At 43.8% G+C, this 71,521-nt stretch overlaps 1 protein-coding gene across 1 annotated transcript; it reads left to right on the top strand.

The window, feature by feature from the left end:
- The first annotated feature begins 17,531 nt into the window (after window positions 1-17,531).
- Window positions 17,532-52,583, top strand: Utp6 (UTP6 small subunit processome component). Its single transcript, XM_028866942.2, has 19 exons — window positions 17,532-17,746; window positions 19,137-19,221; window positions 21,272-21,313; window positions 21,887-21,979; window positions 23,175-23,222; window positions 23,935-23,998; window positions 25,622-25,740; window positions 35,849-35,926; window positions 37,616-37,697; window positions 38,427-38,508; window positions 40,973-41,157; window positions 43,463-43,542; window positions 43,900-43,977; window positions 47,111-47,290; window positions 48,793-48,873; window positions 49,029-49,138; window positions 50,103-50,169; window positions 51,171-51,243; window positions 52,224-52,583. The coding sequence occupies exons 1-19, from the start codon at window positions 17,655-17,657 to the stop codon at window positions 52,376-52,378; spliced, it is 1,794 nt and encodes a 597-aa protein (XP_028722775.1). The 5' UTR covers window positions 17,532-17,654; the 3' UTR covers window positions 52,379-52,583.
- The last annotated feature ends 18,938 nt before the right edge of the window (window positions 52,584-71,521 follow it).

The following is a 71,521-nucleotide window of genomic DNA, read 5'->3' as shown; positions in this document are numbered from 1 at the left end:
CAAGATTTTGTATCTTAGAAGTCTTTGCTTTTTAGTTAAGTGTTTGAAAAGCAGAAGAAAGAACAGAGCCACAGAGAGAATGCATTCACGATAACATTCCCAAGGAGCATTGGGGAACTTGTTACATCCTGTGCTCAGTGTTTTGTGATGCTTGAAGAGTTTTCTAGAGAGAGAAGATGATACATAACAAATAGCTGGGAAAACTCTGAGTCATGAAGACATTCTTAAGAGCCCAGCTACTGGTTCTTGCTTCAGAGATATTTAGAGCATTGGGGATGTAGCTGACTTGGTAGGGTTCCTTCCACAGCATTGCATAAACAGAGTGTGGTGGCACACTGTGTACCCCCAGCACTTGAGAGATGAAAGCAGGTCAGTTCAAGAACATCTTCAACAATGAGAGGAGTTCAAGACCAGTCTGGGGTCCATAAGACCCCATTTCAAAAGGAAAAAAAAAAGCATTTTATTTTTCTTTTTTTTTTTTTAACGATTTCTTTATTTTTATTTTATATGCATTGGTGTTTTTCTTGCATAGCTGTCTGTGTGAGGGTGTCAGATCCCCTGGAACTGGAGTTACAGTTGTGAGCTGTCGTGTGGGTGCTAGAAATCAAACCAGGGTCCTCTGGAAGAGCAGTCAGTGCTCTTAACCACTGAACCAACTTCAGTGGGAGAAATTATTAAGATAGAGCCAAGTATGGTGGTACATGCCTGTAATACCAGCACTTGGGAGGCAGAGACAGAATTGCCCAAAGTTTGAGGTTAGTCTGGTCACTGTAGCAAGTTCTGGCCAGGGCTTCAGTGTGAGACCTTGTAGTAAATTAATTGCCCTAATTTTTTCAGATAAAGGCCTTGAAAAATCAGAATGCTTATTAACATTTATCTTAACTGTTTGTTTGTTGTTGTTTTGTTTTTTCGAGACAGGGTTTCTCTGTATAGCTTTGTGCCTTTCCTGGATCTCGATCTGTAGACCAGGCTGGCCTCAAACTCAAGGAGATCTGCCTGCCTCTGCCTCCACAGTTCTGAGATTAAAGGTGTGCGCCATCACTGCCTGGCAACCTTTATGTATCTATTTTTGGCCATATTCCCATTCTCTGGTCACACTACTTTCAGCATCATTCTACAGATATTTTCTATACTTTTCATATACTTGAGATGTTTCATGCCCCCAAATGTAAAGTTATATGAATTTATCATTGTAATCAGAATCTATGAAGTGAAAAATCTCTCTCAGTCTTCCCAGATAGGATAAGTTTCCCACAATTTTTGTACTTGTCTTTCCACTAGATAATGAAGGTTGGGAATGAGTCCAATATCATCTGTGTGTCTTTAAAGCCAACTGTAGAATAGGTATTCATTCAATAATTGCCTGTTGAACCGATTAGTGTAAGGAACAAACATATCGGCATAATGTTGGTCCAATGCCTCTCAGTACAATTCTGAGCGTGCCTCCAGGGAAACATCTATAGTGTTTAGAAGATATTGAAGTGAGAGCTAAACCTAGAGGTATCTAATCCTTGCTACAAGCCCCATGCATAGATATTGGAGAACTTATTTCAACTTTCTAGAACTGTTTCTACATTTAGAGGATTATATGATCTCAATTTGAAATGGAATCATAACCTTAAATATTTTAGGTCAGAAAATTGTACAACTCTGATGACCTGAGTTCAATCCCTGGACCCTACATGTTAGAAGGAAAGAACATCTTACCACCGACTGCCACTGCTGTCTTTCCCTGAGAAAGAGACCTACTTCCTGTGTGTCTGTCATTTTATTGACTTTCTGTTCTGCCTTCTCATTGGTTATAAATCTAATCACATGACCTCCTTGTCACTGCCTGTCTCTATGGTTGGTTTTGAGATTAAAGGCTTGTGTCTCCATGCTGGTGGTGTCCTTGAACACACAGAGATTCTGCCTGTCATGTGATTGGGATTAAGGGCGTGTGCTACCACTGCCAGAATTCTGCTAAATGGCTTGCTATTAGCTCTGACCCCCAGGTACTTTTATTTATTAACATACAAATAAACTTACACTTGAGCACAAATAAAATATTACCATACACACACACACACACACACACACACACACACACACAGCTGGTACATGTGTGAGAGGACAATTTTGTGGAATTAGTTCTCTCCTTCTACCTTTATGTGGGTCCAAGGAATTGAATTTAGGTCATCAGGCCTTTTAGGGAAACACTTTGCCTACTCTACTGAGCCACCTCGTCAACCTCCCAGCCCTTCTCATGAAGATTTTGTTTTGTTTGGATTGTCTTTTTTTTCTTTTCTTTTTTTGTTTGTTTTTGTTCTTTTGTCTTTCCAGACAGAGTTTCTCTGTGTAGTCCTGGTTGTCCTGGAACTAGCTCTTTAGACCAGGCTGGTCTTGTACTCAGAATTCTGTCTGCCTCTACCTCTATTATGACAATAATGCAACCCAAAGTAGATCTGATGGACAAGGAATGGGTGTATTGGTGGTGTTCAACTAGTCTGAGCTACCCCGGAGGCTGGCCTAGGAGGATGGTTTGAGACAGGAGTTTGAGGCCAATCTGGGCAACAAAGTGAGATTACTTTGTTACACTAATCTCAGATGATTTTACAGTAAAATTATATATTATTGTATATGCTCTTGAGATTATGTCCATCTAAACTATATCTTAGAAATATTAATATGATTTACTATTACGGATCTTTTCCCAGCACCATGCTCAGTGGTATAATCTCCATAGCCTGAAATCAACATGAAGGACAGATTTACACTATGCAAGTGGGCAATCACTACAAATCAAGGCCTTTCTTTCCTTCCTCCCACTCCTTAAGAGGTGGTTGCTAAACACTGATTAGCATACCATTGTTGAAAGCCAAAACTGGAAACAGGGCAATGAAGAAATGTAGGATGGAGGAAATTTGCACAGTAGAAAAAAAAAGGTGAGGTGTATGAGAGAAAAAAGGTAAGGAATAGAATTATTTGAAAATTCCAATACACAAATAGCAGGAATTTGAAAAAAAAAAAAAAAAAAAAGAACAGAGGTGGTGAGAGAGAGAGAGAGAGAGAGAGAGACAGACAGACAGAGAGAGAGAAAGAGAGTAGAGATTGTGATGATTAGTTTTAATTGTCAACTTGACTCAATCTAGCATCACTTGTGTAGAGAGTCTCAGAGTGGGATGGGCTAGATCAGGTTGGCCTGTGGGCAGCTCTGTGGGAGAATATCTTGGTTATGTGTGAAGATCCAGGCTACTGGGGGCAGTACCATTCCTTAGACAAGGGGTTCATGGACTGGGTGAGTTTAAAGACCGTGTTGAACACAAATAATATACACCCCTTTCTCTCTACTTCACTATGGATGTCATGTGACTAGCTGTTTTTGAGTTCCTGGTGCCTCGACTTCCCCACAGTAATGGACCATATGTAACCTGGAGTTGTAATCAAGAGTAGACCTTTTCTCCCCTGAGTTGCTTTTTTATCACAGCAAGAGAAATGAAGCTAGACCAGAAAATAATGAACAATGTAAAGGGAGACAAAGGAACACAAGAAAGGTTTCAGAACTAAACTCGGAAGTTCCTGAATTGAGCCCGTCTAACTCAATGAATGAAAAGATGTACATCAAAGCATGTCTTCCTGCATTTTCAGAATACCAAAAATAGAAGCTTCCGAGAATTAACAATGAAAACAGGTTCTCACACACACAAATGCATTTCTACATGCAAATAAAAAAAGGATTTCATTAAATTGTTCAGCAGTTAAACTGGAAGGTAGGATATGAGTCACAGTTCTAAAGAAAAGTAATTTCTGGGGCTGGAGAGATGGCTCAGTGATTAAGAGCACGTGCTGTTCTTCCAGAGGACCGGGGTTCAGTTCCCAGCCTCCACTTCTCAGCTTATCACTGCCTATAACTCCAAGATCTGACACCCTCACACAAACATACATGTAGGCAAAACACCAATGCACATAAAATGAAAGTAAATAAATTTTAAAAAAAAAGTAATTTCCAACTTACTATTATATACTGAAACAAATCATCAGGTTAATTTGTGAGGTGCTCAAATAAGATATTTTGAGACAAGAGCTTTAAAAAATTTTATCATCTTGCCGGGCGGTGGTGGCTCACGCCTTTAATCCCAGCACTCGGGAGGCAGAGCCAGGTGGATCTCTGTGAGTTCGAGGCCAGCCTGGGCTACCAAGTGAGTTCCAGGAAAGGCGCAAAGCTACAGAGAAACCCTGTCTCGAAAAACCAAAAAAAAAAAAAAAATTTTATCATCTTACCCTTTTTCAGAAAGTTACTGGAGGATGTGCTCTATCAAAATATAAGAGAAAAATAAACATAGAATCCAGAGCAGAAGGGACTCACACAAGAAGTGAAATCTCCTTACGCGGTGGTGGCACACACCCTTAATCCCAGCATTTAGGAGGCAGAGACAGGTGGATCTCTGTGATTTCGAGGCCAGTCTGGTCTACAGAGAGAATTCCAGGACAGGCACCAAAAATACACAGAGAAACCCTGTCTCAAAAAACCAAAAGAAAAAAAAAAAAAAAAAAAAAAAAAAAAAAAAAAAGGGGGGGGTGGGGAAATCCCAGCACGACAGCGAAGAGAAATCCCAGAACAGCTGTGCAACGGGCTTCGAATTCAATAGCTAAGATTGTGTTAGGAAGGCTTTTCCAGGAAACAACAGGAGATGCATGGAGCCTGATCAGGCCGAGTAATAGTTACAGTTCCGACGAGCATTGGAGAGAAAATTAATGATGGGCACATAGACACTTTAATAAACCAAAAATTGTGACAATAACTGATTCCAGGGGGAAAATGAAGGACTGATAAAGGAAATACAGATGCATTATACCACACAGACACTCTGTGAATAGTAGTTTTGAATCTGTAATAATGTAAATTAAAATTTTATTTAGCCCACAGTGGAACCGACCTTTGGAGAGGATGGGGAAAGATGAATGGAAGGGCTGAATTGGCGAGGGACCCATAAGGCGATCGATCCCGCGGTTAGTGGGAAACAGACCCCGCTGGCCTCCGTAAAGATAGAGGAAGTTTTCTTGAGGTCTTGAACCCCCTTCGCATTGATGTAGACTTTATAAGGGAGATCGCGGACGGCGAGTGGAGATATTGATGGAGAGGGGTTTTGGAACGGGGTGGTGTTGCTCCCACCTGCTTTGGAGGAAGCTGCCGGCAATGCTACCCTCAATCCGGGAGGCCCAGGAGACCGCATCTGGGAAGCCTGGCCCTACTTTCACTAGGAACGTGTGGCGGGGAGAGGCCGATCGCCTGCAGGCAGAGGGCTCTGCAGTTGGCAGGAGTTGCTGTCGCCGCGTTCCAGCCGCTTGGCCGGGCAGGAGCTCTGAGCTGGGTCCAGGCGGGAGGACAAGGCCCGGCCCTGTTGTCACAGCACAGTCGCGGGTCCAGGGCGGGCGGGAGACTTCCACAAGGCGCTCGCTGCCTGCCGCGGGAGGGAAGCGGCAGTTCTACCCCGGCACTCCCAGGCGCGACACCCAGCCAAACTAAGACCCATCAGCTGTCTGCCACTCCGGACTTCACCTGAAGCCCTCTGCTCTCGCTCCCACCTCACTTCATACCTGGATCCCTCTCCCACCCTGGCCTCATCCCACCCCACCTCAAACTTGGATCCCTCTCCCATCCCAGCCTCATCCCCACCCCACCTCAGACCCGGATCCCTCTCCCACCCCAGCCTCATCCCCAGCCCATCTCAGTCCTGGATCCCTCTCCCACCCTGGCCTCATCCCACCCCACCTCAAACTTGGATCCCTCTCCCATCCCAGCCTCATCCCCACCCCGCCTTAAACCTGGATCCCTCTTCCAATCCCACCCTTATCCAAACCATGACTTAAGACCTGCATATCCTCCCCAGGACCTCCCCAGACCCTCCCGTCAGACTTGGATCCCTCTAGCCCCATCACCCTCAGATCTCGATCTCTTTCGCCCACCTCTCCCCATCCACATGCCAGACCTGGACCGCACCTAGGACCAAACCCCATCCTGGCCTCAGACTTGACCCTTTCTCCCACGATGGCCCTGCCCCGTTTCTCACCTCAGAGCTGGATCTCTCACCCAGCCCTCAGCCCTGAGTGTTGCCCCAGCTGTCTTACCCCAACCCCGTCCTGCCCCGTAGCCCACAAAGGGCAGGTGGCTGAGCAGCCTGTTCCCTCGCAGCCCCGCTGTACCACGTCCATCCCTGAGCCCTGGCGCCAGTCACTGCAGGGTGTGTTAGGACCAAAGTGAGCCTCAGCCGGTTCTACACCTCAAAGCAGGAGGCGGGACGGAGCTGTCAACCTGAGCAGGGAAGGAGGCTCCGGATTTGGGTAGAAAAGAACCTAAAGAGCTAACGGGGAGGGTGGTGTTTGGGTAACATCAAGGTGCTACGCTACACATTGGTTTTAAGGAACATTTAGAAATTTGGTGGTAAATCAACTGAGACAGTCCATATGACTGCACGGTGAAGTTAAAATGAGAGAGGGGATGCAAGCCGGCAGGGAATGCTGCTATGTTGTTGTTGTTATTATTATTATTATTATTTTACAACCTTAAAATGCTCCTTGGCTTTTCAAACGAATGTAACCAAAAACTGTTTAAAAGAACCGTTAATCACCTTTGTTTACTCCAAGTCTTAAATTTCCCAGCAAGCTCGCCACAAGCTGTGTGATCTTGGCCAAGTAAGTTCATTGAGAGGCTGGTTTGCTTATCTGTTAAATGAGGGTCGCTTAAGAATTAATGACAAGGTAGGCAAATTGCTTTGTGATGCCTGTGATGGGCACAAACTAGCTGTCCAATGAACCTTATGAATGAAGTTATTCTAAATGAATAAGGCAGTTTGTAGTCAAAAAAGCGGCCTCTTGTCCACAATACCTGTGTGTCTATGAGCTGGAGTGGAGGCGATCCAATTTGAATGTGCGTTTTTGAGCAAACCAAAAGTGTAAAAGAGCGACCAATAATAGAGCTGCTTGTGTGAACAATTTGAGGTCTTTTAAAATGTTAATTTGTACCTGGACAGTTCCCAGGTTGTAGAAGCTTAGGGTGAGGTGGGGGGATAAGAAGGGGGCAGAATCTCCAGAGAGATTCATTGTTATGTATTTCATTTTACAAAGAGTGTTTCTCCTATGAAAAATGAATCTCAAGTTCCTTTAGGCAGAAGTGTCTCTGACAAAACTAACAATGTCTAGAAGAAAAGCTGAGGTAATTTGCTGTGGCTTATCGGTGAGAAATTCAGGGAAAGTATGTTTTCACCTTACTCTCCTAGCTAAACCTAAAGTGATATGAACATGGGAGCTGAACAAGAGCTTAATTCCAAGGCTTTTCTTTAGACTCTATTAAAACGTTTTCCTTAAACAGAAATCACAGAAACAATATGCCTTAATTATGATTCATATTGACTACACCATTCTCCCAATAACAAATATGAATGGTTTGGGGAGCAATCTTTCAAAATTTATTTATTAATTAAATTTTATCTATTTATTATTGTATGTGTGGGTGCATGATGTGTGTGTGTAGCCCTTCTGTGGAGGTCAGGGGACAACTTTGTGCAGCTGGTTCTTTTCTTCCGCTTTTACATAGGTTTCAGGGATCAAATCCAGACCACCAGGCAGAGAAGCAAGTGCCTCCATCCAGTGAGCTAGCCCTTGTTTATTTCCTTTGTTTAAACACCTCCCACACACTCCTAAAGTGGATTATACAGTATATGATTCTTCAATGTGCCTTTTAAATTTTGGGGATGGGCTTCGAGACAGGATTTCTTCGTGTAGACTTGGCTGTCCTAGAACTAGCTCTGTAGACCAGGCTGGCCTTGAACTCACAGAGATCCACCTGCCTCTGCCTTTTAAATTTTAACCATGTGTGTCAGTCCTGCTTCCATTTCATTGTGTATGGACGTGTGCACACACTGTCCATTCTTTTCATTGTTGTTGTTCTTCTGCTTTGTTTTTTGATACAGAATCTTTCTGTGTAGCCCAGGTTGGCCTGAACCTCAGGATCCTGCTGCCCCAGCCTCCTAAGTGCTGGAATTGCAGATGTGTACTATTATGTTGACCCTCACTCTCTTAACAGTTTTATACTGTGGTCTGGGGACATAGCTTAGTGGGTAAAGGGCTTGATGCACAGCATAAGGATCTGAGTTCTAATCTCCAGCTGGCACATAAAAAGCTAGGTGTGACATCATGTGCCCCTGTACTGTAACACACACACACACACACACACACACACACACACACACACACACAAATAGTATACCATTATATACTTGTACTATTTAGTTACTTTCTTAACAGATAATTTCTCTCTCTCTCTCTCTCTCTCTCTCTCTCTCTCTCTCTCTCTCTCTCTCTCTCTCGATGAGACAGGATTTCTCGGTATAGCCCTGGCTGTCCTCAAACTTGGTCTATAGACAAGGCTGGCCTTGAACTCAGAGATCTGCTTGCCTCTGCCTCCCAATCCCCTCTTCCTCTGGGATTAAAGTCATGTGCCACCACTGCCGAGCTTCTTCTTTTTTCAATTATTATAAACAGTGCTTCATTGACCATTCTTGTACAGGACAGGTTTGAAAATGTTGGGATTGTTGGGCTTAAGTCATGTGTGTTTAAAATGTGGCTAGATATTGCCAAACTGTACTCAGAATAAAGAAAGCTTAGTTGTCTTAACTATTCCTCAAGGAGTTGTGAGAACATTTTTGTTTGTTTGTGTTTTTTTTGAGACAGAAATTCTCTGTGTAGTCCTGGCTGTCCCAGAAGTCTCTGGCCTCCAACTGCCTCCGCTGAGATTAAATGTGTGCAGTACTTCCCCCATGCTCAACTTATGTGAGAACATTTTAAAAGATAACCCCTGTGCTTAAAACTATGACATAAATATCTTTAGGGGCTGGAGAGATGGTTCAGTGGTGAAGAGCATTGGTTGCTCTTCCAGAGGACCTGGGTTTGATTTCTGGCACCACATGATTGTTGACAAAGCACTGTAACTCCTGTTCCACAAGATCTGCTGTTCTCTTCTGGTCTCCAAGGGCACTGAAAACTTGCGGTGCCCATGTGTACATGCAGGCAAAACACCCATACACGGACATTTTTAAAAAATAACTTTATTTTTATGTGTACAGGTGCTTTGTCTGCACATATGCCTACACACCAGAAGAGGGCATCCGATTGTGAGCCATCATGTGGGTGCTGGGAGTTGAACCCAGGACCTCTGGAAGAGCAGCCAGTGCTCTTAACTGCTGAGCCATCTTTCCAGTCCCTCGTGGTGACATTTTCATGCATAAATATAATTGGACTTTGCTCATGATCCTCTTTGTACTTTCTCTAGAAAAACTCAATGGTTCCAAAGACAGTATTTGGCCCTGTGCTTTGTAAAAGATGTTCAAAACTCCATGGGCTCCATTTGCCCCGGGCTTGGAAGATCATCTCAGATGCATCCCTGGGCAGAAAGTATGAACATAAATGCCCTCATTCTTTGTATGTGGCAGCAGCTATGCCCAAACTCCAGGGTTGTTTGTGGGGGGTTGGAGAGTGGTGGGGAACAGGGGTGCTCCCTTATTTGGCAGTTTGGCACTATAGTAAATTGACACAGAGGACATCAAAGGCACGGAGCTTCCTGAGACTAGGATTCTAACAGGGCAAAATGGGACCTCAGCTGTAGAAGCTCGTGAATCCTCCTCACTCCAGGGTGACTCGCCGATTCTCCAATCGTCTCTCGGCTGCTCTGTTCTTCCCTGCTCCTTGAGTCTACGTCTTTCCTACACTTCCTGGTTTCTACTGTGTGTTTTGCTTCCTTACAACTTCCCTTGTCAGATGGGTGGGCGTGGGGCTCGCGCCTCTAATCCCAGCACTTGAGATGCTGAGGAAGGGGATCACTGTGGGTACCAGAACAGTCTGAGCTACAAGGTGAGAGTCTGTCTCCAAAACCAAGAAAAATCAGCTCTCCTTTGTCAGCGTCCTGTCTCTCATAGATTCTTTTTGACTGTAAATAATATATCTCCACCAAATCATTTTCTTTTTACATTTTTTTCTTCTTCTTGTAGAGGCCTCACACATGCTAAGCAAGCAGTCTCCCAGAGCTACACACCTGCCTTTCTACACATTCTATTTCTTCTTCATCTATTTATTTTTGTTCTTTTGAGACAAGGTTTCTTGTGCAGCCCTGAGATCCGCCTGCTTCCACCTCCCACGTGCTGGGATTAAAGGTGTGCAAAACCACGGCCCAGTGCACACATGGAAGGACACACTCAGAGAACAACTGTGTGGAGATGGGTCTCACCTTTCCCTCCACGGGATTCAGGGATTGAACTCCAGTTGTCGGGCTTGGCAGCAAGCACTTTTACCCACAGAGGCATCTCAATGGCGCCCCCAGCTGGTTTTGAATTAATGAGCTCCAAGGTTGCTCCTACCTCAGTCTCCAAAGTTCTGGAATCAACGGTGTGTGCCTCCACAGACACCAGAGCAAGCTTTGGAATAAGAGCATTAGGAACTTGGGTTTCTCTCTCTCTCTGTATGTGTATACATAGGTATATATTAGATCATATTATATATGACAGTGGGTAAAAGTGATTGCTGCCAAGCCTGTCAACCCTGTCTTGAAAAACAACAACAAAAACAAATTAAAGAAATATTAACCATCTTTTTTTGAAAATTCAGCTTCTCAGCTGTTCTAGCCTCTCAATAGACATATGTGGTTAGTGGCTACCAATTTAGAAAGTGCAGATAAAGAACGTTTTGTTTGTACATATGGGAGAGCAGGCATGATGATACACACCTGTAATGCCAGCACTTGGGAAGTGGAGGCAGGGGGATGGCCAGTTTGAGGATAAGCTAGGCTATACTGCCAGACCCTGTCTCAACATAAAATAAAATAACCTCAGTTGGGGACTGTGGAAATGGCTCAGTAGGTAAAAGACTTGTCCTGAAACCATGAACATACAAACCTTAGGGGCAGCGTTTGATTCTCAGAACCCACGTAAAAGCTAGGTGGATTTGGTGGCCCAGTAGTAATCCCACATCTGGAGGCATTGACTGGAAATCTTCAAAGCAAACTCCAGATTCAGCAGGAAACCCTGCCTCATGTATAAGGTGGAGAGTGATGGAGGAAGACTCCCTGTGTCAACCTAGGCTTACACACACACACACACACACACACACACACACAGTACTTGCATACTCACATACACACCCAGATACAAACATGCATATACTACACATATATATCTGAAAAATACAAAAATTCAATTGGATAGCAATGATAAGCAATGTCATTTGAAATCATAGTCCTGGGTAAAATCTCCCAGCAAGCAGCAGCTCTTTATATAAATATACTTAATTATTTAAAAAAAAAAAAGAGAGATGGTAAGCCAGATGGCACACACCTTTAATCCCAGCACTTGGGAGGCAGAGGAAGTTGGATCTCTGTGAGTTTGAGGCTGGTCTGGCCTACAGAGTGAGTTCTAGGACAGCCAGGGCTACACAGAGAAACCCTGTCTTGAAAAACCAAACCAAACAAGAAAAAAACAGGGGTGGTGTGTTGTTTTATGGTTTGGTTTTTTAAAAACAGGGTTTCTTTGTGTAGCCCTGGCTTTCTGGAACTTGCTCTGTAGATCAGGCTGGCCTCAAACTTCCAGAGATTCACCTGCCTCTGCCTCTTGAGTGCTGGGATTAAAGGCATAAACCATACTGCCCAGACATTTTGGTTTTTAGAAACATGGTTTCTCTGTGTAGCCTTGGCTGTCCTGGAACTCACTCTGTAGACCAGGCTTAGTGTGTAAAAAGCAAGTTTAATTTTGAATTTTAATAAAAAAATTTTTTTTTATGAAGTAAGCTTGCCAAATAGATAGTGAGCTTTCCAGACATAAAAAAAATAGTATATATTTGATTAATGAGGTATAAAATAGCATGACACTGTTGGGAATTATTAGAAAGCTGACATTTTGGGAGCAGGGCCACATTATTTTAGTGTATACACACACACACACACACACACACACACACACACACACACACACACTTCACAAACTTCTTTGCATCAATGTTTTCCAACTGAGCCTGTGGTATTGAGGCTAACCAGACCAGGTCTAATTGGGAAGCAGAATGAGATGAAGGCAAAAAAATTTTCCTTGCACTTGTAAATTGTGGATGGGATTAGATGGTACTATTAAGGTCAGAGAAATGGAAACTACTGCTCAAGTTCTTTCAATCATAAAAATCAAATATGATATTCACTTCCAGATTTATTTTTCTTTTGAATGTGTTGTCCAAAAAACATTTTAAAGGCTAGAACTTAATTTTGACTGTAGTTGGGAAAATTGGAAAAAATAGTAGTTGTAGCTAATCAGGCACGACTTTAGTAGAATGCATTTGCACACAGACAATTGTCAGGTCTAGAAGCCAGTCATTTTGGAACAAGGTTTTGGAAAAATGTCAGTTTCAATAGTTAGGTTGTTTGCTCAAGCTGCCATATTCTTGTTCTTCCTTTTCTCATCTGCTCCTCCTTCTTTTATTTATTTATTTATTATTTTTGAGTTTACAACATCCAGTAACTTAAACTACAGGAAAAAGACACAAAACTCATTTTTTTTTTCCAGTTAAAAGAAACCCTTTCCATTTACCCGTGTTTTGAACTACAGTAGCCTAGAAAAACGTGGCGATTTCATTAGGAAAAAAAAAAAATCGTTAAGAAGGAGAGTCTACTAGAATGTCACGTCGTCACTCTGTGCTCCTGCAGTTAAAAACCGTGTCATTATTTCCATTCTGCCCACCTCCTCATTGCGAGGGCTTATTAGCTGGGTTGTAAAAACTTGCTCCCGTTGAAGTCTGGCAAGCTGACAAGGCCGGGTGCCAGAAGTAATTTACTATCCCGTGCAGTTTGTAGAGCAAAAGGAGCTATAAATAATAGAAAAAGAAATGAAAAGTTACTGGTTCCAAAGATCTTAGTGCATGTAACGCACGTCACCCCAAACTCGGATGCCTTTGCCTGTCTACAGTGCTAGAGTACGTGGATGGTTTGAAGAATGCAGATGCTCCCCGCTCCACTCAAGCCCAGGGCTCTGAAGTCCTCCGGCATCAAAGACCCATCTGTGTCTGTCCCTTCTGCCTGACTTTGAAGTCTCAGGGCCCTCTGTGTGGGAGAGACAGACAGGGGGACTTTGAACGAAGTGGGGGGATGGGATTCCAGGTGCTTTGCCTCTCATTGTGTTTGAAATTAGGTATTTTCCTTTATCAAATAATAATGGGGTGGGGGCAGCATTTCTTTCTCCGCTATTTTGAGCCCCTGAGCTCTCTATGAACTCTGCCTTCAGATGTACAATGTGACCACTCCAAGGAAAAGTTCAAATTTGCTTTAAAATTTGCATTCAAGTGCATTAAAGGCAAGAATAGACATTTTAGCTTCTGGTTAGTGTTCCTCTGGTAGGCTCCTTAGGAGATTGTCTCAGGACCTTAGCTGAGGGATGTTTGCTGTTTTCCAGACTGGCTCATCAGCACCAAAATGGAGACCAATTGTTCCTTGAAGGCCATGGGTGATCAGAATACATCTTTCTGGCTGATATCACTCTTTCTTGGTAATCGGGGTGGGGGTGTAGATCGTGAAAATTTCGACTAAAATAACCACTGGACTTGGGTAGTGTTTGCCATGCAAACATGAGGACCTACCTGAGTTTGAATCCCCAGAAACCAGGGTCCCCAGAGGTCATCCAAAGCACCCAGTCCTACAGAAGTGGGGACAGGAGAAGCCCTGAAAACTCAGGAGCCCCTGAACTCGTGGCTCAGGCATCAATAAACAGAGTTCCTGACTCGAGAAGGTGGAAGGCAGGGACTAACATCTGAAGCTGTCCTGTGGCTCCACATACTCATACACATAAGCACACATCAGACACACAAAAGATTAAAGCGGGCAAAACGACCGCTTAAAAAGCCAAGCACACGGGGCTGGAGAGACGGCTCAGTGGTTAAGAGAACTTTCTGCTCTTGCAGAGGATTTGCCACATGGCAACTCACATTCATCTGTAACTCTAGTTCTAGAGTTCACCTTCTTCCGACTTCCTTGGGCATCAGACACATAAGTGGTGCACATGTACAGATATATGTAAAAATTCATATACATAAAATAAAATGCATTAAAAAAAAAAAAGCCAAGGCAGGCGTCTCCATGACGGGTAAGGTGACCTGCTGACGTCCCACACAACCTAAGTCAGAAGCTCATTTTCTAGTAAAAGGGGGACCTGTAGGGCCCTGACCCCCATTTTGGGTAACTGTTGCCTTGCTTGCTGACCTTGACCTTGATGTCCTCCCTATGCTAATTTCCTGCCGGGTTCCACCCTCCTGAATGCTTAAGGGAAGTTCCTTGACTGTGTCTCCAGCATAATGGGCGTTAACAGCTTAGATGCAAGATTGTAAAACATTGGTAGGGAACTTCTGCCCTCTGGGGTTCTCCCATTGTGCTGTTAGCCTGTATTTAAGACCTCCTCCCTCCTTCAATAAACGGCATTTGGCAAAAAAAAAAAAAAAAAAAAAAAAAAAAAAAAAAAAAAAAAAAAAAAGCCAGGTTCAGTGGCACAGGCCCAGAATCCCAGCACTTGGGAGATAGAGGCAGGAGGATCAGGAATTCAAGGTCATTTTGGCTGTAATAGCAAGTTTGAGGCCAGACTGAGCTACATGAAATAGAATGCAAAATTCATGTAAATGTTTTACATGCTTTAGAGAAGAAGGTTGATAATTTTTTTCTTTTCTTTTTTTGGAGGGGGGGTGTTCTGGGGATTGAACTCAGGACCTTCTGCACTCTAAATCTATCCCACTGAACTAGATGTTCCAGCCCTTAGCAGGTGCTTCCAGTCCTTTTAGGTTGATATTCAAAATAATGATGATGATGATAATAATAATAATAATAATAATAATAATAATAATAATAATAATAGAGTTGTGTGTGATGGCACATGCTTTTAATCCAAGCACTGGGGAGGCAGAGGCAGATGAACTTCTGAGTTTGAGGTCAGCTTGGTCTACAGAGAGTTCCAGGACAGCTAGGGCTGACCCTGTTTCAAAACAAAAAACCAAAACCAAACCAAACCAAACCAAAACCAAAACCAAACAAAAAAAACAAACCCCAAACAAACAAATAAGAGGCCACCTGTCTCTGTCTCCCATGTACTGGGATTAAAGGTGTATGCCACCAGGGTTGGCCAAATAAATAAAATATTTATGTGATATGATTAAGTGGACTGACATATGAAGGTTTAGAGCAGTGCACATGCACTCTGGGCACATAGTGAGACAGCTTTTTTTTTTTTTAAGATTTATTTATTTATTTTGTATAGAGCATATATCACTGAAGGCCAGAAGAGGGCATCTCATTACGGATGGTTGTGAGCCACCATGTGGTTGCTGGGAATTGAACTCAGGTCCTCTGGAAGAGCAGTCAGTGCTCTTAACCTCTGAGCCATCTCTCCAGTCCGAGACAGCTCTTATTATGAGATGCAGAAGTGAAAAGAAGATTTTGCCATTTTTATTATAATGATTCTTAGGGACAAGATAATTATAATAGCTAAATTTCAAAACGAGAAAGAACTTAGTTGATTTAAGAACTGTCGTTAGCTCGTTAAGGTCTCTGTCAAATTTGCCTCAAAATGAAGGATTACAATCTGTGAGAGCTCGTTGGCTTCCCTGTACTTAAAGTTTGGAAATGCCTTGCACATTTATTTGCTGATCTGTTAATTACAAGGGAGGCATTTCTCTAGTCTTCAGTGTTGGGGGACTCCCTGTCCATACTGAACTTGCTATTCTCGGTCATTCTGGCTATTGACCAGTCCTACTTTACTATCACAAAGAAATTGCATCTTTGATTTACACACGTGAATTCCTACCATTCTCAGATCTTAGCCCTGAAAGGGTTGAGGAATGTTGAAGCCCACATCAACCTCTGTGTCTGTTCTGAGACCAGTGGGGCAAGATGTGAAACGCAAAGTAAAGGAAGGTAGAGGACTGGGTGGAACTGGGTAATTGCTAAGTCTATTCCCTTTCATAAATCACATAGGGGATCAAGGCAATGATGTGAGTGTTGTAATAACAGGTCTAACAAGAATCCCTGCTTTGGCTTTTTATCTTCTCCCAGGACTTAGAGAGAACTGAACCACCGAGGTTTTTTTTTTTTTTGTTTTTTGTTTTGTTTTGTTTTTTTTTTTTAGGTGTAGTAATTATACCAGCAATATTGCTTCCCATGTGAGTTACAGGATGGTTCTCTTAGAAATGTTAATTTGCTTGGGCAATGCTGTAAGGAAGATCTAAGTAAATATTGATTTATTTCACTGACTTTCAAACTTTTCACTATCAAAATCCTGTTTTCTAAAACAAATGAGACTCTGATATCTACCGGAACCCAGTATTTTGAAATATTTTGTCTACGTAAATCAGGATATTTATTTTTAATTTAAAATCGTGTGTGTGTGTGTGTGTGTGTGTGTGTGTGTGTGTATATGTGTGTGTATGTGTGTGTGTATATGTGTGTATGTGTATGTGTGTATGTGTATGTGTATGTGTGTATGTGTGTGTGCATGTGTGTGCGTGTATGTGTGTGCGTGTATGTGTGTGTATATGTGTGTATGTGTGTGTGTGTATGTGTGTGTGTGTGTGTGTGGTGTGGTGTGTGTGTGTGTATGTGTGTGTGTGTGTATGTGTGTGTGTATGTGTGTGTGTATGTGTGTGTGGTGTGGTGTGTGTGTATGTGTGTGTATATGTGTGTATGTGTATGTGTGTGTATGTGTATGTGTGTATGTGTGTGCGTGTATGTGTGTGTATGTGTGTATGTGTGTGTGCGTGTATGTGTGTGTATGTGCGTGTGTGTATGTGCGTGTGTGTATGTGTGTGCGTGTATGTGTGTGTATGTGTGTGTATATGTGTGTATGTGTGTGTATGTGTGTGTGTATGTATGTATGTGTGTGTGTGTGTGTGTGTGTGTGTGTGTGTGTGTGTGGTGTGGTGTGCCATAGGGCGAATGTTGAGATCAGATGACAACTTGCAGGAATCAGTCCTCGACTTCCACTGAACTCAGGTGGTCAGGCTTGGTGGCATGATGGCCCTAACTATTTAAATAAGAAAACACTTCTCACCATTTTCAAACGAACCTCCCATGCAGAGGCTTCAATTGGCACGTGAAATTCCAAGTGACCAAGCTGCTTTCCAGAAGCTCGCAGAATGCTAAGGCCGGTGGTCAGTCTTAGAGCCATATCGAATTTGCATATTTAACAATATCATCTTCAATTCCATATTTTAGTTTTTAGGTTCTCGGTGATGGGAAGTGAGGACATGGGATAGGAGAATGATAAAAACAGACGACATCCAGTTGAAAGCATACTTCGGGCTCTTTCAGGTAATCCCCGAGGGGCTTTTTCCGGTCTCCGTGGCGCGAGGGTTTGGCCCCGCCTCCAGCCCCGCCCAACCCCGCCCACTCAGGAGCTATAGTCCAGACCGGAAGGGGTTCCCGCTGCAATTCTCCAGTCAACCACAGAGAGGCGACAGCGGCTTCGATAGCGAGGAGGACGTTCCCAATGGCGGAAGCGGAAAAGGCGGGACCTAGGAAGCACGTTCAGTCAGTCAGTAAGAGTGATCCTGAAGGCTGAGAGGTGGGTACTTCGTACGCGTGTTGGCCGCCCGGCGGCTTGTGAAGTCCCAGCCTCATGGCGGAGATAATTCAGGAACGCATAGAAGATCGAATCCCGGAGTTGGAACAGCTGGAGCGCATCGGACTCTTCAGTCGCGCGGAAATTAAGTGAGAGGGTCAGGGAAGAGGAAGGACTGGGGCGGGCTGAGGGATGCTGGAGGCGTGGGGGGACTTTTCCGAGTTTGTTTTTTCCTAACATGCTAAAATAGGAAAAAGCCCATTGTCGGGATTTGATGACGGTCAGCATTCAATCTTAACCCATTGCAAGGCGATCTGTCTGTCAGTCTGTCTGACAGTCATTCAGTGGTCAGGGTCTTGGGGCCATAGAGGTGATAGAGCCAGGATTCCAACCCATCAAGGACCTACTGGGCAATGGGAATGGCGCGAGAATTCAAATAGAATTAAAAAAAATTGGTTGTAGTTTAAAAGCTTGGGGTATACAACCTTAGAGATTCAAGTACAGCGCCATGGAAGTCCAGGCTGGATGGATAGAACTTCCTAACTAAGCTTGTAGATTGGAGACCATTTAACTCGTTTCATAGACTTATTTAGAGCTTTGCCACAGCACCTGGCATATAGCTGACATTCGGTAATTTGTTAGAAATCAATTACTTTCAATGATTCGCTGTGACAATTCACTTTACAATGACTCCGGATGAATTACAGTAATGTGAGTATAGCCTCTTCCGTTCTTAAGTATTACTGAGTATATTCTGTATTCACTTTTCCTAAAACACATGTATAGTCTTCACTCCTTAGCTAAGGATGGGCTGTCTTCTCCCCTAAGTGTTTTGTAGAAAAGCTTTTTAGATATAGTTTAGGTTTTTCAGAATTCACATACTGAAAATATAGACATCAAGATTTTAGCATAGAGATTTGGTTATCATAAAAACCTAAGCATTGAGGGTTGAGGCTGCAGCTAAGAGTTCTTGCTTAGCATGCACAAGGGCCTGGGTTTGATTCTGGGGAATGAAAAAAAAAAAAAATTGACAAGCCCCCAAGGAACCTAAATTTGGAGGAGAAATCTATGTTAATAATATATATAAGTAATAAAGTATTGGCATTATTTACTTTGCTGGTGGAAATGGCAGTGATCCTGGCAACTGAGGTGATTTTTCCCCGAAAGTTTAAAGATACATCTGGATGTTCTTTTTTTTTTTTTTTTTTTCTTTTTTGGTTTTTCGAGGCAGGGTTTCTCTGTGTAGCTTTGCGCCTTTTCCTGGAACTCACTTGGTAGTCCAGGCTGGCCTCGAACTCACAGAGATCCACCTGGCTCTGCCTCCCGAGTGCTGGGATTAAAGGCGTGCGCCACCACTGCCCGGCTCATCTGGATGTTCTTAACAGCACAGAGGTAACTGTGTAAGAGAATAAGTGGAAGATACTTGTATTCAGGAACTAGATGTTTTGTTAAATGTGTATTTTCAGTATATCCAGAATAAAAATCTTAAGTTCAAATTTAACTTTTCAAATGTTACAGTTTAATTGGCTTCCTTTGCAGGGCTATCATCAAGAAAGCTTCTGATCTAGAATACAAAATACAGCGGAGGACCCTTCTCAAGGAAGACTTTATCAATTATGTTCAAGTGAGTGATTCATAGCTTTTTAGTCCCTTCAAAAATTTTAACTCAGGGGGCCTTGAGAGAAGTTCAGTAGTTAAGAGCACTGGCTGCTCTTCCAGAGGACCTGGGTTCAATTCCAAGCACTCACATGGCAGCTCACACCTGTCTGTAACTCCACTTCCAGGGACCTGACTCCCTCACACAGAAATACATGCAGACAAAACACCAATGCACATTACAAACAAACAAAAAAGCTCAAGATTTTAACTCAGAACAATGATGAACTTAACAGTAGTTTTCTACAGAATTCCGGGATTCTGTGATTGCGCATACATTTTTATTAGGATCAGAGGTAATTGTGTGGAGTGCATTACCTCCTAAGGCTTAGTCCTTGTCAAGCTGACCTCTCCTCCTGTTGGGTCAGTAGGTCAGAGACATCATTGTGCATCAGGATTTTAGCAAGAAATTTGCCTTTTTAGGAGTGGGCAAGATAGAGGAGTGAGAATCTGACAGTAGCAGATGATTGGAAGGTCTGTACAGTGCTTGCCTAGCACTGTCAACTTGCAAAAGAGGTAAGCTCCAAGATTCTTCCATCTTCTAAATGGACAAGGAGCTATGGGAAAATTAGACATATGGGATGAATTGTCACGTGAGGGAGAACAGCTACTATGTAAGGACTCGGAATCAGAAAGACAAAAACATTTTTTTGTATGGGTATATCATGTTGTGTGCAGTGTCTATAGAGGCCCTGGCTGTCCTGGAACTTACTCTGTAGACCAGACTGGTCTGGAATTCACAGAGATCCACCTGCCTCTGTCCCCTGAGTGCCGGGATTAAAGGCACGTATCACCACCACCCAGCAATATCTCATGTTCTTGAGCATTAGGATAAAGCATGTGTCATGGGGCTAGAGAGATGGCTCAGTTGTTAAGAGTACTGACTGCTTATCCAGAGGACACAGGTTTGATTTCCAGCCACATGGTGGCTCACAACTCTTGGTAACTGTAGTCCCGAGGGATCTAATGCCCTTTTCTGGCCTCTGGGGATCCTTAGTGTACATTGTACACAGATCTATTTGAATAAAACACGTAAAAACAACAAAACAAAAGCATGTGTCACCATGTCTGGTGGGGGCTGTTATTGGAGCTGGGGCAGTAGCTCAGTTGGTAGAGTGCTTGCCTAGTGTGTACAGAACTCTGGGTTCAATCCCTGGCACTGTGTAAGCCTGGATGTGGTGGCTAGAATTACATGTGTAATCCTAGCACCCTTGTAATCCTAGCACTTGGAGGCAGGAGAATCATATGTTCATTCATGGTCATTCTTGGTTACATAGTAAGCTCCAAGCCAGCTTGGGCTACATGAAGCACTATCTCAAAATACTAGAAAAGAAAATATAAAAGAAAAAAGCAATTCTGCTTTCACTTCCCAAATTCTGAGATTATAGATGTGCATTACTGTACCTGGAGGTGTGGGGCGATTCTGCATGTCAGGCTAGTCTTTTTTTATAGCTAGAGTCTCATGATGTAGCCCTGGCTGGCTGGCCTGGAAGTCCCTATGTAGACCTATGTAGACCAGGCTTGAACTTACAGAGATCCTCCTGTCTGCTTCTGGAGTGCTGAGATTAGTGGCGTATGCTGCAACACTGATTGGCAAGTGTTGTATGCCTCGTGGCCGACTCTCCTAGCACCTTGAACTCATGACCCTCCTCCAGTCTTAGCCTCTGAGGTATAGACGTGTGTCACAATGTTTGACTTAGATTTTTTTGTTGTTGTTTAGACTGATAATGGGAACATGCTGTTAAATTTAAGTCAGGAAGTTGGGTTAATTGATATTATAGATCTTACAGGTCTCATGCTTATAAGTAATGTGCTGTCTTTGAATCTTGCCTACAAACCTGTCGTTACTATATATATTTGTAAGTTTTATGGAGGTGAATTTTTAGTGAATTCTAGAGATTTATAAATTCTGCCTATTGATAAATTATCTTTTATTTCATGTTCTTAATTTTTTATTAATATCCTGTATTTAAAAGATTATAGTTTTCACGCTTCTCTTTGTATTTCCTCCCACATAGTATGAAATTAATCTTTTGGAGCTGATCCAGAGAAGAAGAGCAGTAAGTTGATGTTTAATTTTTTTTTTTTTTTTTTGTTTTTTTGAGAGAGGGTTTCCCTGTGTAGTTTTGGTGCCTGTCCTGGATCTCGCTCTGTAGACCAGATTGGCCTCAAACTCACAGAGATCCGCCTGGCTCTGCCTACTGAGTTCTGGGATTAAAGCTGTGCACCACCATCACCTGGTGATGTTTAATTTTTTTTTAAAATTTATTTATTTTTATTTTATGTATGTTGGTGTTTTGTCATGGATATTGGGTCCTCTGGAACTGGAATTACCGACAGTTGTGAGCTGCCATGTGTGTACTAGGAATTGAACTCAGGTCCTCTGGAAGAGCAGTCAGTGCTCTTAACCACTGAGCCATCTCTTCAGCCCCAATGTTTAATTTTTTTAAGTTGGTTTTTCTGTTGTGGAGGCACTGATTGTTGATAACCTATGCTGTGCCCAAAGTGGATACTTGCAGTTGTCTGTTTTTTTTTTTTTTTTTTTTTGTCAGTACTGAGTGTGAGTATGTGAGAATGCTATTTTGGATAAATGTGATTAACTGAGGCTTCCTTTTTGTTTTTGTTCCTTTTAGAGAATTAAATATTCATTTAAGAAGGATGAGATTGAATATTCTATTGTACATCGGGTACAGGGTGTCTTCGGTCGTGCCTCAGCAAAGTGGAAAGTAAGTGATGATTGCATACTTGAAGATTCGTGAAGATACACAGTATGCGTATTATGAGTTAGATGTTTGGCTACTCAAATGCCATGTTCTTTCTGCTCCTCTCTAGTTCTCAATATTTATTTGCATGATGGTGCCATTGCTTGAAACAGGTTTTGAGCCACATAAACCATTAAGAGAGTTCATCTTATCATTTTGTTGTTATTCTGTGAGGATGACACTGAACACTATATTTAATACATTATTAGGGATTAGAAAATCAAAAGGGTCAGGTGGTGGTGGTGGTGGTGGTGGTGATGATGATGATGATGATGATGCACGCCTTTAATCCCAGCACTCGGCAGGTGGATCTCTGAGTCTGAGGCCAGCCTGGTCTACAGAGTGAGTTCCAGGACGGCTGAGAAACCTTGTCTTAAAAAAAAAAAGAAAGAAAGAAAAGACAATCAAAAGAGAGCTGGGCATGGTGGTGCACACTTTTGGGTGTTTTGGGTTTTTTGCTTTTTGTTTTTCGAGACAGGATTTCTCTGTGTAGTTTTTTTGCCTATCCTGGAACTCACTCTGTAGCCCAGGCTGGCCTCGAACTCACAGAGATCCACCTGGCTCTGCCTCCCAAGTGCTGGGATTAAAGGTGTGTACCACCACCGCCTGGCTAGGGTATTGTATTTGTGAAAAAGAAGGTCTGTCTAGCTTGGGATACATGAAACACTATCAGAGAGAAGACAGTAAAGAAAATCACCAGGGAGATGGATGATGGCTTGGAGATGGGTGGTACCTCAATGAGTTGATTTTCAGATTTTGATGTGTATATATATACACACAATACATCATATGTGCATCATACACACACACACACACACACACACACACACATACACACACACACACACACACACACACACACACACAGAGTATGTATGAGAATGCAAAGTTTGTGTTAATTTACATGGTTTGAGAAGTTTTAGAATTTTACTGGACAAATTAGATAAGTATAGATTTTTGTCTTGGAACATGGTAGGTAGGAGTGGAGAGTTAGATTGAATTCTCATGTTTAAGAGGTCCAAGGCTTCAGTGAGGAAGACGCTCATAGATGAAGAACGTGTGGCACATTGGATCTTTTGAAATTCGCCTCTTTCCCCGAATTGAACTAATACAATGTAAAGATCAAATTCAAGTTTCTTATCCTGTGCTTTTCTTGCAGGATGATGTTCAGCTTTGGCTATCCTATATAGTTTTTTGTAAGAAATGGGTAAGTAAAGCCACGTATAGCTGCTTCTTCCCTTTCTGCAGTTTGCCTCTTAAGCTTCATTCAGGAGGTTTAAGCTTAACAGTTGGAGAAAGAACCCAGGGAAACAGGAGCTGAGCCTCAGTCTCACATTTGTGTATCTGACCGTGGAAATGATTCTAAGTCAGTTGAAAAGAAAATCATTTTTATACATATTTGTTCAGTTAAGAAAAAAAATTAGAGCCGTGCGGTGGTAGTGCACACCTTTAATCCTAGCACTTGGGAGGCAGAGGCAAGTGAATCTCTGAGTTTGAGGCCAGCCTGGTCTACAAAGTTAGTTCCAGGAGAGCCAGAGCTGCTACACAGAGAAACCCTGTCTGGAAAACCAAAAACCAAACCAAACCAAAACAAAAATTAGTGCTAGAAAGTTGTGTTTAGTGGTTCAGGTATAAAAAGCATGAGTGTGTTTTTATTTGTTGTTATGTCTCAAGCAGTAGCAAATCTTTTCTATTGAGTGTGTGCATGCATGTCTCATTATGTAGCCCTAGCTGGCCCGGCTGATTTTCAACTCACAGTGATTCATCTGCCTCTGCTTCCCGAGCTCTAAGTTTAAGGTGTGAGCCACCATACCTGGCCTTACATTGGATTTATAGTTAGTAAGAAATATATATTGCTAACAGATCAATAGCGGTGATTTCTCTGTGCAGGAAGTAGAGTGTTTTCTTCTCTTTTACAGGGTACCAAAGCTCAGCTTAGCAAGATATTCTCTGCCATGCTTGCCATTCACTCAAACAAACCAGGTATATCAAAATCTTCAACTGTTCTTTTTCTACATTTTATTCAAACTCAGGCCATTTTGGAATTTTCCCAGCCTCGATGAACCTGGGAAATTGTTCGTCAGGCTTGAGCTTAGACAGTTGCTGCGTCTTAGTTTATCCCGCTTGCTTTGTCCATCTTGTTGCTGGGCCAGCTGTTGCAGTTGTGGACAGGAAGGATGGTGTAGCTTTTTAGCTGATAGTTCGTGGGACACATTTTATTTGGAGGCATTAGATTCTGAGCGATTCGAAAAGTTAGAAGGACAAAATATTAACATAGATTTATAAGGTTGGCTGGCACAAAGTGTGTACTCATCCCCCCCCCCCCCCCCCCAAGACAAGGTTTCTCTTTGTAGCCCTAGCTGTCCTGGAACTCACTCTGTAGACCAGGCTGGCCTTGAACTCAGAGATCCACCTGCCTCTGCCTCCTGTGCTGGGTTTAAAGGCGTGTGCCACCACTGCCTAGCCTGTACTAGGGTTTTATAAGAGAAACATTCTCGTGTGAGAGGTGAGTAAGGGGCATCCTCTTGTCTAGCAGAGGTGCTCTAGTAATTTTCTCACAGTATTAGGTTCAACCAAAGATTTATATGACACAAGACTCAAGTGATCTTAGCAATTTGCAGGACTAAAAGTCAGTGTGATTCCTAAGTTGAGGTTTCTGGAGGAACTACATGAGTGGGAAGGGGAACTACTTTGGTAACCTGTGGGTGCAGGAGATTCTGGAAAGATCCATGCCCAATTTTAGGAGTCACATGCTCAAGAGTGCTAAAAGCAATGGCTTACCACCGTTTGTGACTCCAAGGAAGTCCAGATGTGATTACCAACCAGGGGTCACTTTACTAAAAGCAGTCTTGCTTTTTGCAGAGTTGGTGGCCAAACCCAGGGACTTTGTGCATTATAGGCAATGTTCTCTTGCCAAGCTGTTCCCCAGCCCTCTCTTTCTAATTAAAACTTTTTTTTTTTTTTTTAAAAAGATTTATTTATTTATTATGTATACAGAAGAGGGTGCCAGATCTCATTACAGATGGTTGTGAGCCACCATGTGGTTGCTGGGAATTGAACTCAGGACCTCTGGAAGAGCAGTCGGTGCTCTTAACCTCTGAGCCATCTCTCCAGCCCCCTAACTAAAACTTTTAGGAGGCAGAGCCAGGTGGATCTCTGTGAGTTCGAGGCCAGCCTGGTCTACAAGAGCGAGATTCAGTATAGGCACCAAAACTACACAGAGAAACCCTGTCTCGAAAAACCAAAAAAAAAAGTACATCATTTCTTTGTTTCGTGTATGTGTGAGCCATATGTGTATATGTGTGGGCATATATATGCCTTGGCACATTATGTAAAGTTTAGGGGAAAATTTGTGGGAACTAGTTCTTTTCCTCCACTATGCGGGTCCTGGAGATCCAACTCAGGTCATTAGATTGATGACAAGCACCTTTGCTGATGAACTAGCTTGCTAGCCCTTTTTCTAGCTTTAGATAGAGTTGCTAAATTTAGTATTAGAAACTCCCTTTTCCTTTGGTAAGATTAGTAAATAACTCATTAAGTATTAAAAGTAGAGGATTGATTAATTTACAGAAATGAAGTCTGATTTTTCTTTCTTTCTTTCTATAGCTTTGTGGATTATGGCAGCCAAGTGGGAAATGGAAGATCGCTTGTCTTCAGAGAGCGCCAGACAGTTATTTCTTCGGGCTCTACGATTTCATCCTGAGTGTCCAAAACTCTATCAAGAAGTGAGTATTTGGGCACATAGGATAAGAGAGCAATATCTCTGTGACACTTAGAGAGGGAGATATCTCTGGGATACTTAGAATGAGAGTGATATCTCTATGACACAGAATGAGAGAGACATCTCTATGACACTTAGAGAGGGAGACATCTCTGTAACACTTAGAGAGGGAGATATCTGTGACACTTAGAATGAGAGACATCTCTGTGATACATAGAGAGCAAATACTGCTTAAAATGTAATTATTCCTCCTCTGCTTCTGTTTCTTTTTTTTTTTTTTCCCTCATGGTAATTGTGTTTTGTGAAAATCTTGTTGCTTCTTAAAAAAAATAATTTACTTTTTTTTAAATTTTATATGTATTGGTGTTTTGCCTGCATGTATGTCTGTGTAAGAGAGATCTTGGAATTACAGACAGTTGTGAACTGCCATGTAGGTGCTGGGAATTGAACCCGGGTCCTCTGGCAGAACAGCATGTGCTCTTAACCACTTAGCCATCTCTGCAGCATCGTTTTGTTGCAACTTTTTTTTTTTGTTGTTTTGTTTTTTGAGACAGGGTTTCTCTGTGTAGCTTTGCGCCTTTCCTGGAGCTCACTTGGTAGCCCAGGCTGGCCTCGAACTCACAGAAATCCGCCTGGCTCTGCCAACCGAGTGCTGGGATTAAAGGCGTGTGCCACCACCGCCCGGCGTTTTGTTGCAACTTTTAAAAGCAAAGTAGAGGAGCTTTAGAGATGACTCAGCAGTTACCAGCACTGGCTGCTTTTGCAGAGGATCTAGGTTCAATTCCCACCACCATCTGTTGGCTCACAATCATCTGTAACTCCAGGGGATCTGGCTCTCCTTACCTCCAAGAGCACCAGGTGGTGCACAGAGATATGTGTAGGCAAAACACTCATACACAAAAAATATAATTAAATTTAAAAAGACCAAAATAAGTAGAGTAATATTAAAATTTCTTAGTTAATTTTTTTTCTTCCTTTTTTTGAAATGGCCTAGATATGTAGCCCTGGCTGTCCTGGAACTCTTTATGTAGACCAGGCTTGTCTCAAACTTAGAAAGATCAGCCTGCTTCTGCCTTCCAAGTACTAGAATTAGAAGTGTGTGCCACCATGCCCTGCTATTTTATTTTATGGGTATGAGTGTTTTTCCTGCATATAAGTGTGGGTGCCACTTTCATGTGTGGTGTCTGAGGAAACCAGAATACAGCATCAAACACCCTGCAACTGGAGTAAGAGACGGTTGTGAGCAGCCGTATGGGTGCTGAGGATCAAAGCTGGGTCCTCTGCAACAAGTACTCTCAACTGTTGAGCCATCTCTCCTGCCCAATATGACTAGTTTCTCTTTTCCCTTCCCCTTCCCTTTCCAAGGTAGGGTCTCTACAGAACCCTGGTCATCCTGGAACTCACTACATAAACCAGGCTATCCTTCAGTTCACAGAGATTCACCTCCCTCCGTCTCTCAAGTGCTAGGATCAAAGGCTTGAGCCCCTGCACCCTGCAGTTACTTTTTTATTGTTCTGACAAAATACCATGACCAAAGGAATTTATAAAAGAAAACATTTAGTTTAGGGGTTCATGGTTCCAGAGGGTTAAAGTCCATGACCATCATTTCAGGGAGTATGGCAACAGGCAGGCATGCATGGTGCTGGAGCAGTATCTGAGAGTTTACATCTGATCTACAAGTGTGGTGCAGGGAGAGAGCTAGTTGGAAACCTCAAAGCCCACCCACCTGTGGGGCGTTTACCCACCAACCCCACAGCTCCCCAGAGTTTTCTTGAGTGTGAGCAGCAAGAAATTTAGATAGAAGGATTTATTGCGGAGAATCTTGCAGAGATAAACAGATAGAAAATAAAGGATAGCCTCGAGAGGGCCTGGAACCTTTTCCAATGGGTCCCCACTGTCTCTGCCCCGGGGTATTTATAGAGATGCAAGGGGTGGAGCAAAAGACCTCCTCCCCCAGCACAGCCAAGTGCAGACCATCTCAGACACCTGCACTCAGGCCCATGGTCCTAATCATCCTCTATGCGGACCTGCTGGGTAAAGTTATGAGGAACCTGAAAACGGGCCCCCACAGGGCCCCCTTTCTTAATATATAAAAAATAACTCATTATTAATGGCTTACATCAATCTCCATAGCTGTTACACCTCCCAGTATGGGAGTAGAGGATGATAAAGATGGCATTTCTCTTTTGAATTAGGTCCAAGGAGACTACAGCAGTCTTAGCTGCCTCAAGCCCTTTCTAAACCAAAAACTCTTGTTTTTTTTTTTAAAGATTTATTTATTTATGATGTTTACAGTATTCTATTTGCATGTATTCCTGCATGTCAGGAGAGGGCACCAGATCTCATTACAGATGGTTGTGAGCCACCATGTGGTTGCTGGGAATTGAACTCAGGACCTCTGGAAGAACAGTCAGTGCTCTTAAGTTCTGAGCCATCTCTCCAGCCCCTAAACCAAAAACTCTTAAGGCAACTACAAACTTAAAGAATCTCTTAGCTTCATCATTACCATTAACAGGTTAACATAAATATTGCTATACATAGTCACAATTCTCCCAATCTTACAACACAAAGCAAACTTAACAGAACCATTTGAATTAGCATATATGGTGCTATATATAATTAACAATTTTCTCCATCTTACAACTTTAACTCTTTTTTTCCCAAGTTACATACACACACGTACAGTTAAAGCTTGCTTACATTTACACATAGAGTTAAATCCAAGTCACATACGTGTCCACATACACACACACACACATATATATATATCTCCATTTTTTTTCCCTTTTATTTCATTTTACACTACCATTCAATTCTACATATCAGCCACGGGTTCCCCTGTTCTCCCCCTGTCCCACCCCTTCCCCTTACCCCCAGCCCACTTCCCATTCCCACCTCCTCCAGGGCAAAGCCTCCCCTGAGGACTGCGATCAACCTGGTAGACTCAGTCCAGCAACTTTAACTCTTAATCATTTGAATTTTCTTGCTAACAGAACATAGGAAAAACTTCCATGTATTCACGTCAAACTTAAATATTTCCTTTACTCCACAAAACCAGGGTGCATTAATATCAATAGGTTAAACATAATTTCTGCAAACATAATTCAACTTCATAACTACTCCTTTTCTTTATAATTTTTTAAACAAGGTCCCAAGGGTAGTTAGAAAACCTAAACTTTTCTGTTTAAACAGTTCCATTTGTAACACAAAATCAGTTCCATAAGTAATTCCATTTTACATAAACAGTTCCATAAAACAATTAATGAATCACCAGTTAATAAAGAATATGTGCATACACAAAATTGCATCTTTAGTCTAGGTAGAAACAATAAATTTCTTCATTTAAACAGTTTCATTTTTAACCCAATTCCAGAAAACAGTTTCTAGGTCATTACTATAAGTAAACTCAAAATTGTCCCATTGCAATGAAATCTATTGTTCAGTTCATTAAGTCCTTAAATTCAAATGATAAATTCTGGTACTAGCCTTCCAAATATGAAGAAATCCATAACCAAAATCTTTTTGTAGTTTTATCTCATTTTAAGTTCAAAAAGTTCGCCGGGCGGTGGTGGCGCACACCTTTAATCCCAGAACTCGGGAGGCAGAGCCAGGCGGATCTCTGTGAGTTCGAGGCCAGCCTGGGCTACCAAGTGAGTCCCAGGAAAGACGCACAGCTACACAGAGAAACCCTGTCTCGAAAATAAAAAAAAAAAAAAAAAAAAAAGTTCAAACAAGTAAATTCTGGTATCAGGCTTTCACTTCCAAATATGAAAAGACGTTTTACAACCAAAACTTTTTGCAGTTAACAATTTTTGTTCAAACAAGCGTCTCTGAACTTTTATTCTCAAGCCAGAGACCTTTTTAGGTACAGTAGTATTCTAAATGGCACCATTTTTTGATGTTAGCTCAGGTTTTTCTGTGTTGCGTCGATTTTCTATGGATCTCAGCTGCGGATGCCTTGTGCTGGTTCTGGTGTCCGCCATTCTTAGCAGCTTCTGGAGCTTTTTAAACCATTCAGACTGCCACTTGGGATAATGCTCAGCCATTGCATTACTCCTCAGCTAAAGGACCAGGAAGATTGAAGTGAGCTCTAATATGGCCCACAAAGCATGGCAGCTTTCTTTTGTGGAATAGTGTCTTGAATTTATTGAAACATTTTGACTTGATTGTTGTTAGTTCCAATATTTTCACCAAAACTGTTACTATTCAAAGGAGTCAAGAACATAGATGTTCTTTCATGAAACAGATCCTTCACTATCTTACTTTGAGAAAAAGCATTTCCAGGATTTAGTATTTTCACTTCATTAGCTTTAACTCCTGATGTTATTAAGCAGCTATAATATTTAGCACTGATTTTTTTATAAGGAACTTTCAGGTGAAGCAACTCTTTCGTAAGACAGCTTGATTTTCTGAATTTTGTTTCCCTTCATATAGAAATGACTATAAAGCAGTCATTTCTTTTTTTTTTTTTTTGTTTGTTTTTTGAGACAGGGTTTCTCTGTGTAGCTTTGCACCTTTCCTGGAACTCACTTGGTAGCCCAGGCTGGCCTCGAACTCACAGAGGTCCGCCTGGCTCTGCCTCCCGAGTGCTGGGATTAAAGGCGTGCGCCACCACCGCTCGGCTAAGCAGTCATTTCTTTTTGAATGCCTGTTTCCTTGTCTCCTTATTAGATTTGTAAAGGAATTACTCATTACAGGCAGTTTGTTCAAAAGGCAAAGAACTTTTTTAATTTCAACATAAGTTTCTTCATATCTAAGACAACATTCAGTGTATAAACTGCTTTCCCTTGTTTTAAGGATTTTAAAGTGGCTTGTTTGCTCTTATAGGTAGCTTTTTGTCATCCAACCACCGTAAAAAACTTTGCACAGCTATTAGGGTAAATAAGGCATTTTACTACCCCCCCCCCAACTGAGAAGCACCTAGTTCCGTATCCTTTCAATTTTTTTATTGGAACTGACACTTAAACTCTTAGACGATTTTCCTCCTTATTCTTTTAAAAGCTGTATTTTGTTTACCATGAACGTATTTTCAATCTGACAAAAGTGTTTCAGGGCAATGTCACCATCTTTAGCAGAAAAACTACCTTTCCCAGAATGCATTTCCCTTATATCAGTCCCTTATTGAAAGTTAGCTTTTGGACTTCATTTCCCATAGTTCTTTTCGGGTCTGAGAGTCAACTGGTTCTTTTACAAGACTTGCTTACAAATTCTTGCCTGGGAGGTTTGAACCAAGTTTTTTGCTTTCGCAACGGGAGATTTGAACAAGCATTTTATATTTTCAGCTATGGCACATTGGGAGATTCCTATTCTCTCCTCAGCTGGCTTTAACAGGTGTCTCTCCTTCATTTGACACTGGTCCCGAATCAGACAGAACTGCACCTGCTTCCTTAGCGCACATTGAGGTGGGCAATTTCTGATAGCAGCTTTCCTCAGGGCTTGTGTTTGCCTTTGCCAGTCAGCAAAAAAAAAAAAAAAAAAAAAAAAATTTACAACAGCTTTTCCATAGCTCCTTCAGAGATTTTCTCCCACTGATTTTTTTCTCATTTTGTTTGTTCCTTTCCCCCCAGATGCAGAACTACAGATATCTCAGGCTGCTCTGTTCCTCTGCTAGCTGTCTTTGGAGGTACAGGGCTTTTTTCCCCCCAATCTGCCTCAAATGCTTAGCAGCTTTCACAGGTCATGCATTTTCTGGGGAGGAATCTGTCCCCTCTGTTTCTTCAGAGTCTTTCTCCCTGACAGTATCCAGTTTGGTCTCACTTTATCCCCTCTACCCCAGAAAGTTTCTAACACTACATTGGAGCTTTTTTGCTTCTGAAGGTAGGGGCTTTAGTCTGTTTCTGTTTTTCAGGGTCTGAGGTTTGTGTTCATAAATCAAACTTAGCAAGGGAGGTTTTTGCCATCTCTAACCTCCCATTAGGACAGGTGTTTTGCCTCATTAGGCCTTCACCTGGCCCAGCCCCCCATGGGTTGTATTTGCTTGTCTGGGTGCTCAAGGACAGAGCTTATGCCAGAGGCAATCACCCCTTAGGGCTGCACTCCATCTCACCGGGTAAGAGGCGCTTTCTCTGAGAGAAAAGAAAGCTTTACTCCTGGATAGTTCTGTTCTGCCCTGGCTGGGCTCTTTCCCCAGACAGCGTTCTGACTCAGCAGCACAATTGCTTCAGAAACAGTTCAGCTTTACTGTTTCCCAGAAAGGTCCTTACTCTGATAGGAAAGCTTTTCTCAGATTTCTTTTTGAAGTTGTGGACCTATCAACCCAGTGTGAAACCTCAGTTAGCCACCCCCCCCCCCCCGCCCCCCCCCCCCCCGCCCCCACTCTATCCCCTACAGACAAAGAAGCTTAAGCTAGGATTCCTAAGTTTAGATAAGAACTTAGACCCCTTTTTCCCAGGTGGTGGTATCAGCTACAGGGACTTGAAAAAACAGAGTCAGGATATTCGACCAAAAGACTGAAAAGGGGAGGTGGGTTGTGGAAAATGAATTATATGGTCTGTGCCTTTAAGAACTAGCCTCACGGCCGGGCGGTGGTGGCACACACCTTTAATCCCAGCACTCGGGAGGCAGAGCCAGGCGGATCTCTGTGAGTTCAAGGCCAGCCTGGGCTACCAAGTGAGTTCAAGGAAAGGCGCAAAGCTACACAGAGAAACCCTGTCTCGGGGGGAAAAAAAAAAAAAAAAAAGAACTAGCCTCACAAAGAAAGGGGAGCGCTCCTTCCAACCTCCCTGTGAGAAAATTGGAAAGAGCCTCCCTGCCGAGGCTTGTAAACTTAGAATACACCTTGTTTTTGCATTCTGTACCTAAAGTCTCTGCTGGCTTCTTTGGGGATGTGATCTGGGCATAACACAGGCCAGTTTGGGCTATAGAGATCCTGTCTCAAAACCAAATGGGATGGGAATATGGTGGCACACGCCTTTAATCTCAGCACTGGAGATAAAAGACCCAGACAGTTTCCCCAGAAACCCAAAAGAGCTGAGGAAAGAGATATCTTAAAAATGAGTCAGTTCCCCCTTCTTGGAGAGGTTAAGACAGGTGTTTTCAAAAAGAACAAAGTCAGGATGTCTGGTGGTAACCGATTAACCACGAGATGCCCCTCTCCGGAGATAACATGACCAGACCCCGGAGATGAGTTGCAAAACTCCTGACAGGGCAAACAGATAAGATAAAATAAGACAAAGTCCAGGCCCGGGAAAAACTGGATCAATCAAGGATGGACTCGTACTAACCCCCTCCCCTCTAAGAAATTTGTGGGTTTTGCCTATAAAAAATAACTTCCCCAAGAAAGAGTAACTCCTCCCTGCCTCACTGCGCTGAGGCCAGTGAATGCTTGAGATGAGTTCCCTGTTGCGCAACTTGTAACAAAGATAAACCTTGCTTTTGCATTCTGGTATGCTCGTCCTTGGTGGTCTCTCTGGGGGTCACGATCTGGGCACAACACCAGGACTTGTAGGAAAGCAGGCAACTGTGCCATTCCCACCGGCTTTAGCTTTGTTTGTTCATTAGCAATCTTCCCCTGGGTCCTGCACCTTCCTGCCTCAGCTCTGTGCTCCAGGAAGTTCACAACTGCAGGAACCCTAGTATCCCCGAAATGCACTCCAACTCAGACGCAGGCCAGTCACCTCTGGGTTTTTGGTCAGGAGTGAGGATACAATGCTAACAGAGTTTGCATTGCTTCAGGGGATCTTTGCATTGGGACGATTAGGAGCACCATTTCATTCTGAAATGCTCACTCAAACAAAACCCTTGATGCCTCAGCTCGGCTATAACTGAAAAGCTTGGCTTTTTTGCTTTTCTCAGGTAAAGTTTCCTGCCCTTTTGGGCTTTCTATAGCTCTTTACCCGCACTCTCCCAAGTGTTTCCCTCGGTCCTCTGACCCATTGTCTTTTACTAGCTTGAAGAGACAGAGTTTAGAAGAGGTTTTTAGAAACTTGTCCCTGCCTCCTGCATTGCAGGGAGGATTTTTAAAGCTTGAAAGAGAACTTAGAGAGGTTTTGCTGTCTTAAGAGGTTTGTTGTTTTCCCTTAGAGCTAATCACAGGTGGTCCCCATATTAATATCTTCAGGTGATTCTAATTTGTCCTTCTGAGAGTTCTGAAAGACTCTAGTTTTTAAGTTTTTTAAGAGCTTTTGAGAAAGATTAAAGCTTCTTAGATTTCCCCCCCCAAATTTTCCAAGAAAAGCTTTTTAGTTTAAGAGAAAGGTTTTTTTTTTTCCCCAAGAGAGAAAGACCAACTTTTCCCAAAACTTCTGAACTTTAAACTTTTTGGCTTTTTAAAACCTCCATTTTTGCCTCAGGGAGAAAACACTTTCTCTTGCTACTTGGACTTAGCATTTCAACTGGCCCCAGGACAAAAGCTTCCATAGGAAACTTTTTCTTCCCCATAAGCTCAGAGAAGAGCTTTTTTACTTCTTGTAAAGCCCAAAGAAAGATTTTCCCCCCCAGTTTGCATTCATAGCCCCCAGAGTTAGAAAATTGAAGAGTTTTTCTGTCTAGTGGCATTAAATTTTTTTCTACACAATCTTACACTTCTAAGTTTTCCTACACTATATTACTACCCTATACCTTACTTATTTTTCACAGATAGAAATTGAGAAAGGTATAGAAGATAGAAATTTTTTTTTTTCGAGACAGGGTTTCTCTGTGTAGCTTTGCGCCTTTCCTGGGACTCACTTGGTAGCCCAGGCTGGCCTCGAACTCACAGAGATCCACCTGGCTCTGCCTCCCGAGTTCTGGGATTAAAGGTGTGCGCACCAACGCCCGGCGAAGATAGAAAATTTTGACAGAAGAGAATTGCACTGCAGCATCGGACATCCTTCCAGTCCGGTTTCCTTTTCTCTCGAGGATAAATTCCTGCATTTATATATATATATATAAATATTTTCCATAATACTGGCATGCCTTTCCACTGGCAGGGCTGACTCAGCACTTTCACTAAAAACTCTGTAATGAAACTATTATTTTCCTTTATCTTTAGTCCCTATTTCTTTGTCTTTAGTCCTTGTAGTCCTTGTTCATTTGTCTTAGTCCCCCTTTTTTTCTTTAGTCCCCCTTTTTTTTCCTTTAGTTCATGGCACCATTCTTTTTTTTTTTTTTTTTTTTTTTTTTTTTTGGTTTTTTTTTTTTTTTTTTGGTTTTTCGAGACAGGGTTTCTCTGTGTAGCTTTGCGCCTTTCCTGGAGCTCACTTGGTAGCCCAGGCTGGCCTCGAACTCACAGAGATCCGCCTGGCTCTGCCTCCCGAGTGCTGGGATTAAAGGCGTGCGCCACCAACGCCCGGCACATGGCACCATTCTAAGGGGCGTTTACCCACCAACCCCACAGCTCCCCAGAGTTTTGAGTGTGAGCAGCAGGAAATATTAGATAGAAGGATTTATTGCAGAGAATCTTGCAGAGATAAACAGAAAATAAAGGATAGCCTCGAGAGGGCCTGGAACCTTTTCCAACGGGTCCCCACTGTCTCTACCCCAGGGTATTTATAGAGATGCCAAGGGGTGGAGCAAAAGACCTCCTCCCCCAGCACAGCCAACTGCAGACTGTTTTTGGCTCATTTCAGACACATGCACTCAGGCCCGTGGTCCTAATCATCCTCTATGCGGACATGCTGGGTAAAGTCACGAGGAACCCGAAAAAAGGCTCTCACACACCTCTTCTAACAAGGTCACACCTCCTAACCTTTCCCAAACAGTTCTACCAACTGTGGACCAAGCATTCAAGTGCATGAACCTGTGGGGGCCATTCTCATTCAAACCACCACCCTAAAGACATGACAGTTTTCGTTTAGTAAACATATGCTCATATGGCTCTGCTTCTTTGTTGCTACATGGGGTAGAAATCTGTGTTACCCACTTAGCCTTTGTGGATACTTTTTACTATATATGGATAAGATTAAATGAAATACTTGCAGAAACTTCCATTAAGTCTTTTCACTCATACACTTAGGTTACATGTCAAATGATCTCTTAAAATAATCTCTTCCATCACACATTGTCAATATCAGCTGGTTTCATCCCAACGTAAAATATGGTCCTCCATTTTTCTATATCTGATACTCATGAAGGCATCTTGAATATTAAAAAGCATCACTAAGGGCTTCTAGGTCATTATTTCCTTTTTGTAGTACTTTAGGATGGAGCTGATGCATGCTGAGAAACTGAGAAAGGAAAAGCAGGAATTTGATAAAGCTGCCATGGATATGGTAAGAGCCTAATGTACTATCAAGTGTTAGTCTTTTGAGCCTGCTTACAAATAAAAGAAAATTTTTTGAGGTATTTATTTTTCTTTCCAATTTAATGTCACATTTTTCACTTATAGATGAATTTGTAATTTGTAATTTACTTTAATTTTTAGAATTACATTGTGTGTGTGTGTGTGTGTGTGTGTGTGTGTTAGGTGCTTGTGTGGAGGTCAGAGGACAGCTTGAGGGTGTCAGTTTCCTCTTTCTACCACATGGATCCTTTTTCTCACTGAGCCATCTTGCTGGCTCAAACCTGGAACTCTTAATCCTCCTGCCTCAGCCTTCTAAGGGATGAGATTACAGGTGTGCTCTACCTTCTCAGGCTCTTTTCCTTTTTTATATAATTTGAAATGTGACAGAATAACTTCTTACAAAAAGCTTTGAATGTTAGGACTGGTATTATGGGACATACCTGTAATCTTAGTGTTTGTGAATCTGAGCCTGGAGGATTATGAGTTCCAGGCCATCCTGGGCTACATAGCAAGACCCTGTCTTCAAAATATAAAACAACAAAACAGAAACCGAGAAAGGAACTTGCTGTACTGTTACTGTATTTCTAGCTCAGAACTTTGTGTGTAGGTGGGGCATGCGTGTTTGTGTGTGAGGGAGTACAAGAGTGCATGTGTATGTACCTATATGTGGTAGCTAAAGATTGATGTGTGTCTCTCAATTGCTTCACCTTATTTTACTTTTTAATTACATTGGAAAATACTGTTTTGCGGGGCACATGTCATGATAAGTATGTGGAGGTCAGAGGACAACTTTCAAGAGTTGGTTCTGTCCTCCATCAAGTGGGCCCTGGGAATCCCTCTCAGGTGGGTCAGGTTGGCAGCAGGCACCGTTACTCACTGAGTCGTCTCATCAGCCCTTACTTGCTTTTTAAACTACATTTATTTACTTGTGTCCACAGTGCACCCATGGAGGTCAGAGATGACTAGAGGAGTTGGTTCTCTCCTTCCATTATTTATCTCAGAGATCCAACTCAGGTCATCAGACTCGGCAGCAGGATTTTTTTTTTTTTTTTTTTTTTTTTTTTTTTTTTGTTTTTTTTTTTTTTGTTTTTTCGAGACAGGGTTTCTCTGTGTAGCTTTGCGCCTTTCCTGGAACTCGCTTTGGAGACCAGGCTGGCCTCGAACTCACAGAGATCCGCCTGGCTCTGCCTCCCGAGTGCTGGGATTAAAGGCGTGCGCCACCACCGCCCGGCGGCAGCAGGATTTTTATGCATGAAACCATCTCAATGGCCCTTATTAAAATTGAAAAACAATTATTATATTTCATTTTTTTAATTGTTTCTGAGACAGGGTCTTATTATGTTGCTCTGCCTAGATCTCTTTTATGTTGACCAGTCTGGTCTTGAACTCCTAGGGACCCACTTGCCCCTGCCTCCTGAGTGCTGGGATTAAAGCTGCGCCTAGCTGTAAGATACTTTCATTCATCTGTTTGTGTGTGTGTGTGTGTGTGTGTGTGTTGGGGGTGGGCAATTAGGTACCGTAGTATGTGTGTGGTGGTCAGAGGACAACTTGTAGAAGTTGGTTTTCTCCTTTTACCTACACTGGTAGTCTAGGATAGTTAATTTCCATCATGGTGGGTTTGTTTGTTTGTACTTCCTGGTACTGTCTTTTCAGTTATGGTTGATGTAACACTTTATAGGGGAATTTTGATCATCCTGAAGAAATTCTTAAGGGCGAGTTGGCACGGATCATTTACAAAAATTCTGTAAGCAAGATTAAAGGTAAGAATCCTCTGGATATTTTTTTGGTAGGCATTCTCTTTGTGATGAGAAGGACTATTAGCTTGTAGGCAAAATGTACTGTATCCTTCAGAAAAAGCTTCCTTCTGAGCTATCATCGGGCATTTCAATAAGGTTTTATTGAGTAGTCAACTGACTTGGGGGAGTTAAAAAGGAGTAAATGATTTAATCTTTGTCTTATGCCCTTAAGTTTATGAAACTTAGAAGTAGCTAGAAATATTTCAAAACATTAATAATGTCTTTGTTTATGTGGTAGGGATATAGGATGATATTTTTTCTCTGTTCCATTTAAAATAAAGTCACCACAAGAAGGCTAACTATGGGCATAGCTCAGTGGTACACTATGCATGAGGTCATGGTTCAACCCAGCAGCAGGAAAACAAAAAAAAAAAGCTTGACGTGGTGCTACCTAACACCTGCTGAGACAGGAGGATCATGATGAATTGGAGGCCAGTCTGTGGTGGGGCTTGTAGCTCAGTGATAGAGTGCTTGCTTAGCATGCACAAGACCCTAGGTTTCATCCCTACCGTTAGGGCTCAGGGAGGAGTAGAGGCCAGTCATGGCTATATAGTAAAACCCTGTCTCAGAGCAAAAGACAACAACTCCCAAAGACTAACTCTAACACATAAAGAAAACAGTACTTTTTGAGTAAAGTCTGCCTTTACAATTTAAGTACCAACAAACTTCCCTTGATTTTTTTTAAAATTTTAGGTGCAGAATTTCATGTGTCACTTCTTTCAATTGCACAACTATTTGATTTTGCCAAGGATCTACAAAAAGAAATTTATGATGAGTAAGTAAAACAGTGGTAAGGCGAACATGTCTATTTCTGTCTTGTGATAAATAAAGACTGGGGAGGAGTGAAGAAGAATATATACCTGTCGGTGGTGGTGCACACCTTTAGTTCCAGCACTCTGGAGGCAGAGGCAGGTGGATCTCTGAGTTTGAGACCAGCCTGGTCTACAGAGTGAGTTCCAGGACAGCCAGGGCTGTTACACAGAGAAACCATCTTGGGGGGAAAATATATAATATATATATATATATATATATATATATATATATATACATATATACACACACACACACACACACACACACACACATATATACACTTTACAAACTTTTAGGAAAAATTATGTAAATTATGTTATATTATGAATAGAAAATATATATATTCCTGCAGGTTTTTTTTGTTTGACATAAGGCTTCATTTCAGACATAGAATGCATTTTACACATATCCTAAAAGCTTGCCGGGAGGAAGTGGCGCACACCTTTAATCCCAGCACTGGGGAGGCAGAGCCAGGTGGATCTCTGTGAGTTCGTCCGAGGCCAGCCTGGTCTACAGATCAAGATCCAGGACAGGCACCACAGCTACACAGAGAAACCCTGTCTTGAAAAACAAAACAAAACAACAAAAAAACACATCCTAAAAGCTTATGTCAATACACATTCTTCTTTTCTGCAAAATTAGAATTGTATTCGTAACTCATTATAGCTTAGTGCTGTTGATAATTTAACCTGCAGTGTCTGGTTCTGCTATTTAAGAATTATTTGCCCAGCACTTGGGAGGCAGAGCTAGGCAGATCTCTGTTAGTTCTAGGCCATCCTGGTCTACAGAGTGAGATCCAGGATAGGCACCAAAACTACACAGAAAAACTCTGTCTTGAAAAACAAACAAACAAAAATTATTTTGTGTGTATTAGTTAATTTTTGTGCTGTGATGAAACGCCATGACCAAAAACAACTTACAGAAGAAAGAGTGTATTTTAGCTTATGGTTCTAGAGGGTTGGAGTCCATAATGGTGGGCAATACAAGACATGCTGATATGAACAGGAAGCTGGCTGATCACATCTTTACCTGCACTCATGAAGCAGAGTGCGTGGATGTGGAGTATGGCTATCAACCCACATATCCTGCCCTCAGTGATATCCTTTCTCCCACAAGCTATACTTTCTTAAGATTCCATAACTTCCAGCCGGGCGTTGGTGGTGCACGCCTTTAATCCCAGCACTCGGGAGGCAGAGGCAGGCGGATCTCTGTGAGTTCGAGGCCAGCCTGGTCTCCAAAGCGAGTTCCAGGAAAGGTGCAAAGCTACATAGAGAACCCCTGTCTCGGGAAAAAAAAAAAAAAAAAGATTCCATAACTTCCTTAAACAGTGCTTCAAACTAGAGACCATGTGTTCAAATCCATGGGCCTTTGGGAGGAATGTTTCTCATTCAAACCATTGATAGTGCTTACATTAGGTACTTCCATTCTTAGGTTCCATTTCTGGGGTCATGGGAGATAAGCTAGAACATGCATCAGTTTTTTCTTTGGATGTCTTCAGGGTTCTGGTAGAGGATATAGATTGTGTTTTTTCTCTGCCTCTGTTTGAAGAATTCAAGAGCCCAGGCTCTTCAGGCTTCTATGGCTGAAGGTAACTACTGATCTGATTTGGAGCGCTATCATGATTTTTTTTTTTTTTTTTTCATTTTGAGACAGGTCTCTTTTTGTACTCCTGGCTATTCTGGAACTAGCTCTATAGACCAGGTTGGCCTGAAACACACAGAGATCCACCTACCTCTGCCTTCCAGGTGCTTGAATTAAAGGTGTGCACCACCACTGCCCAACTTAAGCTACTATAATTTTTTTTAAAGATTTATTAATTTATGTGTATGGGTGTTTTGTCTGCGTGTTCATCTATACACCAGAAGAGGGCGTAGGAAGGAATTCATGAGGACTACAAATTATAGATGCTTGTAAGCTGCTACATACATGCTGGGAATTGAACTCAGGACCTCTAGAAGAGCAGCTGGCGCTGTTAACCACTGAGCCATCTCTTCAGCCCCCAAGCTATTATAATTTTAAAGTTAATATTTGTTGGGGTTCTGTTCCTATTTATTTATTTATTTATTTATTTAAAGCAGGGTCTGGAACTCACTATGTAGCCCAGGCTGGCCTTGAATTTGTGGGAATCACTGTGCCTCAGGCTTCTGAATGCTGGGAATATAGGCTTGTGCCACCATGTCCAGCTAAAAGTTAACATTTGTAAATGATGCCTGAAACATTCTGAAATCTAATTGATATATAACAACTCTGTTCCATTGATAAGTCTGTACGTTATGCTCTTCTGGAAAGCCCATCAGGAAATGACTGTTGTGGTGGTGCAGCTGTAAAAGGGTATCCCATGTCCTTTACAGTAGACCATCAGAACTTTGTTATGCTGGAGTTAGTCTCTTAGCATGGGACAGGTGCCAGTGAGCTGTCATTTTCAGCCTTCAGGCTCTGCACACCGACGACCCATTCACTTGGGACTATGTGGCACGGCGAGAATTAGAGATCCAGTCCCAGCCAGGTGAAGAGCAGCCTGAATCGAAACAAGCCAAAGCAGTGGAGGTGGGCCGCAGGGAGGAACGGTGCTGTGCAGTGTACGAAGAGGCCGTGAAGACCCTGCCTACGGGTGAGTGTGAAACTGACACTGTCAACACTTACATTGGGATGGGAAGTCTCCCTGTTGAGGGATAGAGCTCAGTGGTGGAGTACTTACCCAGCAAGCGTGTGCCCCGAGTTCTGTCCCCATTAGAAGAGAAAAAAAAGGAAGAAAATCTCAGTAGAGGCGTTTACAGTGTGCCTGGCTTTCTTTTTCTTCCCTTAAATTAAAAAAGTAATTACATGCCGGGCGTTGGTGGCGCACGCCTTTAATCCCAGAACTCGGGAGGCAGAGCCAGGCGGATCTCTGTGAGTTCGAGGCCAGCCTGGTCTACAAAGTGAGCTCCAGGAAAGGCGCAAAGCTACACAGAGAAACCCTGTCTCGAAAAAAATCAAAAAAAAAAAAAAAATCAAAAAAAAAAAAAAAAAAAGTAATTACATGTATTTATTTATTGTGTGTGTATATGTGTGTGAATGCATGCCACAGCATACATTTGGTAGTCAGAGGACAACTCATTAGAGTGGGTTCTCTCCTGATACGTGGGTCCTACTTAGGAAGTGGGCTGAGGTCATCAGGATTGGCGTCAAGAGCCTTTATCTGTTGAGATGTCTTGCTAGCCTCTTTATACCCCCTTTTCTCTTTTGAGACAAGACCTCATGTATTCCAGGCTATCCTCAGTCTACCATATAAGCCATGATGACCTTGAACTTCAGGACCAGTATGTGTGGTGCCTCACATATGCTAGACAAGCATTCAATCACCTGAGCTGTATTATTAACCCTATATGCCTCTTTCTAGTTGCTCTCTCTGTGATGATGAAAAACTAGAGTTTTTCATGATGAGCGTTCGTGTAACCCGGGCTGGCCTTGAACTCCTGACCCACCTGCCTCTGCCTCCTGTGTACTGGAATTATAAGTGTATGCTAGAGTTTTCATGAACTTCTTCAGCAATGGAGGTATTTAGACTCATCTGTCTGGCATCGATACTTAGTATAACTCAAGGGATGGAGGTGTAGCTTATTTGGAAAGTGCTCTCACAGAGCACATGAAGCCCTGGGTTTGATCTCCAGCACTGTAATAAACTGCAAGTGCTGGTGCATACTTATAATGCACCCTGGAGGTGACGACAGGAAGATCTGAAGGTCAAGGTTATCCTTAGCTATATAGTGAGTTTGAGGCCACTCTAGGCTGCATGAGACCCTGTCTCAAAAACAAAAAACAAATAAGCCAATCCCTAAACCCCAAGAGATTATTATAATAGTTTAAGTATTATCCTGTATCTTTCTTTTTTCTTTTCTTTTTCTTTGTGTGTATGTGTGTGTTTTGGTTGGGGAGACAGGGTCTCACTATGTAGCCCTGGCTGGCCCAGGACTTCTCAGGTAGGCCAGCCTCAAACTCACAGAGATCTGTCTGCTGGGATTAAAGGTGTGAATCACTACATGTGGCTTCATCTTGTATCTTTCCTTAGAGATTACATTCTTGTTTAGTAATATTGGAAATAAAGGCAGTGGAGATAGCCAGCCTAGACAAAGATTTTGAGTTTATGTCCTTGCGCCGTTGATTTTCCCAAATATCTGATGTTTGATTCTCTATAATGGGAGTAGCATTATTTTTTTTTTTAGCTAGGTTAATTTAAACTTTTCTTTTGCTTTTTGTTTTTGTTTTTTGTTTCTCAAGACAGGGTTTCTTTGTGTATCTTGGCTGTTCTGGAACTCCATCTGTAGGCCATGCTGGCCTGGAACTCACAGATCCACCTGTCTTCTGCCTCCTGAGTACTGGGATTAAAGGAATAGGCCACTAAGCCTGGCTTAAATTTTTTTGTTTTGTTTTGTTTTGTTTTTTTGTTTTTTGTTTTTTTCTGAGACAGCGTTTCTCTCTGTAGCTTTGTATCTTTCCTGGAACTCACTTTGTAGACTAGGCTGGCCTTGAACTCACAGAGATCTGCCTGGCTCTGCCCCCCGAGTGCTGGGATTAAAGGTGTGTGCCACCACTGCCTGGCTAAAGTTTGTTTTTAAAAACAATTTATTTTTATTATTTTCATTTTATGTGTATGTATTTTGGTACCTGTGAATGAATAATGTCATGTGTGCTGGTGTCCACAGAAGCTAAAAGAGGTTGTCTGATCCCTTGGAGCTGGAGTTACAGGTGGTTGTGAGCCACCCAGTTTGGATGTTAGGATCCTAACTCAGGTCCTCTGGAAGAGCAGCAAGTACTCTCAACCACTGGGGCATCTTCAGCTATTGACTTAAACATTTTCCTAGAGCAGTTTCCCTTTGAAAGGAAGATGTTTGGACTAAGAGGATAGTGAGCTAATTGATGTCATTTGATTTTTCCAGAGGCTATGTGGAAGTGTTACATCAACTTTTGCTTGGAAAGGTTTTCTAAGAAGACCAGTAGTGTACCCCTCAGAGGGCAGGTAAGGATTTCCATTGTATAGCTACAGTGGTTGGTTAGAAAGTGTCTGTCTACTAGACAGGGACGGAGTTCTTTTGGGGTCTGGGCCAGGTTCCAGAATTTCAGACTTAGCCACTCGATTTTTCACTGTGGGCGACCTGTCTGCTTTGCTCTATTCTGGGTATAGGATAGGAGGGCTTTCCGCTGATTGGGCTGTGCCAAGTGCAGGGGCATAGCTCACCTCATCATGAGTGACACCCCATTCGGAACTGAGCCCCATCTCTGAATCTCAGAAACGTGCAAGAGCACTTTGTCCAGATCAGTGGACAGAGACCCCTGCTGGATTCTGTTTAATGACCCCAGATGTTTCTGATTTCAGAGGCTGGAAAGAACCATGTTTGCATTCAGGAAGGCCCATGAACTGAAGCTCCTTTCTGAAGTCCAGTACAAGCAGTGGGTAAGGCCATAGGAAGCACATTCATTGCCCGTTACCTATGCTTCATTCTGATTTAACATCGAGGACACCAGAACAGGAAAGTCAGAGAGAGCCTGCTTGGCATCCCCTCCCGCTTTCTCCTTTCCTTTCCTTCCTTCCGTGTCTCTCGACTCTTCTCTTACACATCCCCCTCCCCACATTTTTAAAGGATTTTTTTGTTTTGTTTCTTGAAACAGGGTTTCTCTGTGTAGCAGTCCTCGCTGTCCTGGAACTCTCTCTGTAGACCAGGCTGAACTCAGAGATCCGTCTGTCTTTGCCTCTTGAGTGCACCACCACTAACCGGCGAAGGATTTCTTTTTTATTTTATGTGTTTGAGTGTTTTGCCTGTACATATGTATGTATAACATGTATGTGCAGGCTGGAAGAGGGTTTTGGATCTCATGGAACTGGAGTTATAGATGGTCGTTTACGACATGTGGGTGCTGAGAATTGAACCCGGGTCCTCTGGAAGAATAACCGGTGCTCTTAACTGCAGGGCCTTCTGTCCAGCCCTTCTCTCTTCTGTCCTCTCCCTTTCTCTACCTCTCTCTTCCCCTTCCCTCTGCTCCCCATTCTTTCTCCCACCTTCTCCTCCTCAGCCCTTTCCCTTCCCATCCCCTCCCCTCCCTCTGCTCTCCTTCCTCCTCCTCCTCTCCCCTCTGCAGTGTTGGTGCTGTGGCCCCAGTTCTTGGGAGGTGGAGACAGGCAGGCTCCCTGGAGCTCATCTCTCCAGTGCAGCTGCTTAGGGGGCCCCAGTTCAGTGAGAAGCACTGTCTCAGAACATGAGTGGGGGGCCGGGAGACGTCTCGGCTGGTACATGCTTGCTGTATAAGTGTTGGGACCAGGGTTTGGATCCCCAGCACCTACGTACATGCCTGGAATTCTGGTGTGCTTAGGGGAAGACAGGATGCCCAGAGGAACCTGGCTAGTTAGATTAGCTGAGAGGTGAGCTCTGGGTTTAGTTGAGACCCTGCCTTAATGAATGAGGTGGAGAGATAGGGTTGAAGCTAATAACAGCCTTGGACCTCCATATGCACAAGTACACTATGCATGTGTGCCAGCATGTACATATGTACCTACATGCATGTGAGCACATACATATATACACATCACACACATAGATACATGCCAAAAAAAAGAGAATCATTGTGGAAAGCACCCAAATCAAGCTCTGGCTTCTATGTGCACACACACACACACACACACACACACACACACACACACACACACCTATATTAAAATGCATATGTGTACACTCATACAAACATATGTATAACTTAAACACACAAATAAATGTAAAAATCACAAGATTATTCTGTATTTTCTCATAGTCTTTTGGGTAAAGTTATTCAAACTTTTTTATTTTTTTTATTTTTTTTTTTTTTATTTTTTTTGGTTTTTCGAGACAGGGTTTCTCTGTGTAGCTTTGCGCCTTTCCTGGAACTCACTTGGTAGCCCAGGCTGGCCTCGAACTCACAGAGATCCGCCTGGCTCTGCCTCCCGAGTGCTGGGATTAAAGGCGTGCGCCACCACCGCCCGGCTCAAACTTTTTTAGAAAATTTATCCTGCCAGGCGGTGGTGGCGCACGCCTTTAATCCCAGCACTCGGGAGGCAGAGCCAGGCGGATCTCTGTGAGTTCGAGGCCAGCCTGGGCTACCAAGTGAGTTCCAGGAAAGGCGCAAAGCTACACAGAGAAACCCTGTCTCGAAAAACAAAACAAAACAAAATTTATTCTAACTTCTTACCTTGATCTTTCCTTATATTTCCAGAAACATCTACTTTAGTCTTCTCTTTGGCATCCCACCCTCCAGTCATGCTAAACATGAATTTCCTCTGGTGCTAAGACGTCTCTGTCTTCAGCCCCTTGTGCAAACTGGTTGGAGAGCCTTGACTTTTCCGGTTCTGTGTTTCCCTGTCTTCCTGTTTCTCCTTAAGTCTGAGCTTGACTGCTTCCTTTCCTGAAGTCCCTTCCTCGTCCCTGCCATACACAGTGCTGGTCCTGCTGCCCTGCACTCTGTGTGCCACAGAGCTCGTGAGCCTCGAAGCTCTGTGGGCAGGGAGGAAGGTCTGATTTGCTCAGTATTTCATTTCGCCTTTAACGATGCAGAGTAAATGTACTTGCTGAAGGAACTAGTTACAAACTGCTATTCACTGGTTTTTTTTCACAATATTGTAAAATTAGACTGTTACTAGTTTTTTTCCCTCTATAATAAACTAGTATGGATACAAGAATATTGAACAGATAAGATTTTCTTTTTTCTTTTTAGGTCGTTATTTTTTAAAGTAAAATCTAAGACTCAACACTTCCATGATTCTTTGTTTTGTTTATTTGTTTTAAAGACTATTTTTATGTGTGTGAGTGTTTTGCCTGCATGTACATCTTCACATCACATGTGTACCTGGTGCCTTAGGAAGCCAGAAAAGGGTGTTGGATCCCCTGAGACTGGGGTATATACTGTTGTGAGCCGAATGTGGGTACTGGGAATTGAACCCAGGTCTTCTGGAAGAGCAGCTACTGCTTTTAATCCCTGAACCTTAACCTCTCCAGTTCCCCCCCCCCATGATTCTTGTTGTATAGTGTCAAATTACATTTTGAAAAAGTTATACCAGTTAAGTACATTGAACGAATACATTTCCTTCTGAATCTATAGATACTGTTTTTACCTTTATTATGCTCTAGTTAGTGGGTATGGGTTCTAGCTTAAATTACTTAGACTCTCTGCTTTTCATCCCTTTTCTGATGAAAGGAATATCATTACTCTGTGTATATATGTGTCATGATACGTGTGTGAGGAGAGTGTTTTTGGGAGGTGCTTCTTCCTTGCAGTGTGGGATCCCAAGAGAGAACTCAGCTGGCTGGGTTGCCCAGCAGACATCGTTCCCTGCTGAGCCATCTCTCTCCTCAGCTCTCCTCTCTGACTTTCGGATAGTCCTGTGGGTAGGAGCAGGGGAGGAGGAGGAATTCTAGATGCCCTTTGTGCCTCTAGCAGCTATGGTAAAAGGTGTAGTGGGAAGACTGTTGAGATTGTTGTCATAAATAGTCTTTATATGCCTCTATTCATCTATGTCGTTTTGCTTCCCAGTGGCTCTTTACAGTATGCTTTGTCTTTCTTAGATTGACTTGTTGCTGCGTCAGGACCTCTTTAAAGAGGCTTTGCAGGTGGCAGAAGATGGGACGGAATTGTTCAAGGACTCTGCAGCAATGTGGCAGCTGAAGCTGCAGGTGCTCATTGGGTCAAAGAGCCCGGATGTAGCGACGCAGTTTGAAGAAGCCTTTGCACGCCTCAAACCCCAGGTCCGTGAAGTCTGTCTTTCATATTTCGTTCTCTTTATTTATTTTTATTATTTTATGTGTATGAGTGTTTTGCCTGCATGTATGTCTGTGTCTCAAGTGTGTGTGCCTGGTGCCCAAGGAGGTGTTGCATCTCCATGTTGGTGTTGGGACTGGAACCCGGGTCCTTTGTAACCACAAGTGTCCTTGACCACAGAGCCAACTCTCAGTCCTTATATTTTACTCTTTTTGGAAAACTGGTTGGTTGATTTGTTTTGTTTTTTGTTTTTAAAAGACGGGGTCTCATGTAGCCCAGGCTGGCCTAAGGAGAACCTTGATCTTTGACTCTTCTGCTTCCGCCTCCTGAGTGCTGGGACTTTTAGGCACACTTCCCCATGTCTGCTTTATCTAGTGCTGGGGACTGAAGCCAGGGCTTCGTGAGGCTAAGCAGCACTCTACCCCTGAGCTGGATCTCCAGCCCTCTCTCTGGAAACCTCCTAAGGGTTCAGTGAAAGCTCATTTGTAATATATTGTCTAACGAGAGCAGACCCTGGAATAATTGTTGTTAAATGGTAATAGTTTGAGGATTGAGGAGAAATTACTTCTATTTCTAGTCTGTATTTGTAAGTTTATTTATTTATTTATATTTTTTTGGTTTTTTGAGACAGGGTTTCTCTGTGTAGCTTTGCGCCTTTCCTGGAGCTCACTTGGTAGCCCAGGCTGGCCTCGAACTCACAGAGATCCGCCTGGCTCTGCCTCCCGAGTGCTGGGATTAAAGGCGTGCGCTACCACCGCCCGGCTTGTATTTGTAAGTTTATTAATGTAAGATTTCTCATTCTGTTTAAATGTCTTACAAATGAGGACTACTAATAGAATATTCTCACATCTGATCATAAACTCAATTTGAAATCACAAAAATCTAAACGTTAATGTTTTAAACTTACTTTGTAGAATACTTTGTAGAAAAATCTTTCTTTTCCTTTTTTTTTTTTTTTGGCTTTTCAAGACAGATGTCTTTACATAGCCTTGGCTGTTGTAGAGCTAGCTCTGTAGACCAGGCTAGCCTCAAACTCCAGAGATCTGCCTCCCAAATGCTGGGATTAAAAGCCACCACTGCCTGAGTAAATCTTTTATACTAGTGAGTGGGAAAATGTACTGCAGAGGGTGAGGTGGGGAACAAAGTACATCACTGTTTTCTGCTGTCTGCCCCTCTCTACACAGTGAAGATCAGGCAGGCCACCCCAGATCAGTTCTTGTGAAGTAGTTCTTCCCAGACCACAGACTCATGACCTGGGTAGCTGTGGGGCTGACTGGATGTGGCTTTTCTTCACTTGCTTAGCTGAACAGTGACTGCTAATGATGGCTACAGTCAGGATCCCCTCAGATTGGACTAAACCATCAAAGTGTTGCTCTGGGTGACTTGGCTAGGGGGCTGCAATGACCATCTTCATAGTGATGAGTTTTCAGAGTACAGTGATGAGAAAGTCAGATCTAACAGGTTTTTGTTTATTTGTTTTTGTGAGCAGGTTTGCCTGCCCCTGTGGATTTCTTGGGCAGAGTGGAGTGAAAGTGCTAACAGCCAGGAGGACACTGAAGCAATCTTTAAGGTACAGGCTCCCTCTTCTGACCCTCGTGATACAGGGAATGGATGGTTCTTATCTAAGTCTCTACTTAGTGGTTTGGGGTGGGTCTTGGTAACACGTTTTGACATCACTAAGTTCCTTTACACAGCTTGTTTTTGTTTCTTTTCTTTTAACTGTAGAAAGCTATTTTAGCCGTCACAGGTGCCAATTCAGTAACTCTGAAGGAGAAATACCTGGATTGGGCTTATCGAAGCGGTGGCTACAAAAAGACCAGAGCAGTGTTTAAAAGGTACTCCCAGGTGCCCACACTCAGCCCTTCATACCCAGCCTGTGTGGATTACAGTAGTGTCTGGAGTGGTAATCAGAGGGACTGTCAAAACTTAACTTCCTCTTTCTGTTTTTGCACAGTTAAAGCAATCCATACACACAGGGGAAATGACAGCTCATTGAGGAATGTAATTTGTCACTAGTACAAGCAGCTCTGTTAGCAAATCATTTCTTTTTCTTCCTTTTCTTTTTTTGATTTTTCGAGACAGGGTTTCTCTGTGTAGCTTTGTGCCTTTCCTGGAACTCACTCTGTAGCCTAGAACTCTGATCTCAAACTCACAGAGATCCGCCTGCTTCTGCCTCCCGAGTGCTGGGATTAAAGGCGTGCGCCACCACCACTGCCTGGTGCAAATCATTTCTTTTTAAGGCAGTAGGGATTGAGCCTAGGCCCTTGCACCTAGATAAGGGCTGTACACTGAGCTGTATCTCTAGACTACTACATCATTTTAGTACTTGTTTCTTATATAGTTGATGCTACACTATAATCCCAGTTTTCAATACCGTTGCTAAGCATTAGACTGTCTCCTTTCTCCTTAGGAAAACATCTCCATAGCAGCAGTTATTTAAAATAGATGAATGAAACCTCATGTGTACAACATGCCTGTAACCCCAGGAGACTAAGTCAGGAGATCATTTGAGCCTAGCACATACAGACCAAACAGGGCAACATAGAGAAACATGTTATTAAAACAAAACAAATGAACAACAACAAAAATGTGTGGGGAATTGTTTAAGGGTGGTGAAGGGTCAGTCACTCCAAGGTGAGGCATGGGAGTGACTCCATCAGGCCTAGTTTTGCCTGAGATTGCTGCTGAGATTGCTCTGTTCAACTGCCTGCTGTGGAAGCAAAGCCTGGTTATTCATGTTTGTAGATGATAAAAGGCTTCTGACATTGTGGGAACTGACATCCACCCACTTCTTTTTAGTTTACAGGAAAGCCGTCCATTTTCAGTTGATTTTTTCAGGAAAATGATACAGTTTGAAAAGGAACAGGTGAGTATTCTGACCCCCTTCCTGCTGGAAACAGGCTCTGTGGTTATTACTCAGGGCAGCACCTTTCATTTAAAACTTTAGTTAGAGTGGAGCGCAAACTCCTGGTCTTGTTTTTTTGGAGTGTTCTCACAAGCACTCAGAATTCTCCTCACCTGACTCCATTCCTGGACTGTGTTCTGATGTAGCCCACACTTTGTTACCTGTAATGGTGCTGAGGTGCTTGCCAGGTGGAGGAGTACTTAAAGCCACAGGCCTAAGGAACTTGAAGATCATGTACTATTATTTATGTGTTATTGTAGTATACGAGTTTCAGAGCAGGGTATGGTGGCTCATGCCTTTAATCCCAGCACTCAGAGGATTGCTATGAACTCTGTACCAACCTGGGCTACATAATGAAATCTTGTCTCAAAGAAAGAAAAAGGAAGGTTTTAAGGTGGTCATAACTCTGTGTCAGAGCACAGATTCTCAAAAGGAAGAAATCCTAGCATAGGCTATACAACTGTCTGTTTATTTTTTCATTTAAATCCCACTCAGCCCCTCAAGGGTTCAAGTGTTATTCCTGGGACACCTCACAGGTTCCACCCTAAATATTTTCCCTACGTCAGTAGGGCAAAGTGCTCTCCTGGTTGACATTTGCTTCATTCTGGTAAATGTGTTTTTTCTTTTCTTTTCTTTTCTTTTCTTTTCTTTTCTTAGTTGTATTTATTTTTTGTGTGCCACAGTGTGAGTGTGACAGTCAGAGGACAGCTTTGGGAGTTGATTCTCGGCTTCTGCCTTGTGGGTGCTGGGGACTGAACTCAGGCTGTCACGCTTGGTGGCAGGTGGGTGGTGTCCTTGGCTGCTGAGCCGTCTCTGAAGTCTTGTTCTTCCTCTTTTGGGATAAGCTGAGAACTAGGCTGGTTTGGTCCTTCCCCTTCAGATACCTAACAGAAGTTGCTTAAAATACAGTCGAGATGGATTTGGTTAGACGATGAAGGCAGATCTCCTGCTTGTTTTTATAGGAACCCTGCAGGATGGCAAACCTGAGGGAGTATTACGAGAGGGCGTTGAGAGAGTTTGGCTCTACAGATTCTGGTAAGTAAACTTCAGATGTGTGTGTGTGTGTGTGTGAGTGATGCTCGTGCAGGCTCTGGGGCTGGTGGTAGGTGGGTAGAATAGTGCACCTCAGGCCCTTCTTCGAACAGTTCTACAGTGCTTTTCCTGCCTCCTTCTCTTGTGGTTTTCGAGACAAGGTTTTGCTCTGTAGGCTAGGCTATCTTGGAACCCACTACATAGCCTAGACTGGCCTCAGGTTTCTGCCAGTGCCCCTTGTCTCCACCTCTGTAGCATAGGATTTTACTTACAATTGAAGTTTGCAAGTTCTCATATCCACTAGTTCTCTTAAGGACTCTGGATCAGACAAAGATTTGCTTGGTTTGGGTCTCTCTCTATTTTTTTTTGTTTTTTCAGACAGGGTTTCTCTGTGTAACTCTGGCTGTCCTGGAACTCCCTCTGTAGACCAGGCTGGCCTCAAACAGAGATCTGCCTGCCTCTGCCTCCTGAGTGCTGGGATTAAAGACATGCTCTACCATGCCCAGCCTTGGTTTGGGTCTCATAAAAAGAAATTTATGGCCAGGCGGTAGTGGCCCACACCTTTAATCCCAGCACTTGGGAGGCAGAGCCAGGTGGATCTCTGTGAGTTCAAGGCCAGCCTGGTCTACAGAGTGAGGTCCAGGATAACCAGGACTACACAGAGAAACCCTGTCTCGAAAAACCAAAACAACAGCAACAAAGTAGAAAGGAGTTTGAAAGTTTTCACTGTAAAGAAATGATGAATGTTTGAGGCAATAGACAGGTTTAACTTTATTTAAACCTTACACAATGCTTATATGTATCAGTATTACACGGTACCTCATTTTATTCATATATTTTAAATTTTTACTTACATTAATTGTATGTGTGGAAACTTCTTAGAACTTTTTAATTGGCTTAGTACTAAATAATTGAATTTGCCTAATAGAGCCTTCCCAGCTTTCTAATTAGGTTTACAGTAATTTTTTTGTTTCCTTTTCAAGATCTTTGGATGGATTACATCAAAGAAGAATTGAGCCACCCCTTCGGTAGACCTGAGAACTGTGGGCAGATCTATTGGCGAGCCATGAAAATGCTACAGGGGCAGTCAGCAGAGCTGTTTGTAGCTAAACATGCCATGCATCAGGCTGGCCACTAGCAGAGAGTACCACCCATTTGGTGAAGTTGTACTGCAAGCCTCTAGGACGGTTTGTAGTAGGAGTCAGTGTATGAACTGTTGAGAAGTGGCAGACAGACAGGGTAGCTGATTGATTTTGTAACATTCTTTAATTGGGCATTAATCTTTGGTTCCAGAAAAGAGAACTGCCGCTGCCTTTTAAATCTAAAATACATGGAAATCATAGGCTTGAGTTTCATTTCTTGTTCCAGGACAAGCACACACCGCTCTAATCCAGACTAGGTCTGATGGAGCCAGTTCACATGCAAGAGAAAGGATAGTTTTGTGTGTTCTCCCCTTGTTGTGAAAGCCTGCGTGATGCCTGTGGAGACAGGAGGAACGAGGGCAGTGCTGAGGAGAAGCAAGCCATCTGTGATCCAAATGAGGTTGAACCTAAGGGACTTGATTCCCTGCATCAAAGTTGGATTTGCACTTCTAGATAATTCAAGAAATGGGGCCTTCCTTCACATGCAGGAACGAAGGGAGACGTGGATGAGGAACAGAGAAGGAGGTGCTGGGTATGGGGGAGTTGTCCTTTAAGAAGGTTAAGGTAACGCAGAAAGTTATTTCCTCCAAGGATTGACAGGCCAAGAAGTGTTTGTATAGAGGAGGCCCAGCAACAAAAGGACAGGCAAGGGGGTGGGGAAGTGCCTCAGTGGGAGGGATGGAGGGATGGAGGGATGGAGAGGAGGAGGGATGGAGAGGAGGAGGGGAGGAGGGAAGAAATTGTTTGGAAGCAATCCTCTCACTCTTCTCTGATGCCGAGTGTAGAAATCAAATCTGTGTGCATTTGAGGCACGTGCTTTACCATGGAGACAGCTCCGCAGCCCTCTTTCTGTCTTGAGCTGGTCTCACTAAGTTCTTGCTGGCCTTGAAAGTACTCAAGTCTAAGCAGGCCTTGAACTTTCAATCCTCCTGCCTCAGCCTCTCAAGTAGCTGAGATTACAGGCCTGAATCACTAGATCTGGCTTTAACTTAACGATTTGACATCACTGTGAAAGTATTCACAAGTTACTTAATATTAAGCCTTAATTAATGTTACATTATCTTTCATGTTATTAAATGAACTTAAAAAACACCTAAGGAAGCCGGGCAGTGGTGGCGCACGCCTTTAATCCCAGCACTTGGGAGGCAGAGGCAGGCGGATCTCTGTGAGTTCGAGGCCAGCCTGGTCTCCAAAGCGAAATCCAGGAAAGGCGCAAAGCTAAACAGAGAAACCCTGTCTCGAAAAACCAAAAAAAAAAAAAAAAAAAAAAAAACAAAAAACACCTAAGGAATTCATAGCATTCCATTGACTTACTTTATTAATCCCCTGTGGTTAGACCTTGCCATTTATTATTTGTTTTAATTATAAATGCCATTGGTGAAGATTCTTGTCAATCTTTGGTCACATCCATGGGTGCTTCCTTAGGGGACTTATCTGACAGTGGAATTGCTGGATCTAGGTGAAGGACAGAGAAGACTGATGTTTTGCTAGTTTCCTCTTTCCAGCAGCATGTGAAAGAGACAACACCTGAAGTCTCTCCCGGCACTGTTTGCTTATATAACACTGGGGGTGGGACTTCCTGAGTCTTCAGAAGGGAGTGCAGCAGTGAAGGCTGTCTGCAGTTGGGCTTTTCCCCTCCAAGTCCTGCCTGTCCCAGGTGCCACCTTATCTGCTTTAGGCAACAAGGAGAGTGACTGGGCTCTGGTCAGAGTCTGTCACAGGACAGAATGTTTAGGGTCCACACAATGTAGGATTTTTTGACCAACTATTTTGGTGTTGAATGGGTTAACCCAAAGACCAACCTTAACTCAGGGTAGGGGACCTGGTTGCTGAGTTCTCATCCATTTGTGAATAAGTTATAGTTGAATTGCATCCTAGAATTAGAGAAAAACCTGTGAAATGATAGGGTGAAAAGTGGTTGGAACTTCAGAGGCATTTTTATACCATCAGGCATACTGGGGCCATTTTCATACTGTGATGGGAATTCAGGTGGTGAAGCTGAAACACAGCAGTTATTGGGTAGGGATGATACTTGCCATTTCAGCTAGTTATCCAGCCTTAAGCCCTTCACAGGTAGTTGCTGCCAGCATCAATACCCCAGAAGTCTGAACCAGCCCTGGATAGTGGGGAGTACTTGTCCTGTCAGCACATGATGTCTGTCAGCACTGCCCTGCCGGGGCTTCTTCCTGACAGGAATCCTTTCCCCTTGACCCGGAGTAGCCACTGCTGAGGACAGACCTTTGCAATAGATTCTTTAGCTGACAGCCAGATCCCAGGTATCTTGTGGCTAAGCAGCTTCCCAGGTGTGGAACCTTAGCACACCTGGAATCTCAGGCAGCTGTGGTCAGGTGCTGGAGACCACATGACTGCCTCAGGCCAGCAGCTGTGGAGCTTGCAGGACGCTTCCCCCCCAGCTCAGAAGTGAGCTCTGCCAGCACCTGCAGCCTGGGGTGGGAAGGTATGGCCAGGTGCAATGGATTGGGGAAGCCTGTGGGCTGGTAAGCTGAGGTTGACAATAGCCTGCTAAGAGGCTTCAGGGCAGGGAAGCCTATGGGTATAGATGGGCACTTGGAAGCCAGGCAAGGCTGGAGGTTTCTCTGTGTCTTGGTAAATGAGAGTTGAAGCTGATGGCAGAGCTGAGGACAGCAGCTGGGGAGCCTGGATGAGGGCCAGGTAAGGGCAACAGAAGAGGGGGCTCACCTGAAGATGCCTACGTGTTGGTGGGATGCTCAGCTCACCCTGAACACCAGGTCGCATATGTGTGTGCTTTTATATTTTAAAGGAACCCAAGGGCCCCTTTTAATTCAGAGTTTCCAGAAACCTATTTTCATGTTGTGCTAGTCAGCCTCTGGTTTTCCCAAGACCATTAGTACAGCCTACACCTGCCCTGTTCAGTGTCGGCCCCTGCTTTAGCAGTGAGCTCCTTGGCAGTAGAACTATGCTTAGGGCTGCATCTGGTACCCAGCACCTTGCCTGGCACAGTCCACATGCATAGTAATTGGGCTGGTGATCCAAGATGGCACATAGTAGAGAATATGAAGAGATTTGGAAAGGAAGTGACTTTGGGTTGCAGAGTTGGCTGAGGCTGTTTTGTCAGGGCAGAGCAGGACAGCATGTGCTCTTTTCCGTGGTGAAAGGGTGGTGGTCTCCTGAAAGTGGAGAAGAGAAATCGCAGGGCAAATGGCCTTGGAGTTTGGGTCCCAGAGCAGGCAGAGGCAGACAAATAGTTTAGCAGGTAGATGGGTGTGCATGTGTATAAGTGACAGGGCTGACCTTGTGGTAGTGGAATGCTGTTGCAAGTTTCAAACTTTGATATGTACCTGTGAGTGCCTGCATGTGTGTATGCATGTGAACCTCGTGCATGCCTGGTGCCCACAGACCACAAGGGCATCAGCTCTCCGGGAACGGGGGAGCTACAGGCAGCTGTGCATTGCCCTGTGGGTGCTACTCCACTGACCCACTTCCACTGGTTTTTCCGATCTGAAGGCTCCCCAGCTTCCCAGATAGTGCCACCCCCTGGGGACCAAGTGTTCACACACGAGCCTGTGAGGGACATTTCACATCGATCTCTAATACGGGTAGCTGATAATAACTACCTCTTAGAGTTCTGAGGGTGGAGAGGGAGGACCTAGAACTGTACTGTCCAATTCAATAGTAGCCACCAATACTGTGTAAGTTTGTTAGTTATAATTAAATAAAGTGAGAAATCCTGGCCACATTCATGTGCTTGGTGGGTACACATGGCAGACTGTTCACCAGACAGACTTGAAAGCGTTTCTAACCTTAAGGAAAGCTCTCATGAGTAGTGTTGGTTGAAACTGCTGAAGCATATGGGTTACTCTTGCCCAGTACTCATTGCTAGGGGACTTCCCCCCCCCTTTTTTTTTTTTAAAAAAAACACACTCTCACAAAAACCCTATGTCCATTTTACAGATGAAGAGACTGAGGCACAGAGTAAGCTAAAGACAGTTTTCCGATTGTTGCAAAAGATGAGTAATGTAAATCTGTTACTTAACTATTTGGGGCGTTCACTCCAGAGGCATCTGTCATGGTGGAAGTACTCTATGACCGTCATGACCATCTGGTTCCAGAACATTTCATTGCTCCAGAAGCAAATTCTGTATGTCAGTAATTCCTCCATTTCCCCCTCTTGAGCCTGCTGTCATTCATCTGCTTTCTGTCTATCCATTTACCTATTCTGGGTAGGAAAATGTGAGTTGACCAAAAATGGAATCGTGTGATAAATGGTCTCTCGTGCCTGGCTTCTTTCAGCTCAGCATATTTTTGAGGTTCATTCATGTTGCAGGAGATGTCAGCACTTCATTCCTTTCTGTGGATGAATACTTCCATCACTGGATGTACCATAGTTTGTTGATCTTCATCCGTCGATGGACAGACATCTGGAATGTGTCTTCCTGCTGGTGACTGGGCTGCTACAAGCATCCTTGTTTTGTCTGATGCTGTCTTTAGTTCCTTTGGGGTATGCATTTGGGAGTGGAGTCGCTGGGTCCTGTAATGCTAAGTAAGTCACAGCTCAGTTCCATGTTTAGTAATTGGCAGAGCGGATTTGAACCCAGCCAGTCTGCCTCCAGACTCTGTGTTTTGACTGTCTTGCTGCTTAGAGCTGGTGTGATTACTACAGCCTTAACACCATGCCTTTTTAGGCTGATTCCTTTCCCACCCTAGTCCTGGCACCACTAAAGCACTCTGCTTGGAAATCCATTGTCTTTCTCCAGGCTTTCTATTGTGAGGCCTTTTAACAGTGTACATTCCAGCTTCCCAGAAGGCAGGAGAATTGTTGGGGCTGCCTGTTATGACTGGACAGGCCCTATTCTTCTTCCTGCACCTCTGACCTCCTAACTCCCCGCTTCATCTGCACCCACTTTTAACATTCTCTTTGAGATCTAAGAGAAGAGCTGAAGAACAAAATTCAAGCTTGTAGCATCTGCTAGAGACCCTTTGGCATAATGGCATGTAAATGGCCCTGAATCGTCACCTGTATGAGGCTCCCCATGTGGACTCCACGACTTGGCAATTAATGGCCTTGTTTAAGACAAGATGTCTTGTTGAAAGAGATGACCAACCGTATTTCTGAAAGCATCCACCAAACATTTTTGTAAGAGCTCGGATAACCCCAGCACGCTGTAAGCTGTTTGGCTGCTCTCTTGGGAAGTCGGCCCAGAGTTTAGTAAGGGCCTGAGCAGACCTGTGGTTTATCAGTCTTGAGACCTTCCTTCATTAGTTTCTTAGCCAGTGGAGTCCAAAGCATCCCTCATCACACTTACTCATGGGAAAGGCCCTCATTTAGAAAAGGAAGGCTTCACTGTGGAGATTGATGGGGAATTGGGTACCTGGGAGCTGACAGAACATGCTGTCTACTCAAGGAAGAGACTAATAGACTGGTGCTTTGCCTCTGTTTCTGGGTTTTTTTTTTTTTCTTTATATGTGTATGTGCTTATCATTTATTTACAGACAGGGTCTTGCCATATAGTCCAGGCTGGCCTCTGGATCTAGTAATCCTCTTGCCTCAGGCTGGGATTATTGATTATAAGACATCAATATTGGGGCTAGAGAGATGTCTCAGCAGTTGAGATGCTCTTCCAGAGAACCCAGGTTCAATTCCCAGCAACCACATGGCAACTTACAATTGTCTAATTCCGGTTCCAGGGGATTCAACATCCTTAAACAGATGCACCAATGCAAATAAATAAATAAATTATTAAAAAAAAAGACATATCAATATCAATATGTCATATATAATTTTGGCTTTTTTTTTTTTTTTAAGATAGGTTTCTCTGTGTAACAGCCCTGGCTGCCCTGGAACTCGCTTTGTAGACCAAGCTGGCCTTGAACTCACTGAGATCCATCTTCCTCTGCCTCCAAAGTGCTGGGATTAAAGGCTTGTGCCACTACTGCCCGGCCTTTTCTGGAAATAGACTTTGGGTGTACTAGTTATTTTTCTCCTTGCTTTGTCAACACACATGACAAAAGACAGCTTAAAGGTGGAAGACTATTTTGGCACAGGCTTTTTGTGGACAGCCCATCTAGATGGGAAAGGCGTGGAGGAAGAAATGGGAGGCAGCTAGTCACATTGTACCTATAGTCAGGAGGCAGAGAGTGATGAATACTGGTGTATTCAGTTGCTTTCTCCTTAGATTTGTTGTGAGTGTGTACACACTCATGCTATCATACATTTGTGGCGGTCAGAGAACAACTCAGAGAAGTCAGTTCTCTCCTACCAGTCGGTCTCAGCGATAGAACTCTGGTGTCAGGCTTGGCAACAAGCACCTTGGCTGACTGAGCCATCTTGCCTGGGCCCCTAGCTCAGAGGGTGGTCCCACCTTTCTTCCTCCATTGAACATTTGGAATGACCTCATAGACAGTTCCATAGTTTGTTTCCTAGGTGTTTAAATCTCGTCAAGTTTGACAAGATTGCTTTGAGAAAGTAGTGCCTTCTGCAAAGAACAAAATCTAAAACGAAAGCCAGTAATTGTTCAGAGAGTGTTCAAGAAAGCAAACATTCACCTAGTGGGGGAAAAGCCAATTTCTTCTGTCTTTTCCTCTTTTAAACATAGTTTCATGCAACCCAGATTGGCCTCAAATTCCCTTTGTAGTGGAGCATGGCCTTAAACCCGTGCCTCTCCTGCCTCCTCCTCCCTGAGATTACAGGCACATGCCACCTTGCTCTGCTGAAGAGTCAGCTCTTTGCCGCCTTTCTTTGGTAAGATACATGATGCATAAAGATGCACTTGGATGGAAAATTCTTTCACTATAGGAAAATTCGAATCCTCCCTTTCTCTCCCATGCCAAAAATGTTTCAGATCCGGCCTTGCTCTGGACAAGGAAACGTGAGTAATCCTGCACTGACCTCACATTGTGGTCTAACTCTAGTTAGTATTTTCTTTAAACCCTGGGGTCAGTGATAGAACACTTTCCCAGCTTGCTTGAGGCCCTGGTTTCAGTCTCCAGTGCCATATAGAACAACTCACAACAAGAATAACAAAATTAACATCCATTTTCAACTAAGTTGGAGTTAAACTAAAGTGAAAAAAAAATATATATGTAAGACCAGTGTTTGTCTAGTGGCCTAAAATACAAGTGTTACTCCAGGAGCATTGGGCCAAGAGGTACCAGGGGACAAGAAGTGGGCTGGTGAGATGGCTCAGTGGTAGCTTAAAGCTACCAAGCCTAATGACCTGAGTTTGATCCCTAGAACCAAGGTTCTTTGCAAAAGCAGTGTGTATTCTTAAGCACTGAGCCTTCTCTCCAGAACTGACTGGTAACTTTTTACATTTTACTTGTTTGCACATGTATGTGTGTGAAGGTGTGAGGACAAACAGTGGGGGTCGATTGTTCTGCTACCACATGGATTACGGGGACAGAAGTTGTCGGCAGGCTTGGTGACAGGAGCCTTTGCTGACCACTGCTGTGTTTACCTTTAGCGCAGCATGAAAGGGTTCCTTCCACACACAGGCAAGCTTTACAGTATCTGTAGAGGGCAAACAGTGCTTGTGCACACAGACAGGCACGGGAGAAGCAGGAGAGTTAAACACGCGGGCATCCTTCAAAGGAAAGAGATGTTTAACCTGTTCCTTCTGGAATGCTGGGAATGGGTGTAGTTTACAACTTGGTGATCCTCTGCTGTCTGATGAGTCAGGCTCTACCCGTATCTCTCAGGATTTATGTTTTACTTATCCAAGACCCTAACCTTCTAGGTCATAAATCTCATCCTTGTGAGAGATGTCATTTATACTTTACAACAGCCTAAGTGACTTCTACGCTATCTTAGTGCCAGGCATTACGTTTACCTCAGTCATTCTCCCCAGACCCTTATCTTGAACATGGCTTCTAAGTCAACAAGAGCCCGCCTTCGGGGCGAAGCCGTATGTACTTCGTAAAGAGCTTCAATGCAAACATGTCTTAAACTTTGCTGTACTCCCAAGACTGAGATAATGGTTATCTAAAGACACCCCCCCCCCAAACTTTGCTATGCTTAAATATGGCAAAAAATATACGAGCTAACGTCAGCCTCCAAGAAGTCTTGGCCTGGCACCAGTTACCAAAGTCAGACTGATCTGAGTTTCATTCTTCCTTTCCCTCAATCATTTTCTCTGCCTACAGTAAAGCCTGCAGGGACCCACATGTAACGGTGCCCCCAACTCAGTGATGGCTCTGGTTCTAGCACAGCTCAAGGGGGTTGCTTTTTCTTTCTTCATCTTGTTGTTTTGTTTTTTGAGACTGGGTTTCTCTGCATAGCCCTGGCTGTCCTGGAACTCTGTAGACCAGGCTGGCCTCGAACTCAGAGAACCGTCTGTGTAGCATGAATCTTCAAAGTTCTTATTAATAAAATCAAACCCGAGGCCAGTTATTGGGGTCAATCCTGGTAGATCAGAGAGACAGAACAAGCCACAGCTATCTCACCTTGCCAATTCCTCAGCTGGTCCTGTTTCCCCAGACTGGAAGCTTCTGTGTCCTCATCCCAATGGCTCTCAGCTGATCTGCTGCTTAAAAGCCTGAATGCTTAACCAGCCAAAAGCTGAACCAGCCAAAATGCTACTAGTTTCTCGTCCTCACGCCTTATATACCTTTCTGCTTTCTACCATCACTCCCTAGGATTAAAGGCTTGCTTCCTGGGATTAAAGGCGTGAGTCACCATGCCTGGCTGTTTCCAATGTGGCCTTGAACTCACAGAGATTCAGATGGATTTCTGTCTCTGGAATGCAAGGATTAAAAGCGTGTGCTATCACTGCCTAACTAGTGGCTTTTCTGTTCTCTGACCCCAGATAAGTTTATTAAGGTACACAATATTTTGGGGAACACAATACCACCACATTTCCTCTCTTTTTGTCTAAAATTAAAGAAAACTTATAACTAATACAAGAAAAACTATCCAATAAGTATATACAATATATACAGCCAAAAATTACATTAATGACGTCTAGTCCATTAACATTTGACAGATTCAGATAAAAACTCTATTATATATATTAACAATGTCCAGTCCAGTAACATGATAAACTCAGACCAAAAAATTTTCATTACTTATCTTATTTAAAACAAGTAGTTCCTTTTTAAAAGTAGATTCCATAATCTCTCTTTTTATCTTATTATATCCATATTCTCTCTTTTTTCTTTTCATAATACATTCAGTAGTCTACCTTTTGTCATTTTTATATCATCCCCTTTTTCTTCAGTGTAGATTCAATGATCTACCTATTTATCCTATTATTTCTTTATCTTTTTTCTCAGAGTAGATTCAGTGATCTATCTCATATCTTATTCTCTTTTTCTTTTTGCTTTCTAGGGGTGAAGATATCTTTAGGGAATCCTGAAAAGAAAATTTTTGAGTTAATTGTCAAGTCCTGTATCATTTGTCCAGTCTCTGCATAAAAGGAAAGTTCAGGGCTTGTTTCAAGTCCTTGTTCAAGTAGTCTGTCAGGCTGGATCATCTCAGCTAGCCATCTCAAAATTGTCCTAAGCAGTTTGTAGTCCAAAGCAGATCTTTCTGAGGTGTTAATCAGCTTAATGGCTTTACCATAGTCCTTTTGAAGATTTCAAAGTTGCTGTTAGGTGTGGTCATGGTTCCATGCAGACTTTTTTTTTTCTTTTTCTTCTTCTTCTTCTTTTTTTTTTTTTTTTTTTTTTTTTTTTTTTGTGCCTCTTCCGTGGTTTGGAGCAATCACAGTCTGATAAATGTCTGTCTCTCGGAACCATGAACATTCTTCCCTAGAACAGAAAATCTTCACAACAATTTCTCCCCACCATTTGTCTTGCCAAACTTTTCCAAACTGACCTCTGCCGATGCTTTCTTGTAACACGATGGTCCTGGCAATTCTTCTCTGAACCAGCAGCAGTAAACCCTTCATCCCAGGTAGCAGCATCACCGCAGTCACCAACATGATGAGAAGGAGCTGGCAACGTGGAGCAGTAGCCACTGCTTCCATGGTCCCACCACTGTTTGTGGTTCAGTCTGGGCCAAAGCTTCTCCCAAGCCTCCTAGGCCGGCCTCAAACTCGGTATCTTCCTGCCTCTGTCTCCTTCAGCAAATCCTACCAGTGTGCGCCACCACAACCGCCTGAGTGTAGCTTGGGCCTGAGCTGGGGCTCACAAGGCCACAGGCAAACAGCTTTTTCATGACACGAACATTGGGCGCCAGAAGCGAGAGCCCCTCGGGGCTCGCTGCCCCCCCCCCCCACCTCACCTGGTCAGTGAAAAAAACGATGAGAGTAGTGGTATTTCACCTTCGGCCCTTGAAGCCGGCAGACCCCACCCCCACAGTCAAGGCAAATCTTTGTCACCCGCCAGTCCCACAGTCGCTCAGACCCAACCAAGTAAGCACAGAGACTTATATTGCTTACAGACTGTATGGCCGTGGCAGGCTTCTTGCTAACTGTTCTTTTATCTTAAATTAATCCATCTTTATAAATCTATACCTTGCCACGTGGCTGGTGGCTTACCGATGTCTTTACATGCTGCTTGTCCTGGCAGTGGCTGCAGTGTCTCTGCCTCCCAAGGGTTTTCTTTTTCTTTTTTCCAGAGCTGAGGACTGAACCCAGGGCCTTGCGTTTGCTAGGCAAATGCTCTGCCACTGAGCTAAATCCCCAACCGCCCCAAGGGTTTTCTAAAATAGACCGATTATAGGCTGGAGAGATGGCTCAGAAGTTGAGAGCACTGGCTCCTCTTCTGTTTGGTTTCCATCGTCCACATCAGGCAGCTTACAACCTCCTGTAACTGCTTCTAGGGCAAGCTGATGACACCCTCTTCTGGCCTCTGTGGGTACCCACCTACACACGATAGATATCTGTACAAACACGAGAACATGTAAATACACTTATATACATCCAAGGTAAAAAAGTAGGGTACAAGAAACCCTGTATTGGGAGTCCCTGGGATAGAAGGCCTGCTAGAAGTTAGTGGGTGTGTGCACATTAACATCACAGGAATTGAGATATGGGTCTGTGGTGGTTAAGTCTTCCTTCCCTTCTATTATTGGGACATCCATCTTGGGTTGCTTGAAGGTTGCAGCTATTCCAATGACCTAGGCTTGGACCAGCTCCAGAAGCAAGAGTTTCTGGGCTCCTTTCTAGGCCTGGGTGGCAAAAGCCTCCAGCATCACAGGCTTCTGCAGGTGGCCTGGTCCAAAGGGTCCATTGATTTCATGTATTTCTGCTCTTAGCCATCCATACCGCCAGGATCCTCAGTGCCTAGGATTTGGGCGAGTAAAGGCTATGGAGGAACCAGAGGTCAACCGGCCTCTAGGTTTTTGCGTAGGGGAAGAGTGAGGGGGCACTTCTTGGGGACTGGGCTAAAGCAGGCTGCTTCTCTTGTCGCCTTTTTCCTGGTTTGTGGAGTGCCTCTGTCACTCGAGTGCTTGGCCTCCTGGGTAGTGAGGCTCTTGCCTGCTGCTCAAAATGCTAGATGCTTTCTTGGTTCTGTTTTGTGATCAGAGAATTCATGGACCTGAGTAGCTATAGGCTTTACTACTGGGACTTTTTTTTTTTTTTTAATGGGGTCTTACTATATAGTTCTGGTTGTCCTTGAACTCACTATGTAGACAAGACTGACCTTGAACTCACAAAGATCCACCTATGTCTGCTTCCTGAGTGCTGGTACTACAGGCACCCAACATGATTTACACTTTAAGGACCGAAGTACTGGAGAACCAGGACTACTCTGGGGAAGAAAAATGACCAGTTTTGCTTCTGTATATTTGGCACTGTTGAGCAGGGATTGGAAGCCAACAGACATTGGTGAGTTTGTGGGTGATTGCTAGCTATTTCTACTAATGAGAAAATGGAACATTTACTTAGTTTTCAAGGACTTTCTGTTGGCTGAGAAACTAAATGGCAAATTAATTAAGGCAACAATTATATAATCCTTAAGTGGCATGAAATTCAATTTTCTACTTAGTCTTTCAATCCTTATAATTACATGAAGCCACTATTTTGTTGTTGTTTTTTTGCTTTTTCAAGACAGGGTTTCTCTTTGTAGTTTTGGTGCCTGTCCTGGATCTCGCTCTATAGACCAGACTGGCCTCGAACTCACAGAGATCCACCTGGCTCTACCTCCCGAGTGCTGGGATTAAAGGCGTGCATCACCATACCCAGCTTGCTTTTAGTAAGGGGAAAAAGCTTATTTAGCACACAGAGTGGGCAGGGGCTAATTTACCTCACTTTAAAGCCGAGAGTGCAAGACTTCTCCAGGATCGTGTGGTAAGCTCCATACACACACAATCTGTGGCCTCGTTGGCCCCCACCGTTCTGAAATCTGGCAGAGGGGCTTTGGGCGGGACTCATCTTGGTAGGTCTGTGGTCCATCAGAATAAACCACCTGGGCCTCCTTGACAACCGAGGGCATTTTTCTTACCTGCTTCAGAAAAGGTTTCAGATCTGAAACCTGAGTATCATAGCAGTTAATTGAATATTTAAATTGTTTTCTAAATGCCCGGGGAGAAATGTGGACAAGAGAGAACTTTCTCTCTATCTCTGTCTCTGTCTCTCTCTCTGTATAGTGTGAGCATGCATGTTGCTTAGTGTGATCTAGGCTCTCTGCGCATCTCCTCTGTCTGCTTCACTCTCAGATCTTTTACTGACATGGAGGGAGCCATCATGGCCAGCTGGTGCTGTGAATTAGAAAAGAATTCTTTGTGTTGAGGTGTAGTGGCCCAGCTCAGCCTGTCCTCCTAATATTCTTTCAAACACTGCAAGTTGGCAATCCCCGCTTCTCTGGCTGTTGTTATCTAGGCTCAACAGTCAACAGGCAGTGAGTCTAAGTGTCTGAAACCGAGAGGGGTGGAGGGAGCAGGTGCTGGAGGTGGAAACGGAGATTTCTGAGTTTTTAGTAGATGTCTCAGCATTTCCTGAGGTTGAGCTTGTTTCCTATGAGTGGAGAGTTGTGGGTGTGGATCTGGTCACAAGGGCAGGCTGTGGCACCAGAGGGGGAGAACCAGGTGCATGTAGGTGCCACTCAAGTCAAACTGGGAAGGGGCTCTTGAGGAGGAGGGAGCTGTCTTAGAAGGACAGGCCAAGGGGGAGGGGACTAAAGGGCATTTCTGATGTGTGACTGCGTGCTGTTGTGCAATAGTGTTGTGGGGTGGGGCAGGGGAGTTCCTGTGATCACCCCAGCTGTGCCTTTACCACTGTTTGTTGACTAGGGCAGTGGTGACTGCTGCCTAGCTTCTGTCACAAGTATGAACCGGGCTGGGATGGGATGATGAAGGGACAGAAAAGGAGGAAACAAGACAAAAGCTGACCGGCCACCAAGGAGCAGAGGGCTATTAGGGACAAACGAAAAAAATTCCTGTTTTGGACAGAGTAGATGGTGTCTGCCTAGCTTCAAATCCAAGGTTCTCCTGAGTTCTGGGACTTGGGGACTCCCACCACACCTGCATGAGAAACTTTTATTGTTTTTTTTTTTTTAATTTTTAATATTTTAAATCATGTTTTAAAAATGTGTTTGAGTGTTTTGCCTGTGTGTATGCGTGTGCACTACATATGTGCTTGTGCCTGTGAGGCTAGAAGAAGGTGTCTGACCCTTGGAACTGGAGTTACAGATGGTTGTGAGCCACTGTGTGTGTGCTGAGAACTGAACCTGTGTCCTTTGCAAGAATAGCTAGTGCTTTTAATTGCTAGTCTAGTCCTGAGAATGTTTTATTTTGGCATTTCTTTCAAACATCATCTTTAGTCTGTGTGTCTGTATGTCTGTCTGCCTGTCTGTCAGTGGCACGCGTATGGAGGTCAGAGGACAATTCTCAGGAGTACATTATCCTGTCACCTTATGGGATCCAGGGATTAATCAGGCTCATCAGGCCTATGTGCAGGTGCCTCTCTCTGTGAGTTATCTTGATAGTGTGGCGCATTTTGATACTTTAATACACTCTTGCTTCTGAGTTATGGCTTTCTCGGTGTTGAGAAATCTGGGGAGTGTCTTCCTTCCTCCCGTTTCTAACTTAGTTTGGTGCCACTTTAGAATGGTGGTCTAGTCACCAGGAACCCTGGCAGGCTCTGTAGGGTGGTGTTTTCCTAAGATGCCTGTATGCCTGGGCCAGCCAGAGCCTTTCCCGAGAACTTTCTCCCTTCTCAGAAGTAACTGGCTGGACTCAGCCTGCAGGAAGAAATCTGAGCCTGCCTCCCTGGGAGACAGAAGCAAGTTCATTGGCTAAGTCCTGCACTGCCCTTGGGTTTCCAGAATTTGCATTCTTAGCTCCTGCTAATACGGGATGCCCCATCTAAATTAGAGTGATGGATTTGGAGGTGTGTGTGTGTGCTCAGTGTGCACTAATGTGTGCAAGTGTGACGAGCCAAGAAGAACCACCAGGTTGCAGGGTGTAATGGAAAGGCAAGGGCTGACTCTCTGTTGACTTAGCAAGTCTGGCTGCAAAGCCAAGCCCTTTGGAAAGAATGGCCTCCAGCTTCCAGCAGTTCCTATTGGGCTGGTTCTGGACAGACTAGACCCTCCTTTATATATTGGACAGGAGGACAGGATTTGTACTTGATGGGGGCCTTTGGGGTCAAATCTGACCATAGGTTCTAAACGAGGTATCTCCCTCCGCCTTCCCTTCATGTCTGAGAGAAGCTGTCCAAGGATGCACTCTCCCATTCTCTGAATGTTGCGACGTGTTCCTTTCTTTACTTTTTTTTCCTGATGAGGTAGCTTTGATTTCCAAAGCAATCTGCTCTGACAACTTCTCATTAGCTGTTGCACAAACGTGGCAGATAAAAGTGAGAGCCATATGTTTGGCAACTGCAGGCGGGCCCTTGAATCTCTCCCAATCACTACTTGCGGCTTTATTCTGCTTGTCCAGCAGGTGGCAGTAAAGGCACGTTGACTGTGCAGTCCCCAGCGTCTGGTTCAGCCTTACTAACTGGCATCTTTCTTGTTAACAAACTCGGGTCAATCTTCAGCATCACTAGAAACCTAACTATGACAGACTGTTTACGGGGATGGACCCCAAGGCTTTGTGCATGCCAAACAAGCCCTCTACCAACTGAGCTATATTCCCAATCTAGGAAGTAGTGTTTTTGTTGGGTTTTGTTTTTCAAGACAGGGTTTCTTAATGGCTGTCCTAGAACTCACTCTGTAGACCAGGCTGGCTTCGAACTCACAGAGATCCACCTGCCTCTGCCTCCTGAGTGTTGGGATTAAAGGCGTGTGCCACCATTGCCTGGCTGGAAGTAGGCAATTCCCACTTTATATAGAAAGAGAAACTGAGGCTTGGGTAGTAAAACAGCTGGCCAAGGTCACAAACACGGTACAACTCATGTCTGATTCCGAATTTGGGGCTTGTGTGTTTATTTTTCTAAAGTGGGAAACATTTAGATTTGTCAAAAAAAAAAATCTACGATGAATTTTATTTCAGTTAAAACAAGGGAATCTGGTGTAGGTTTGATATTAATAATAAGTTTGGTTGTTGCTCTTTGAAAGAGGATCTCAGTAGCCTGGACTGGCCTTGAGCTTGCTTTTAGCTGCTGCTGATCTTGAGTTCTTTATTCTTCTGTTTCCATCTCCTAAGTTCATCAGTTACCCTTGACCACCCGCGGTGTACTGTAGACTCAGGATGAATGTGGGGGCCACATTCCCGTTTTAACGGAATTCCGGTAGGTAGGGTGATGATACACATAGCAGAGCCGTAGAGGAACTGTTGGAGTGGACCCAAGTATGTGGGGAGGGGTGGGGCCGGGAGGGGGATGCGAGTCGAGGAGCCCATCCAAGGACCGAGACAGCCTCTGAGCTAAGTCCTTGAGGCATCGTCTAGGCCAAGGGAACTATGTGTGTAAAGTCCCCTAAATGCGAGAGGGCTTGTGGACTGGAGAGGACTGGGGTACATAGTGAGGGGTGAAGCCAGGTAGTGAGGGGTCTTGAAGTCATGCCGAAAGCTTGAAGGACTTTAGCAGGAGCGCGGCACGGGTGGGTTCCCGCTTTTGGAAGATTCTTCTAGTTCCTCCTGGAGAGTAGTGGGGGAAGGCTGAGGCTGGGGACCACTGTCCAGGTAGAGAGACGGTGACCTCAACGAAGGTAACAGAAGCAGGAGGTGTGCCGGCAGACTGGAACTATCTCTGGAAGGTGGGAACAGCAGGGATGGGGACAGGCTGCCTGTGAGAGAAGGCAGGCTGGGGTACCAGGTGAACTGTAAGCACAGCCCCTGTTTCAGGAAGGTGGCACTTCACAAGTCTGCTCTCAGAGTACAGTGGCTTGCCAGGACTGTGCAGTCCTATACTTGGAGCCTGTGAAGGTCATGCCTCTGGGCCTCCCCCTGCCTTTCTTCCCCTCATGCTCTCTTTCCTCTCAGCAGATACTCATAGATGGCATCTTCCTTGCACGCGGCACCTGGAACAGACACTCTGGGTACCTCCCTCACAGTCCCTTCTCTTGGTGATGTTACCTTTTCCATAAAGCCCCCGAGCATTTGGGGAAAGCCACGTGCACTCCTGGACGTAGGGGCAGTGCACAGGGTTCTGGCACCGAGTTAACTCTCAGAACCACATTTTTGGGTCTTTCTATTCTTTGCCTAGGCTTGCCCAAACAAATTGCCAAAGAGCTAATTGTTCTTAAGACACTCAGTTCTGGAAGGCCCAGTAGGGAATTAGGTTCCCTCCAGAAGCTTCGAGGAGAGTTGGGGCCCTGTGTGCCTGGGCTTCTGAGGACCACCAGCCTTCCTCTGCTTGCAGCTGCTCAGTTCTCACTACCTGGGGCTTGAGATCGTAGGACTTCCCCCGTGTCTGGCTTTGCTTATAAGGATGCTTGCTGTTGGATTTAGGGCCCATTAGAGTAACCCAGGATGCTCTCAAAATCCTTAATGACATATGAAAAGACCCTTTTTCAAAATAAAGTCACACAGGTTTTGGGGTTTAGGCAGTAGAAATAATTTTAGGGGACCACCATCCATCCCACTACAGCCCCTGCACATGGCAAGAGAGAAGTGCTACTGTGATGACGTCATTGAGCCCCCCATTGATCAACCAGTCTTCTGGACATCTTCCTGGTGGCTCTGAGCCAATCGGACACAGTCCCCTTATCCCTCACTGCTAAATGTGTCTTGACTGACACCCTGTGCCCATCTGGAGGCCTGCACACAAGCAGGTATGGGAGAGAGGTGATGACAATTGGGATTCTCAGTCAGTTTCTACTGAGGACACTTCGTGTGCCCTTGGGCAAACCAGAGCTTGGCCGACCATCATCTTGAATGTAAATGGGCTCTTGTCCTTGCAAAGGGCTTTTCAAAATGGAAGCGAGTGTGGAGTCTTTTGTTACGGCCTTTGCATTCCAAGAAAGATGTCATAGAACTGGAAGAGGGCCAGATACCAGAGGAATGAAGGGCTTTTACCATGGAGACAGCCTCTTCAGTGAGAATCCTCCAGCCTAGAAAGATGGAGGCTGAGGACTGCATGCAATCAGAGTCCTTCATAAGATTGGGGGTGTTGACAAGGCCACGGGGCAGAGCAGACTTGCTCACTGGATCCCAGAATCCTTATGAACTCAGAAAACTACTTCTAAAAGTCTGAGGAGTTGCTTGAGGGCAAGTGAGAGAAAGCACAATTTTTGAGGGTAGAGAGATGGTCTTGAGGGTCACGGGCGGTTCGGTGTGGTCCAACTGGAGCTAGAGACATGGTTTCACTCCAGATGTGTGACCCTCATCAAACTTCCCTCTTCTTGGAGTCTAAGACATGCATCAGTAAGCTGGGGGACAAGAAACCTGGTAATAAGCCCCACATACACTTCTGAAGACTAACCACTGCTCTCCCTACTCCCCAGAACAGGCATCTGTGAGCCTCGGCCTCCCACTCGTTCCTGTAGACAGGCTTCCGTGGGAGAGGCTGCTCTTCTCCATCGCTGAAGGACTGTGGTTCTGTTTCCCCGCTTCGCCCCTTCTCCATCGCACCATTCTTAGTGTATAAAAATACTACTAGAGGGTCAGTGAGATGCCACACCAGACTCAAGAGTGTGTAGTCAAGCTCGATGACCTGAGTTTGAGCCCCAGGACCCACATGGTGGAAGGAAAGAATCATTTCTTTATAGTATTATTATTATTATTAATTTTATTATTATTAATATTATTTTGGTTTTTCAAGACAGGGTTTCTCTGTATAGTCCTGGCTGTTCTGGAACTCATTTTGTAGACCAGGCTGACCTCAAACTCAGAGATCCACCTGCCTTCTGCCTCCCAAGTCCTGAGTTTGAAGGTGAACACCACCCTGCCTGGCTTGAGAACCATTTCTTACAAGTCGTGCTCTGACCATGGCACCATAAATAAGTAATTAAAAAATACTATTTTATTTCCCATCTTAAACAGCTTTCCCTCAATTCCATGGTCTTTGTAGCTACTGCCCACTTTCCCAGCAAAAGCAAAACTCCTTCAAAATTGTACTCAGGAGGCTGTTGAGAAGGCTCAGTGGTTAAGAATGTGTGCTCCTCTTTCAGAGCGGCCTTGTTCAATTCCCAGCTCCCATACTGGGCAACTCACAGCTGCCTGTAACTCCAGCTTCAGGGGATCTGACACCCTCTTCTGGCTCCTGCAGGCTTCTCCACACATGTGGCGTACAGGGAGACACAGACACATAAAGAAAAACCTGAAAGTCTTTAAAAGAAAAGAATTGCCTGTGCTCAGCTAGGTGTGGTAGCTCACAACTATAATCCCAGCATTCAGGAAGCTGAGGCAGGTGGATTGCCGTGAGTTCAGGTCTAACTGGGGAGACGGTCTGAAAACAAGACAAGAGTCGGCTGCTCTTTTTGTCTTTTCTTCTCGGTGACTTCATAAAGTGAACCTGTCCACATCACAACTACTAAGATTTTATAAAAAGACTATGACTGCCACCCCAGGACCCTGCACCCCTCTCTTTGCCCCAGGTAACTGTGGTTCTGATTTATTATGCCATAGATCCATTTCATCTTCTTATAAAATACATGTAGCATAAGCTATTTACCATCTCAGCCATTTTAAAACGTGGAGCTCTGACGCTCAGCACACTCACAGAGTTGGGCAAACCAGCACCCACCACCCCAACCTCAGCATGCTGGCGTCACTTCAGAAGGAAAAGCCTGTCCATTAACGTTCACTCGCTCTTCAGCTCTGTTTACCTCCACCCGCAGCAGCCACAAATTTGCTTTTTAGCTCTGTGGACTTGTCTACTCTGAATGCTTCC

Source organism: Peromyscus leucopus, chromosome 8b, assembly GCF_004664715.2.
Source record: "Peromyscus leucopus breed LL Stock chromosome 8b, UCI_PerLeu_2.1, whole genome shotgun sequence".
Classification (NCBI taxonomy): Eukaryota; Metazoa; Chordata; class Mammalia; order Rodentia; family Cricetidae; genus Peromyscus; species Peromyscus leucopus.
Note: the sequence above shows the minus strand (reverse complement) of the source record. Positions and strands in the feature narration are given on the sequence as shown.

Coding starts and splice junctions, on each gene's coding strand:
- Utp6 (XM_028866942.2), top strand. CDS start 17,655: ATGGCGGAGATAATTCAGGAACGCATAGAAGATCGAATCCCGGAGTTG. Junction 43,543..43,899: donor GTGTACCCCTCAGAGGGCAG/GTAAGGATTTCC, acceptor TTCTGATTTCAG/AGGCTGGAAAGAACCATGTT. Junction 50,170..51,170: donor TACAGTTTGAAAAGGAACAG/GTGAGTATTCTG, acceptor TTGTTTTTATAG/GAACCCTGCAGGATGGCAAA.